Source organism: Erythranthe guttata, chromosome 12 (genome assembly GCF_056151865.1).
Source record: "Erythranthe guttata isolate IM_541 chromosome 12, IM_541, whole genome shotgun sequence".
In the NCBI taxonomy this organism is placed as follows: domain Eukaryota; kingdom Viridiplantae; phylum Streptophyta; class Magnoliopsida; order Lamiales; family Phrymaceae; genus Erythranthe; species Erythranthe guttata.
The window spans coordinates 16,887,435-16,945,568 of NC_142544.1; the positions used below are offsets into that span (position 1 = coordinate 16,887,435).

At 34.6% G+C, this 58,134-nt stretch overlaps 8 protein-coding genes, 1 long non-coding RNA gene and 1 pseudogene across 13 annotated transcripts; 7 read left to right on the forward strand and 3 right to left on the reverse strand.

Moving 5' to 3' along the window:
• Window positions 1-10,051: 10,051 nt before the first annotated feature.
• LOC105967543 (uncharacterized) lies at window positions 10,052-12,596 on the reverse strand (annotated as a pseudogene).
• Window positions 12,597-14,253: 1,657 nt separating this feature from the next.
• Window positions 14,254-16,415, forward strand: LOC148766628 (uncharacterized). Its single transcript, XR_016034858.1, has 6 exons — window positions 14,254-14,495; window positions 14,944-14,992; window positions 15,165-15,350; window positions 15,466-15,529; window positions 16,032-16,091; window positions 16,172-16,415. It is a non-coding gene; the product is annotated as an uncharacterized LOC148766628 (long non-coding RNA).
• Window positions 16,416-26,857: 10,442 nt separating this feature from the next.
• On the forward strand, window positions 26,858-34,010 carry APC2 (anaphase-promoting complex/cyclosome 2). Its single transcript, XM_012992249.2, has 16 exons — window positions 26,858-27,493; window positions 27,824-27,910; window positions 28,716-28,944; window positions 29,432-29,709; window positions 29,958-30,029; window positions 30,239-30,483; window positions 30,660-31,076; window positions 31,248-31,449; window positions 31,548-31,662; window positions 31,809-31,891; window positions 32,161-32,280; window positions 32,543-32,631; window positions 32,733-32,814; window positions 33,136-33,324; window positions 33,482-33,550; window positions 33,636-34,010. The coding sequence occupies exons 1-16, from the start codon at window positions 27,248-27,250 to the stop codon at window positions 33,756-33,758; spliced, it is 2,646 nt and encodes an 881-aa protein (XP_012847703.1). The 5' UTR covers window positions 26,858-27,247; the 3' UTR covers window positions 33,759-34,010.
• Window positions 34,011-34,825: 815 nt separating this feature from the next.
• SDG35 (SET domain protein 35) lies at window positions 34,826-36,660 on the forward strand. Its single transcript, XM_012992015.2, has one exon. The coding sequence runs from the start codon at window positions 34,909-34,911 to the stop codon at window positions 36,538-36,540; it is 1,632 nt and encodes a 543-aa protein (XP_012847469.1). The 5' UTR covers window positions 34,826-34,908; the 3' UTR covers window positions 36,541-36,660.
• Window positions 36,661-39,423: 2,763 nt separating this feature from the next.
• On the forward strand, window positions 39,424-40,821 carry LOC105967498 (NAC domain-containing protein 2). Its single transcript, XM_012992096.2, has 3 exons — window positions 39,424-39,776; window positions 39,871-40,151; window positions 40,244-40,821. Exons 1-3 carry the CDS (start codon window positions 39,614-39,616, stop codon window positions 40,718-40,720), a joined length of 921 nt encoding a protein of 306 aa, XP_012847550.1. The 5' UTR covers window positions 39,424-39,613; the 3' UTR covers window positions 40,721-40,821.
• A 1,609-nt stretch (window positions 40,822-42,430) lies between these two features.
• On the forward strand, window positions 42,431-46,265 carry CYP704B1 (cytochrome P450, family 704, subfamily B, polypeptide 1). Its single transcript, XM_012992155.2, has 6 exons — window positions 42,431-42,816; window positions 43,493-43,708; window positions 43,796-44,083; window positions 44,156-44,533; window positions 44,749-44,949; window positions 45,047-46,265. The coding sequence occupies exons 1-6, from the start codon at window positions 42,541-42,543 to the stop codon at window positions 45,224-45,226; spliced, it is 1,539 nt and encodes a 512-aa protein (XP_012847609.1). The 5' UTR covers window positions 42,431-42,540; the 3' UTR covers window positions 45,227-46,265.
• On the reverse strand, window positions 45,275-46,035 carry LOC105967421 (casparian strip membrane protein 1). The gene is made up of 3 exons (XM_012992014.2): window positions 45,824-46,035; window positions 45,610-45,736; window positions 45,275-45,535 (listed from the first exon to the last, which is right to left on the reverse strand). The coding sequence occupies exons 1-3, from the start codon at window positions 46,033-46,035 to the stop codon at window positions 45,317-45,319; spliced, it is 558 nt and encodes a 185-aa protein (XP_012847468.1). The 3' UTR covers window positions 45,275-45,316.
• A 432-nt stretch (window positions 46,266-46,697) lies between the features above and the next one.
• On the reverse strand, window positions 46,698-50,668 carry LOC105967554 (KH domain-containing protein At4g18375). Of its 3 annotated transcripts, none has more exons than XM_088827384.1 (7): window positions 50,495-50,668; window positions 49,484-50,063; window positions 48,140-48,538; window positions 47,783-48,037; window positions 47,441-47,692; window positions 47,263-47,324; window positions 46,698-47,029 (listed from the first exon to the last, which is right to left on the reverse strand). In XM_088827384.1, exons 2-7 carry the CDS (start codon window positions 50,036-50,038, stop codon window positions 47,017-47,019), a joined length of 1,536 nt encoding a protein of 511 aa, XP_088683510.1. In that variant the 5' UTR covers window positions 50,039-50,063; window positions 50,495-50,668; the 3' UTR covers window positions 46,698-47,016. The 3 variants fall into 3 exon arrangements, with proteins under 3 accessions (XP_088683510.1, XP_012847610.1, XP_088683511.1); XM_012992156.2 differs by having other exon boundaries at window positions 49,484-50,079; window positions 50,495-50,660; XM_088827385.1 differs by having other exon boundaries at window positions 49,484-50,079; window positions 50,466-50,604.
• A 167-nt stretch (window positions 50,669-50,835) lies between these two features.
• Window positions 50,836-53,248, forward strand: LOC105967552 (uncharacterized). Its single transcript, XM_012992154.2, has 6 exons — window positions 50,836-51,162; window positions 51,403-51,498; window positions 51,594-51,812; window positions 52,462-52,558; window positions 52,703-52,765; window positions 52,899-53,248. Exons 1-6 carry the CDS (start codon window positions 50,866-50,868, stop codon window positions 53,090-53,092), a joined length of 966 nt encoding a protein of 321 aa, XP_012847608.1. The 5' UTR covers window positions 50,836-50,865; the 3' UTR covers window positions 53,093-53,248.
• A 764-nt stretch (window positions 53,249-54,012) lies between these two features.
• LOC105967625 (RING/U-box superfamily protein) lies at window positions 54,013-57,511 on the forward strand. Of its 3 annotated transcripts, none has more exons than XM_012992233.2 (4): window positions 54,013-54,241; window positions 54,867-55,623; window positions 56,357-56,397; window positions 56,497-57,511. In XM_012992233.2, the coding sequence occupies exons 3-4, from the start codon at window positions 56,365-56,367 to the stop codon at window positions 57,292-57,294; spliced, it is 831 nt and encodes a 276-aa protein (XP_012847687.2). In that variant the 5' UTR covers window positions 54,013-54,241; window positions 54,867-55,623; window positions 56,357-56,364; the 3' UTR covers window positions 57,295-57,511. The 3 variants fall into 3 exon arrangements, with proteins under 3 accessions (XP_012847687.2, XP_088683514.1, XP_088683513.1); XM_088827388.1 differs by lacking the exon at window positions 54,013-54,241 and adding an exon at window positions 54,589-54,681; XM_088827387.1 differs by lacking the exon at window positions 54,013-54,241 and adding an exon at window positions 54,672-54,740.
• The last annotated feature ends 623 nt before the right edge of the window (window positions 57,512-58,134 follow it).

The following is a 58,134-nucleotide window of genomic DNA, read 5'->3' on the forward strand; positions in this document are numbered from 1 at the left end:
TGAGCAATTCTTGCATAGGGGGAAGATAAAATCCTAGGTCCGTTTTTATTGATATTTTCTCGTGTTTATTTGCTTTCATAATTAGTTTAATTATTTAGTTGATTAAATTTGACAACTTTGCGTAGGTTGGATAAAAATCATAATTGTTAGAATTTGGTACTTAGGATTAGATAATTTGAGTATTCCCTGTGGGATCGACATCCGACTCTCACGAGTCCACTTTTACTACTTGTTTGCGATACGTGCACTTGCGTGTTAGGTATTTAGCCCCAACAGTAATCATCAATGATTTTCTCATCCAAATATGTATTTCATTTATGCCACCACAATTGGCAAAAATTCTCAAATCATAGTAATGGATATTGGTGTTGAGGCGTCCCCCAACATCGTCTTTAAGACGAATCCTTTCATGAATGAGATAAGTAATAGGATGAGAGTATGATGCTACTAGCGCTAGTAGACTTTAGTTACACGATCTTCACCCACTTCTTGGGGTGTTAATCATTCGAACCAATATATATATATATATATATATATATATATATATATATATATATATATATATATATATATATATATATATATATATCTCCCTCTTATATGTATAAAGTATAATTGGTTAGTTGTGTACCATAATCATTTTTCACCCAATTAGGGATTCACGATGCAATCATAATGTGAAATTTGTCCTTCGAGGACATTCGTTTATAAGCCTTTCATGTCAAAATCTAATGTGCAATGTGTCCTTCTTGGACATTTCCTCTTGCACTCATTTGCAACATATGTAATAATTTCAAGTTGTCATTTTGTCGATAAATGCATTTAGCATTTTACACATTTAAATTGTTGCAAATGATTTCTTTTTTCTTTTGTGCTTAAATATTTCCATGCACAAATGCAGCTGAGACAAAGATCATTTCATATAATTCACGTCGTTATACAAGAACCGGCTTCTTATCTCCCCCTTAACGAGGGGAAAATTGTCTCATTAAAATGGCAAATGACAATGTATGCCATAGAAATATCTCCCATTAGGGGTGCAAAATATTGCATAGCATAAATTATAAATAAACCATGTGGTATAGATGTTAACTAGATGAGAGTAACTACGTTTGAGAATCTAACAGGTTTGGGTACACAAATGACCCAATTTCAAAATTTTGAAAATTCAGGGACCAAACTGTAAATTTTGAAAAGTTAGGGACCAAAATGTAAATTTTGAAAACTTCAGGGACAAGACTGCAATTTTAAAGAAATCGGTGAAAACTGAAAATGCTGAAATATATTCATAATTGCAGATGATGAGAGGAACGAGCTGCATATTCTAAAAAATATTTGGACTGAATCTAAAATTTTCAAATTCGGAGGACTAAAATGAAAATTTCGAAAATTTTGAAGGAGTAAACTTTAAATTTCGAAAAATCAGAATATGCAGAGAGTTTGGAATTTTAACAAGAAAATTAGATCCCCTTTTTTTCGTTTGGTTTGAAATTTCATCTCATCTCATCTAGACCAATTATAAAAATATCGTATACATACCTCCATAGATATGTATTTGGAATGAACTTTACAACTTTAATTGAATTGGTCAATATCGTGACTCCAAAATCAACGCAATTTCTTTTGCTCTTCTATTGGTGCTTGATAAAGCTTATCAACATGCTTTATCATAAAATGGATATGACCAATCATTTTTCATATTTCTCATATCTCTTCCACTTGTAATGATGAGATAAAATTTATAGTAAATAAGCTTTAGCACCATGATAGCTTTTCATGTCAACATATCTCTTTGAATTTTTTAATATTGTTGTTTTCACTTTCAAAGAATAACAACAATTGAACGAGTTTTGTATTAGCTCACAACTCGTATTATAGTACGATATGCTATTAAAAATCTTTATTTTGCTATTATGAGTGCAACTTGAGTTTTTATGTTGTCACTCCATGATCATAATATAGATCCATAAATCAAAGAATATTTTCTCTTACAATTCTCCATTATATGTATATTCAAGACACATATATCGAAATATTTTACTTGTCGTCATCAAAACAACAAAGTCAAGATTTAAAGAGAGCAAATTATAGAGAGGATCAAATATCTATCTCTCTTCTTTTTCATAAGTAACTGTAATGTTACTTTTACTTATGTGTTCAAGACACATACCCCAAATTAATTACTCGTTTCTTGAAAACTGAAACAATAATATTTTGCTCGGTGTCTTCTAGACACATTTTCATTATCAAAATATTTGGCTTGTGTCCTCAAGGCACATAACAATAACACAAATATTTTGTGATATGATGAGACATAAATGGATCTTTAACTTCAATGATCCAAAATTTATAGTTATGTTCATTCTTGAACTATGAAAGATAATTTTAAACTTAATGATATTTTTGATATCATTGTATCACAAATGAATACTCATTTTGAGTACATATAAACCATTCAAATCTCAAGGATTGAGTTTTATACCTTGAATTTATGTACTTAATTTGGGCGTCAAGCCTTTATAATTGGTACTTAATCATAAAATAATAGTACATTGAGTGGAAAATACTCATTAACTCAAATATTCAATGATGATTATCATCACTTAGACCTTGAGTCTAATGTATTCAATTGAGACTTATAGTCTTCAAATTTATTCTAGGCCTCAAGCCTTTATATTTAATATTCCTCCACATAAGCTTTCAAGCTTTCATATTTAAACTAAAGGCTTTAATTTGAGCCTAAAATTTATGAACTTCGAGTTCTTTTTTCGATTGATGGAGCTTTTCAAGTTGCATAAACTATAGAGGAAGTGGTTTTTTTTCTTCTTATTATACCACTCAAATCTTCGAGTAACTTGATTGCACGTGCTCGATTTGGGCTTCAAACCTCAATATATAATAAAAATCGTAATAGTACTTTGATCATGCAAGAATAGTACTATAAATGGGGAATACCCTCTAACTCAAATGTTCAAGAGTCTTATTATTTAGACTTAAAGTCTAATATACTCAATCGAGATTTTTAATCTCGTATGTAATCTAGGCTCTAGGCCTATAATCGTCCCTTTTTTTTTTTCGAACATCATGTTCATCTCAAAAATTTAAGGGACAGCTCTGGCAGGGCTGAGTATTTTAAGCATATCTCTCTTGATCGAGATCCGATTTCGATGATTCAAAATGTTCCGAATAGCCAACAGAAAATGCTACAAGTTTCGTATTTTGCATTTTCTGAAATTCGGACATTATCAGATCCAAAACCGACATTGAAGTATAAACTCGTGAATTGAACGAAAAATCACCTACAACAAAAGTAAGATGGTTAATATTTTATCAATTCAAAACAAGAATAAAATATTTAAAATCAACTCCCTTTCATCTTCTATGGCTAAGGAGTCATCTTCCTTGGATCATCTTTACTCGAAAATGGAAATAGAACAATCGTGCCGATAACTGTTGAGAAACTAATAATAAAGAAGAACAAAGCAAAGATGAATTAACATAGTAATATATATAGAGAGAAACAAGAATTCATAACACAGCCTACAAATTAGGATAGTCACATGTATGGGCAGTGAAGGCTGCTAGTACTGGTAGTGAAAGACCCAACGCTGCGTTATTAACTGCATATAATAATTGTTTTTAATAATGCAATCGTACATGTATAGATAAATATAGAAATAAATATTGCTACCGGTGCATATAACTGTTAAGAAAATAAACATTATTGTTTACCCAAAACTGCAGGTACCAATCATATCATCTAGCAATTGTGTGTTCTATGCTCTAATAAATTATTGCCTCACCGACCCTTTCTTATTATTATTATTATTATGATTGCAGACAGTAAGTAAGCAATTTCAGTTCACGGCATGAAAATAGCAATAGTACTTCTGTTAGCTGTGAATATTCTCACCAACATGTTTTTTTCTGCAATTCGAGTTTTTCTATCGAACTCGAATAGAAAAAACCGTATCAGATAATAATATTCATATGTAACAGACAACTCGATGCTCGACTTTAATGTAGTTTAAAATAAATTTATTCACAGTAAATGCCTACAGTGACTTGTATCTATTAAGTTTACAGGTGCTCAACGGCTCAACGTACTGCAGCTTCAATTAAAGACTTTACTTAACGGAGCATATATAGAGCGCACGTGGGCATAAATATTGTCATTAATTAACGTGATGAGCTTTATTATATTGTTCCCATATATAGATAGATATGAGATCGGATTTCGTATCTCCTAATTGTGGAGGATCGACTAGTACATACATGGCGTAATGGGGTTCCTAGTTACATAAACAAATTCCGACGAATTAATATATAACGAAATGCATGATGCTCTTACTCATGTAAAAGCTTAATTCTTAAGTATTTTTCTGTTTCCATGAATTGAAATCAATTTATCCTCTTTACATGCATATACATATATATTTTGAATTTTCTAAATCAAATTCATACTAAAGAAAATACTCTCCCAGAAGCCCCAATCCAAGTCATATATTGAATGAAGCCATAAATTATCATGAACTACTTTGCTCAATAAGAAATAAATATTTCTCCATTTGATTTATCTACAATTCGTTGTGAGTGCCTTAAAGCCCAATCTGAGAAGGTGGATTAGGGGTGGTAAACGGGACGAGCCGGCTCGAACTTGAGCTCGGGTTTTTCGATCTCGAGCCCAAATTTAGTTATTCGACAGCTCGCGAGCTGCTTTCTTCTTTATATATATATATATATATATATATATATATATATATATATATATATAATTCATAATAATATAAAATATTATAATAATAATATAAAAATAAAAATAAAAATATATCACTAGAGTTCATTATTTATTTTATATTTTTTTATATTTTCCTATAAATATTTTTTAATAAAACATTAAATGATTTTTAATAAAAAAATTAAATTAAAAAAAACAACTAAATGAGCCCGAACTCATCAAAATTGGCTCGAGCTCATCAATTTTTTTTTTTTTGGCTCGAGCTCGAGCTCGACTCATTCACACCCCTAAAGTGGATGTGACTACATTCGGTCTAATGTCAAAGATAAGGGCGCAAAACCTGCACCATGACATGGACTGGAAAAAGGCCCATTTTGGGGGTTAGAAAAAAACTTGCGCGTTACAACATTCGGACCAACCACGAGGATCGCATGGCTCTCTTCATTCAATTGACACAAACCGCAGGTTACAAAACAACTCGCCCTTAGTAGACAAACACGGTTCGCAGTGATCATATCACCCCCATGTGTGCGCCATATTGCCAATGTTGTCAGAACTGGACCGGACGTAATACCGAATAGACATTCGGGTCACGGTTGGACCGGTTCAACCGAGTTCGACCCAGGTTTTTTAATTATTTAATAATAAATTTAAGGTGATTATTTAATAAAAATACATTTATGAAAAATAATTTATCATTTGAAAAAAAATTGTTAGCACAATCAATCAAATAGATGAATTTAATTGGAAAACCAAAATTAATTGATATAATCTAGGGGCCCTTTCCTATAAGGGCGAATGGCAAAAAGGCCCATCACATGGGATTCAAATGTATTTTAGTCCACAAAAAAAACTGTCTCTCAATTAAACTCATCTCTATGTCTTTAGTCTAAAATACCCTCCATAATATAATTCTTATCAATTCCACCCATTATGCTCTAACTTCCTTAATATTACACATTGACCCCGGATTTAAACAAATATATCACATTAACCCCCAATTTTTTTTTTCAGAAAATAATTTTTCTTCTGAAATGTTTTTTTTTCCGGCCAGAGACCGGCGTTGAATTTTTTTATTTTTTTTTGAAAACTTTTTTTTCCGGCCGGTCAACGGCGTTGACTTTTTTTTTTTTTTGAATTTTTTTTTCTTAGAAAAAAAATATTTTAATTAATATTAATATATTGACTACTAAATTACTGTCTCAGACAGTAATATTATTGTTTGGGACAGTAATATTATGAATATTATTTTCCCGAACAGTAATATTATTAATATTATTGTCTAAGACAATTAAATTACTGTTGGAGACAGTAATTTAGCAGCCAAGGCAGTAATATTAATTAAAATAATTTTTTTAAGAAAAAAAAAAAAAAAAGTCAATTAACAGTTAAATTACTGTCTCCGATAGTTAAATAACTGCTGCAGACAGTAATTTAGCAACGAATACAGTAATATTAATTAAAAATATTTTTTGAAGAATAAAAAAAGTCAATTAATAGTTAAATAACTGCTGGAGACAGTAATTTAGCAACGAATACAGTAATATTAATTAAAATATTTTAAAAAAAAATCAATTAACAGTTAAATTACTGTCTCCGACAGTTAAATAACTACTGGAGACAGTAATTTAGTAGCAAAGACAATAATATTAATTAAAATATTTTTGAAGAAAAAAAAATAAAAAAAGATCAATTTACAGTTAAATTACTGTCTCCGACAGTTAAATAACTGCCGGAGACAGTAATTTAGCAGCCATGACAGTAATATTAATTAAAATATTTTTTTAAAGAAAAAACAAAATTATAAAAAAAAAAAAAGGAAAAAAAAAAGTCAACACCGGAGACCGCGCCGTTGACCGGCCGGAAAGAAAATTATGGGGGAAAAAAGTTTTTCAAAAAAAAAAAAAAAAATTCAAAGCCGGAGACCGGCGATCTCCGGTGGTGGCGCGTCAAAATTGAAAAGGGTTAAAATTGGTTAATTGATGAAATTGAGCTAAATTGGGGTGTAAATCATGAAATTGGAGTTGAAATGGGTTTCAATGAATTGGGGGTAATTTTGGTATATATAAAGGGATTTTCCTTATTTGCAAATAAGTTTGAATAGACTGGATTTATTTGAAAAACAAAAAACTTGGATGTCCCTCTTTTAATTAAGTGCCCTTGTCATGGGCCTATTTGCCATTTGCCCTTCCTATAATTCATTAACTCTTTCCACGTTTCGGGGGGAAAAATAGACGAAAAGTCAAAATATCAAACCCCACCCCAAGTCCAACCACTGTCCTAAGGGGTTAATAGACTGCGAATCACTCGGGCAAAGTTACTTATTATAATACTAATCCTAACTACAAATATATATAAATAATAATGTAAAGTGATTATAATAATTTGTATAACTAATTTTTAATAAATTATTAATTGTCGTGTTCACTATTATTAATATTAAAAATCTTCACTAATAACAAATGCATATATATTTAAATTTGAAAAATATAAATAATTACGATTTAATTTAAAAGAAAGATTGAATTTTGATTTTTTTTTTATTTTAAAATTTTGAAAAATTTCTCAATTATTATTTTCACTTATAAATATCCCTAATTCAATCTTCACAACTTTCATTTTATTGAGTTTATGTCTCAAGGTCTTAATCGTTTCATTTTTTTCTAAAATTATTTAGTGTTTAAATTTTTTATTTTTTATTTTTTGTAATTTTGAATTTAAAGTTAATATCAAGTTTTTTCAAGTTTTAATTTAAGTTTTTTTTTCTTTCTTGTAATTATTTGGAAAATCGATTTGGACCCGGACCCGACCCGAATCCGGCCCGGACCCGGATGAACCCGTGTGAACCCGCCCCGGACCCGACTCCCCAGTGGTCGATTTCTGGTCCCCTAAAAGTTGGACCCGGGCCCGACGGGTCCGATCCGAACCCGGACCCAACCCGCCACGTGGCCGTGTCTAACCACCTCCTCCGATAGCACAGCCACAAAGCCACATCCGACCGGCACTAAGATTCAGCCTTTTGACGATAATCTGAATTGGATATATCTCTTTGATATAGATCTGTGGTTCTCTTTAACCCGAGAAGGAGATAAATTCAAATTCTTCAAGTTCTACTCATAATTTCCTAACCTGTGTAAGTTCGTGTATAAGTTTCATTTATTAAAAAATATCTTTTCCTTTTGGGGTGATAAAATAGCATATTTTGCGAAAATCGGGGTTTCACCATTTTGCTTTTTCGGTCCAACCGGCCGATTTTCCCGGTTCTGGGCATCTGACCCCGGTTTTTCATTCCCCCGATTTTTAATGATGAATCGGACCGGATAACCGCCGGTTCCCGGTTGAGCCGGTTCGACCTGTCGGTCCGGTCCGGTCCGGTTCTAATAACATTGCATATTACAGTGTAAATTTATTTTGATATGCACAATAAATTCATGGGTAAATTACAGCCACCCCCTCTTGTTTGGATAATTACAACCACCCCCTCAACTCCTCAAATTTAGTGGAATCTTTGAGATTATATAGAATATTATCACTTTTGTACCCGTTTTATCTCATTCGAACTCTACATTTTGAAGCAAGATGATCATAATATGTGTTTTTTGGCTTGTATATATCAGATTGTGGTGCATCAGAAACTGTATTTTTACTCAAAACGCGTACAAACTAGAGCACATTGCATGAAAATCTAGATGATTATGTTGAATTTGACACCATAAGGGTGGAGGTGTAAGAAAAAAACATAGTTGAGGGGTAGATGTAATTATCCAAACAAGAGGAGTTTTTTTGTAAATTGATCATGCCTCGGGGGTATTTGTAATTTACCCATAAATCAATATGTTACAAAAATTAGCAAATGGGTCGAATATGAAAAGCAGCGGGGCGGATACCCTCGAAAATAGATAATACAAGAATCATTACCATTTAATATAGTACAAACCGGAACCATGTCTATCTATTTAAAAAGTTTAATTATTATAATTCGTAATCGTGTTAACATATGCAATTTGGGCCTAAATAAAATTTTAATCAATTTTGAGTTGTCCGGACTCGGATTTATTTTGTATTCGGGCTTTATGTTTTCACCCGGCCCAAGACCCGACTAGTGCGGGTAATGAACAGTGAACGAACCCCCCATTCTCGTCTCTCCGTGATACACTACTGTTTAAAGCTAACAAAAATGGCGGCAAGTTAACTATTAATCTAGTGCAGAATCTCTTTTTCACCTAATTAACTATTTAATTCCGCGTACCTAAGTTAGTTAGGGCTTTGATTCGTATTACAGACTGAAAACCTTCGTCGGGAAAATTCAACTGGAAAAATGGCGGATAGCTGGAATGTTTTTTGCGTAGCAGCAGAATCAGTAATCGTATCGCATTTGCGTAATCTCTGCGATCTCGGGCTGAAGTCGCTAATTCTGGAATGCTTTATTGTTAGCACCTGATTTCGTGTCGAATTTGCGTAATCTCTGAGTACAATTGAACATTTTATTCGAGATTCGCTGCTATACTTGCTTTTTCAACTTTCAAGTATTTGGACATAATGGTTTCCGGTGTCACATTCAGGGTTCACCGGAACAGAACAGGAACGGTACCCTCCTTTTCGAAATCTCTAACCAAACCGATTTTTGTACTATAATGCGCCGAAACACCGGGATAACGGCGGGATGGGCGAGACGGAACCATAGAACGGCCATATCGCGTATGGAACGGGTTGGAACGGCCGGAATTGAGAGAAAAATAATATCTGCTGGAGTGAGTTAAAAAAAAGGATAAAAGAAAAAAAGGACACGGGAGGGCTGGTGGTGGTCTGGAGTAAGTTTTTGAAGTTTTCAAAATTTGCAATATATCTAATCCTAATTCTTTTTTATTTCTCTTAAAGTAAAGAGATAATTTCATAAATTACAATTTCACCCTTATTTCTACTTCTCGAGGTTTAAGGAATTGTTCTAAAATTAAATTTGGAGTTTTAATAATAGTTTGTAATACAAAATATTGTCTCTATACAAACGTACCTCGGGATATCTCGCAAATTAAAATCAATAAGGACGACGCACCACTAGAAAATTGAGATTTTGCTACAGACATTCGAGACGGACAACTAATTTGTTGCTAAAAATGAATGTTTAGTGACAGAATTAGTGTTGGAAGACATAATTAATCAATACAACTGAACCTGATACGACATAACTAGTGTTACAATTTATTAAACAATCTAAGGCAAGGTACTTAACTCAATACGAACCTAATCAAACTTTGTTATAAGGAATAACGCCAGCATTATCCAATGTATGAAAATTGGAATGCACTTAATTTTATTGTCTAGAAAACCGGCCAATCCGCTGGCGAATTAACAATGTTTAGAATATTACTCCAACTGTAGTTACCCTTGTTATCTTCGAAGAAAAAATCATCGTTGGTCCCGGTGGCGGAAGCATTAATACTAGCTTGACGATCGGTGGCTAACAAGTTCGAAGAACTTGTTAAGTAATCATCAATATTATAATTAGTAGAGTAACTAATTATAGGATCTGTGATGATTGATGGATTCTCGATTAATATGCCATTTATCTTTTCATCTTGATAATTGCCAATCGCATAGTCGTTTCCACCGTTGTTCGGGAATGTGCTTTCGTGGGCCCTTAATCCTACGTTAGGCGTGGTAGTAGTCACAACCACGTTGTCGTCTTTTCTGGGATTTGTCCATACTTTTATCATGTCCAAACAAGGTGGCCATGCTGGTGGTGGTGGTGGAGGAGGAGCGGAGGCGGTGGTTTCGTTCGAGATGGTCATTAGCATGTTGTCTGAGGCGAAAAAATCGTTATTCGTTACGATGTCACCTCTTCCGGGACTTGTCCACGTCATCCCTTGCCATACTTTTAGTATGTCCAGACAAGGTGGTGGTGGTGGTGGTGGTGCGGCGGTGGTGGCGGTGGCGGATATGTCTGAGATAGCCAGCTTGGACTCGCTGACGATCCTGGCTTCGGCCTCGATCCGAGTGTTCTCCCATTGGGCCATGTGGCTAAGGTCCTTTGGCTGGCCAATTAGGACACAGTTGATGGGTTTATGAGTGGTTGGGTCAATCCCCATTTTAGCTAATCTCTTCTTTAAATTTGTGTTCCAATAATTCTTTATCTCGTTATCTGTCCTCTTCGGTAAGTGTTGCGCTATATATCCTTGACCATCTAATTTGTTACACAAAACAAAATGTAAAAATCCAATAATCATTTCATAGTTAAGATAACTATCCTTTCATTAGTAAATTGATAATATTAACCAACATAACTATCCTTTCAAGAGAAAAAAAAAAAAAAAAACAAAAAAAAAATACAATGGGAATATTTATTTGTACAGTGGCATTTAATACTTGACACATGAGAAATCACATTTATTTTGTTCGTGCTTGTACACAGTAGGAATACCAACGGCAAGCTCTCTGCTATGTTGTACATATAGACAATGGCGGACCCACGGGCGTTTCTTGTGGGCTGAAATATCGGAATAATTTAAGAGTTTTTGGGGGGAGAAATTATTGAGTAAATCGTCCGCCCGTGAAATTATGTCAAATTACATGTACGCCCCTTGTATTTTAAAATATTATAGAAACCTCCTTTAAAAATTCAATGTCGTTTAGCTAACTCATTGTCTAGTAGTTTTAATCTTTCTATAATATTTTCTAAAAGAAATAGTAATTTTGGAAGATAATTTTGCTCTTTCTTTCTTATGTAAATACTTAAAAATAATATATTTTAACACATTGCAGTCTAGCTAGCTACCTCCTTCACATTAACAGTTATATATGTACCTCGTCATTGCATCTTTCTTCTCTAAAAAACTTCAATCGTTAGTCAAAAATTTCAATAAATTATTGTTCAACCATGCACATCAAGTTGCGAACTCCTATCCCTCGTCGCATGCCACATATGGAAAACTATAAATGTAACTAAACTTAACTTAGAGGAAGGTATCTGTTTTTTTGTGTATATAAATGATAAATATCTACCCAGTGTAGCATAGTACAGACCATGTAGTTTGTTGAATTTTGGTTGAATATTTAATATAACTCACATCTCGTCAAGACTACTTTTCAAATTTATTATAATTATAGATTTATATCTAATCTGGGATGACGTATATATATATCGGGTGATTAGTTTTGGAAGGCATGCAAAGTTGTAATTAACGAAATGTTGGCACAAATTAAAAATAGACATGGACTAAATTACACACACACACACACATATATATTTATAATGTATATATTAAAAATATTCCAGTTAATTAAGCACATTTTCTTTAATTTATATATTATATTAAAAAAAAACATTTCAACGCTGACAAAGTTGCACGTGCGCGAACATATATACATGGATGTGTGTGTGATTATTTGCAGATTAACGATTAATAATCACCTGTTTCCAAGAAGGGCATGCAGCTGAATGATGGTTTGCTCTTCCTGAAAGCTGAACTTCCCCCTCTTAATATCAGGCCTCAAATAATTAATCCATCTTAATCTGCAGCTTTTCCCACATCTTTGAAGCCCTATACAAACATTTCGTTAGCCATGCATATTTACATATAAAATAGGTGCACTGTAAAAACTTCACTGTCGGACAATATAGCTTGCAAATAACACGATATATGTATTTGGGAAAAACAAACGTATGCATATTGTAGATACGTACGTACCGGCTTTGAGAGGGAGGTCTCTCCAGTTGCCATGGCCGTGTTGTTGCATATAAGTAAAGAGTTTATTATCTTCTTCAGGTGTCCATACCCCTTTCTTCATTCCCACCTTGTCACAACATGGGGACCTTCCCATATTCAGTACGTACTCTTATTATTTACCTGCAGCAAGTAATATGTAACCTATTAAGCTGCCAAATATATCTTTATATAGACTAACTATGTATCTATTAATGGTGTGTTGCTGTGTGTATTCATGGGAGGGTAAGTAAGCCTCCGGATTTTTACGAAAATTTAGAGCTGCCAAATATATTTTTATCTATTAGTACTTTTTTTTTTATTATAATATATAATATTTTAGAACATCAATTATCAAAAGATATTTATACAATTTTCTTATTAGTTTATTCAAGTTTCTTTTTATAAATATTTAATAAGTCTATTTGCTATAAAGATTATACGCCACGGGGAGGAAGTGAACCAGCAAATCGTCCTGTTAATTTTGAAATTTTTCCATATTTTTAGTTGTTTTATATTCATATATTTCGAAAATATATTTAAATGGAATGTTATTTATATTTTTTTAGTACATTCAATTTCGAACAACCTTGAATAAAAACAAATTGATTTTTTTTTTTTTAATAGGGGGTCTCGTTTTGAGTTGTTCTTTAAATCCCGCCTAGAGGCCCTGAATTCTCAAGAACGGGTCGGGTGTGTATAGAATGTCGTAGGTCTCATAAAACACACACACGCACATATATAAAACGAAGGGTGATGTTTTTTTTTCTTCCTCTGGTTATTAATTAATACAACCTGCAGCTGTTTTGTTTTTAACATGTGTAAAATGTTGAGTAAATAGTGAAAGCCAAGGGGACAAAATAAAGATGATTAGGTCTCAGAATTCAAATTCGGTTAGATGAGAAAATTAAGTAGCTAAGTGGGGTACGTATATGAGCTGCTGTGGATAGATACATGCTTCCTATTTTCTAGTATTTTGCATATTTAAAATAAATTTATTGTATTTTAGTAGAAAAGAAAATCAAATATCGAGTATTAAATTACCCAAAAAAAAATATAAAAGTAATTGTCACCAATTATATATATATGAAATAACTGTTTTAAAAGATTCAGTTGTGGAATCTGAATGCAACATGCAAAGATGTTTCAAAAATGAATAAACAAGAACTCAAGAAATGAAACAATTGATGAATTGATCTCCTCCACTCATAGCAAACCCTAACTGGTAACTAACTTCCAAACGATCTTTCTAGCGTGAAATATCCCGTGTTCTATCTCAAATGAGACGGCCTCCTCTAATTACCATTAGTTTCACTAGATTAGATTCGGCATTTACTTTATCTGTTCCTTTTTAACTGTCATTTTTTTATATTTGCATAAATATTAAGAATCTTAAAAAAAAATAAGTAAAATAACATTATCATTTAATGATGTTATAAGAGAAAATACACTTAATAAATTTGAATTAATAAGCTAGAGGGAGTATCTTAATATCACTACTAGAAAAATAGTCTTTTGTGACGCTCTAATAACGGCTTAATATGACGGTATTAGAAAGGCGTATCAATAGCTATACAATTATGACGCCTTAAACTAGATAAGCGGTACTTTGGTCCCGTGAATTTATTATTCCTTTTCTTTATTTATCAAAATTTATATTTTGTGACGCTTTCAACTAAAGGTGCCATAAAATAACGGCACTATAGCGACACTTATTGTAGGGCGTCATAACATGGTTATATTAATTATATAATTCTTTTTCAATTAAAAAAAACAGAAAAAAAAAGGAAAAACGTAGAATTAGCGCTCAGTGTTCACCAAAATAATTCAGATTCATTTTCACCGAACATTATATTCACCAAAAATTATCGTAACCCTTCAATTCCCTCAATTTTCTCCTAAACCCTTCTATCCCATTTCTCTCCTCTTCTGCCAATTTAGTTTTCTCATAACGCCGCTGCAAATGGATGCCCTATTCTCAATCTTTTGCACAATTGCGCTCTCTAATCCGACGAAGATGACACGTACGCGAGTTTTTACTTAGTAACCCCATCGAGGTACAACTAAATTGTTATTGTTATGATTTTGTTTTTTTGCTAGGGTTTTAATTTTGGCCCGGCGAAAGCTGAGATACCAGAGGTTGATTTCAATCTTTTGAGATGGAAGAAAAGAAAAGGAAAACCCTATTTTTCTATAATTGAAATTGAGTAGTGCTCATATGATTCGTGGGACTCAAAATTAGGTATTTATACATGTCTTTGGTGTTTACGAATTACAAAAATGATTTTAACTGTGATCTTATTTTTCTCATGATGCCCTAGTGTGGAATCTCTCAATTTGTGTAAGGTGCGATGTGTATGTGGCTTCAGCACTTTTTTATTTCTTCAAATAATTAACTTCTATATTTGATAGAATAAGAATATTTTGTCTTTTAATACTAGCTATAATTTGTAATATTGTGGAATAATCCATGCCCCTGCTGTTTGTTTGTTTCTTTGTTAATAGGGGGGCAGGACTGCGGCTAGAGCTGGCTAATGTTGTTAAGATTGATGAGGTAAAATTTGTTCATGTTGAAAATCTGAAGATATGATTTTGTGTTTGTGTATGTATGTGTTTGTATGCATGAACAATATTGGTTTCTTTTATAGGTTTTGGTATAAAATGAACTGATTTGGTGCAATGGTGGTTAAGAAAAATCGTGTATTAGTTTTATGTGCTTTATGCAGGTTATTTACAGTAAAGACACTGAGACGGTGATATTTTTGGTTTATAATAGTTGATTTTAAATAAAAAAAATTATGTGACCTGAGATTTGCTTGGGTCATTTAATTTGTGATGATATATATCTATTCAAGAAAGCAAACTTTGTTCAGCAAGAGAATGCGGAAATGTACCTTGATGTCTAATTGATGGTATGAATTGAAGTTCATCTTCTCATTTTATTATAATTGAAGTTCGATTATTAAAAGAGATCTATTTTTAATATGACTATTCATTTTTCCTTAATTTATTTGATTCTCCTAATAGGTAATCATAGAAGAAAGTTTTCGAGGTCAAGAGATTATGAATTTCATGATTGACAACTTTCGAGGTATGATGTAGACTTTATGTTTTATATAATCTACCATTTTTTGTTATATAATTTTGTAAGTTATCATTACAAGCTATATAAATGGGAAAACTAAACACATATGAAATTTGCAGGACCTTAATTGCTTTTAATTTTTATTCTTTTGACCTGAAGAAGATGAGTTAACCAATCTCTCTGTAAAGATTAGAGTTATCCATGAACTTATTCATTTGCTATCTACTGACCAGTTGAATATGTTCGATCTTTCTAATCAAATAAATGTATCCATCGTGCGTCTTGACCTAAAGGTTGGGTACCTGTTTATTGGATGTTACTCATATTAACCTTATAAAAATGAGATTTTATAAAAATATCTGAGAGGTCCTATTACACAACCTCTTCGGGTTTATTTTGTAAGTTATTTAATTTATGTGCTTTTAATCTAAAGTTTTAGTATGTTCTAGATTACAGATGTGAAATAGTGGTTACTTTATTCATTTATAATGTGATAATTATTTTGCAGTAATGGGAAGCGCAAAAGATAGTCGGTTATACGATTGAAGTTACTTGGCCGTATTACTTGGTATTGATCTCTTATTAAACGCTCCAACATTTTGATTTTTTATTTATTTGAATTCCACTGATATCTGATTATTTTAATAGGTTACTATGGATCCATAAACAATACCGAAGAAAATTTTGCAAGCAGTTTTATGGGCAAGTCCTACATTGGTATGCATATTTGAAGATTGTTTTCCAGTGTAGATTATCATGAATTAAATCTTAGAAGTTTCTTTTTACAAGAATTGAAAAAGTACAGGTGTGTTAGTTTTACATGAGAATATTAAGTGGAGATGTTTTATTCTCTAGATATTGGGATGCTTGTTAATATTTTTTTTTTGTAATTTTGAACGATTGAAATGAATGAATTCATTTTAAGAACAAGTTTTACTATGCAAGTGATGTGTAAATGGTTTATGATTGTTTATGTATGGATTATGTTGAATGATTGAAGTGTTACTGTACTAAGGCTTCTAACAAAACGAGAATAAAATCTTCTAACAATATTATGAGACGAATTAAGGCTTCACCACTACTCTTCTAATGGCACATAAATCATCGCAACAAATAGTTCTTAATGGCACATAAAACGTCGCAACAAATAGTTATTAAGACACGTGTTAAACTTCTAGAGACACTCGAAAGCGTCATTATATTCATATAATGTGACGCCTATCAGTGTCACAAAATAATTCATAATGTGACGCGCTTAGCATCGTAAAAGCTATGTATTTGGGACGTATAAGGCGTCATAATAGTGTAGCTTTGGAGACGACGATTAGCGTCACAAAAATCTATTATGACGGCCACCTATGTGACGCTTTTGTGTAGCGTCACAAAAGTCAAAGCGTCACAATATCTCGATGTAGTGACGCTTTAGGGCGTCATGAAAGCCGATCTTTCAGTAGTGTATAATACATAAATAATTGATTTAATTGTTATTTGTTACATAAATAAAAGTAAAAGAAAAAGCACGTAATTTTAAAAGAAGCAAAACCGAAAATCATCTTTGCTAACGATGAAAAATTCATATGGATTATGAGTAAAAAAAAAAAGAATAATCTGCTTAATTTTATTTTCTCAAAAGGATATCCCAATTTCGCTATCGGTATTTTTTTTCTTCTTTTAATTCTCGTACAATTTCTGCTGCTAGTGAGAAACTCAATTGAATTGCATTAAGTTGGCGATGAAATTGTGATGTAGACTTGGCAGTTATTGTTTCTTACTTGGATGTTTCCATTGCCAGAACATTAACAATGCTGTTCTTTTTTCACAGTAATTCAAAATTAAAAATATCTAGTAAACTTTTCTTATATATTAATTAATTATTAATATCTAACCTACCAAAAATTAAATGTGATTTAGTGGTGTTTGCAAAAGATTTTAAAAATCGTTTATGAGCTTCTTTTTTTTCATAATTTGTTTTTAGGTGTTTGCAAAATATACTTTTGATTTACTACCTGAAGACATTTAAGAAAAAAAAAATGAAGAAACTCAAAATGACAAAAATAAAAGGTTTAATTCATAAAAGTAAAAAAAAAAAATCTAAGCAATTTCCCACGTAAAATTGACTGAAAATGGTAAAATATATAGTGGAAAGTGGCTCAAATTACAAACCGGCCTTATATATATATGCTTTGAGTAGGGGTATTTTCGTCATATTTTGGAAAAAATGTAATGTGAGAAGAGTTTTTGTATTTATGTGTAGTAAAGGAGATATATGATATAAAACTCATAGTACAGGGGTGTTTGTTTTTGTATTAAACCCTTTTAAAAACATACAGCCTACAAATTAGGATATAGTCACATGTATGGGCAGTGAATTAAGGCTGCTAGTACTGGTAGTAAAAGACCCAACGCTGCGTTATTAACTGCATGCATTAATTGTTTTTAATAATGCAATCGTACATGTATAGATGAATATAGAAATAAATATTGCTACCGGTGCATATAACTCTTAAAAAAATAAACATTAATAGTGTTACCCAAAACTGCAGGTAACAATCATCATCTGGCAAATTGTGTGTTCTATATATGCTCCATATTATCGATCACCTCACCCTTTCTTCTTATTATTATTATTATTGCAGACACAGTAAGTAAGCAGTTTCGTTCGGTTCACAGCTGTGAATATTTTCACCAACATGTATTTTATGCAATTCGAGTTTTTCTATCGAACTCAACTAGAAAAAACCGTATCAGATAATAATATTCATATAACAGACAACTCGATTACTTTTAATTTGCCCTGGACCATATATCCTCGACGACTTTAATGTCGTTTCAAATAAATTTATTCGCAGTAAATGCCTTCAGTGACTTGTATCTATCTAGTTTCAAAGGCTTCACTTAACGGAGCATAGAGCGCACGTGGGCATCAATATTGTCATTAATTCACGTGACTTTTATTTTTTGTTCCTATATATAGATATGAGATCGGATTTCGTATCTCCTAATTGTAGAACCCTAGTACATGGCGTAATATATATAACCAAAATGCATGTAAAAGCTTAATTCTTAAGTATTTTTTTGTTTCCATGCATGAAATCAATTTCTCCTGATCTTTACATGCATATACATATTTTGAATTTTCTAAATCAAATTCATACTAAAGAAAATACACAGATACTTTCATCGAATACTCTCTCAAGCCCCAGCTCCAAGTCATATATATATTGAATGAAGCCATAAATTATCATGAACTACTTTGCTCAATAAGAAATAAATATTTCTCCATTTGATTTATCTACCATTCGTTGTGCTACGGGCTCAAGTGCCTTAAGTACAATTTGAGAAGGTGAATTACGTACGGGTGGTAAACGAGCCGAGCCGGCTCAAACTCAAGCTTCGGACGAGCTCGAGCTCGAGCCCAAATTTACTTATTCGACAACTTGCGAGTTGCTTTTTTTTTTAATTTATATATATATATATATATATATATATATATATATATATATATATATATATATATATATATATATTAACTAAATAGTAAATAGTCTATAATTATAAATATTTATAGTATTTAAATAGAAACAAATTTATATTACTTAGATAATTCATAATCATATAAAATATTATAATAATAATAATATTAAAATTAAAAAAAATATAACTAGAGTTCATTATTTATTTTATAATTTTATTTTATTTTCCTATAAATAATTTTTAATAAAAAATTAAATAATGATAAATAAATAAATAAACTAAATGAGCCCGAGCTCGAGCTCGAGCCAAAAAAAATTGACTCGATGAGCTCGAACTCGAGCTCGAGCTGGCCAAAGCAGCCGAAGTCGGCTCGTTCACACCCCTAAAATGGATGTGACTACATTCGATCCAATGTCCGAGATAAGGGTGCAAAACCTGCACCATGACATGGACTGGAAAAAGGCCCACTTTGGGAGTTACAAAACAACTTGCAAGTTACTACATTCGGACCAACCAGGAGGATCGCATGGCTCTCTTCATTCAATTGACACAAACCGCGGGTTACAAAACAACTCGCCCTTAGTAGACAAACACGGCTCGCAGTGATCATATTACCCCCACGTGTGCGACATAGTACCAATGTTTTCAGAACTGAACCGGATGTAAAACCGGATAGATATTTGGATCACGGTTGGACCGGTTCAACCGAGTTCAACGACCCGGATTTTTTGATTATTATAATTATATTTTAATTATTTAATAATAAATTTAAGGTGATTATTTAATAAAAATACATTTATGAAAAATAATTTATCATTTGAAAAAAGATTATATCAATTAATTTTGGTTTTCCAATTAATTTTGGTTTTCCAATTAATATAATCTAGGGGCCCTTTCCTATAATTCATTAACTCTCTCTACACTTGACGAAAGGGAGCAAATTTGAGCCGGTCTGCCTATTTAAAACATAAAAACGGATGCTAATCAGCATTTGACACGTGTACATGAATTGAAAGTGGGTGGGCCCTTGTAGTAATGGCCCTCGTAGTGGGTCTCTCAACAATTATTCGATTTGTTCGAACCTACACCCGGTGAAAAACACCGGGTAGGTCTTCTGCTGCCACGTGTCTCTTTTTTGTATTTTATAATAGATTCCCCGCTAGGGTTTACCTTTAGGGTTTTTAGAAAAATAAAAAAAAGAACACGTGGCAGCAGAAGACCCACCCGGTGTTTTTCACCGGGTGTAGGGTCGAAGGAACCACAATTATTCCATTTTTTTAATCTACATGGCTAGCTAATTTTGTTTGTATTGTCAATTGACATTTTCCCCTTTTTATTTGTATTTATCTATTTATTTATTTATTATTTATTTTGTATGGTAGATACATGTGTATGTATCATTAATTTGAAACAAAAAAAATAATAATAATTTTCAAATAAAAATAAATTTATATAGGAGCTTATAATAGGGCTCCTTCGACCCTAGATCCGGTGATAAACACCAGGTAGGTCTTCTGCTGCCACGTGTTCTTTTTATTAATTTTCTAATATCCCTTAAGATGAACTCAAGCAGGGAATATATTAGGGTTAAATACAATTTGTACCCCTTTACTATCACCACTGTCGCATTTACATCCATATACTATGAAATGCGACAAAACGCCCCCCTGCCGTCCATCTCTGTTACAAAAGTTGTCCCTTTCAAATGTTGACTGACTGTTGAAGTAGCCGTTGGAAAAATCCTGACCAAAACACCCCTCTAATTGTGTATAACAGGAATGCATCATTCTTCATTAATTTGTACTCAATTTCTTTATAATTTTCATTCTCAACCCTTTTTTTTTTACCCAAATTTTCTGAAAAGAATTTATATTCTAGAAATTTTTTTTAATTTTTTTTTTAATTCATAATTACTCGGTTTAAAAATTTCTTCCGGTATTTCAAATTCTCAAAATGCGTGTTTTAGGTCCTAACACTACATGTCATATTTTTCAGGAACCACTTGACGATGCAATCGAAGCGCCGCGGATCGAACATCTTGAAGTTATGCGATATCCAAGTTCTTTAACCATATATAGCAGCTCAAAATACGACATAAAATCGGGATCAATATTCGGCACGATTGAAACCATTCCCCCAACATAATCAACATAACTTTCAAATCTCCCTCCATGATTAATTCTAAAGGTAAAAAACGTATTTGACATTTTAACTTGCATAAAAACATGAAAATAGGTGAATTACAGTAGCTAAAATCCCCAAAATTCCCAAAATTTTGAAAACCCCTAAACACAAAAATCGCTAAATTCTACTGAGTATAGAAACCCTCTCTTCAAAGCCCTTTTCAAGTAGATTCCCAAAACTGAATTTCAAAAATTTCCAAAATCCCCAAAATTCTTCACCCGTAAACCCCAAAATCCGCAAATCCAAAAAAACATAACATTAAAAAAATAGAGCTTGTATTGTAAATACTAATCGAAAACCGTCAATTTTATATTGATAATTCTATGAAAGTAGGGTTGTTTACCCAAGCCTTGAAGATCTAAACACAAATTTTGCGTGGGATAAAACCCCCAAAAAATCCCTACCCTAAATTAAGCGAAAATTTCAGAGCTTACCTTTGTCTACACCAAGTTCTCTTCAAATTGCTTCAAAGACGTCTATGGTGTGTTGAATCGCAGGGGAGAAGATGAATGACAGGGAAGAGGCGAAAGTTTCTCCCTTCCGTTTTGCTGTACGTGTTGGATATTTTTTTTCCCAAATTACAATGTCTAAAAATGGCTACTTCTATCAAATAAAAGAAAGGGTAAAAATATAATTACACAGCAGACACTAACACCGTTAGATATGTGAGAGTAGACTGGTAAGGTGAGGAGGTGTTTTGTCGCATTTCATAGTACAGGGGGGTAAATGCGACAGTGGTGATAGTACAGGGGTGTAAACTGTATTTAACTCAATATATTATAACATACAAAAAATGACACGTGGCAGCAGAAAACCCACCCAATGTTTATCACCGAGTATAGGGTCGAATAAGCCCTTGTAATGGCATGGAAAACATAATACAAGAAAAAAAAATTATAGTAAAAAATAAAAAAAATTCCAATAAAATCATTTAACAATTTCAAATTAGAAAATAATTAAAAATAAAAAGCATTATCAAAATACTCACCAATATTTTTTTTGGACATAATTATTGCATGTGTATAAGTTTTATTGTAACTTTAATGTTGGGATAATTACAGTTTTGGTCCCAAGTTTGCACGTTTTTCACTTTTGATCCCCCATTTACCGCCATCAACAAAATACACACTAATTTTGTCACATTTTAACACATTTAGTCGCTTCGTCTGCTTGACCGTTAAGAAGTAACGGTCAACGGTTAAGAAGTAACGGTCAAAATATTCTAAAACCCCCTAAAAATTTATCCAAACATAATTTAACCCCAATTTCATTAATTAACCAATTTTAACCAATGACCCCGATTTTTCAAAATCGTGTAATCCGACGTTGAATTTCTTTTTTATAACTCGGTTGACTCTTTTTTCGATTGATCTTTTTTTGCCGTTGTTGACCGATGTTGAATGTCGGGTTAACAACGTTGACATTTTTTTTCTCTTGATTTTTATTTAAATTGTTGAGTAGTGGAAAAAATATAATTTTAAAAAAAAAATCAAAGATGATAATTGGCGAGAAAAATAATATCATAAAAGAAGTCAATATAAAAGAAAAAGGGAAAAAAAATCAACGCAACTCAATGACGGAAAAAAATTAAGGCAAAAAAAAGATAAAAATTAAAGGCCGGTGTTAGCCCCAAAAACAGTTGTACTAGAGTGGTTATCTCATTTCCAAATTACTCCGCACATGCCTCATTCATCTTATTCATATTTTTTTGGGAAGAAATTTGGGATGCACTTGTGGTTCCACGAAAAAAGAATGAGGGGAAGAAATTATGGATTTTAGAATTTTTTAAAAATGTATTTAGGCCCCACAATTTTAGATAAATTTTTTGTTAGAAGTTTGTAATTTTAATATTACGATACTAAATATTAATATAGTATTATTATTGTGTTACACAGTAATAATATTGTGTTGATCAGAAGAAAAAAAGTCACAGGAAAAAAGTAAAAAAAAAAATCAAGAAAAATAAAAAAGTCAACATTGTTAACCGAGAATACAATGTCGGTGAACGGCGTCAAAAACAGTATCAATAGAAAAAAGTCAATGCCGAAACAAAAAGTTAAAAAAAAAATCAACGGCGGTCAACGGTAATGGTGGTAAAAATCGGGCTCGCTTGTCAAAATTGATTAAATGATGAAATTAGGGTTAAATAAGGGTTGAATAATATTTTAGGGGTTTGTAGAATATTTTAAAAGAATGCAGGGGTCTGAATGCAATTTTCTCAATGAAAAATCCCAAATTCAGCCATAATTCTACAGTTGACCGTTACTTCTTAACGGTCAAATAGACAGAGGGACTAAATGTGCTAAAATGTGACAATATTAGTGTGTATTTTGTTGACAGCGGTAAATGAGGGACCAAAAGTAAAAAACATGCAAATTGGGGGACCAAAACTGTAATTATTCCCTTTAATGTTCTTATTTTCTTTATCTCGTTAGTTGTTTACCATAAATTCACAATTATCGTAATCTTAATTATTTGATTTAAATATTCCACGTGCCAAAATATGATTGGAGTCCGATAATTGCAAATAATCGGCCAATCCGACCAGAATTTTATCTCTAGACGAAAAGTCAATATCAATCATTAACTCTCTCTCCACAAAAATAGACGAAAAGTCAATATCAAACCAAACTAACAAAAAATGCCAAATTTGGGTTTGAACCCCGGACGGCTCGAGGGTTGGCAGAGTACAAACCACTAAGGCAAAGTTAGGGGTGAGCAAAAAAACCGAGAAACCGAAAAACCGAACCGAAAACCGAAAAAACCGAGCCGATTTAAAACCGCATATACGGTAAATTTTTTTTGAAAAACCGAAAACATCGGTTTGTGTATGGAGAATAAAAAAATTATCGAACCGATTTCCCGAACCGAACCGATTTATACAAAATGATGTTTTTTTATATATAGTATAGATACGTACCCTAGCGTGCCTCTATCTTTCAAGCGTCTCCATATGACATGTTTTTCTATTAATTAATTTTGGTTGTGACGTGTTTATTATTAGTTAATTTTCGGTTGTTATTTGTTAATTTTCTCAAATAAATATAATGAAAGTCCAAATATATCGGTTTTATGCCGAACCGATTCGAACAAATAGACGAAATCGAAACCGAAAATAAACCGAATTGATACCGAACCGTTAACCGAAAAACCGATTAATACCGAACCGAAAAAAACCGACATATTCGGTTTTAAAAATATGAAAAACCGATATTATCGGTACGTGTTTGGTTTATTGGAAAACCCGAGCCGTACCGACCCGTGCACACCCCTAGGCAAAGTTACTTATTACAATATTAATCCTAACTATCCAATATATATATAAATAACAATGCAAAATGATTATAATAATTTGTATAACTAATGTTTAATAAATTATTAATTGTCATATTCCTTATTATTAATATTAAAAATATCCACTAATAACAAATGCATATATATTTAATTTTAAAAGAGTATAAAAAATTATGATTTAATTTAAAAGAAAGATTGAATTTTGATTTTTTTTTTAATTTTGAAATTTTGATTTTCAGTTATTATTTTCACTTATAAATACCCATAATTCAATCTTCACAATTTTCATTTTATTTATTTTATGTCTCAAGGTCTTAATCGTTTCATTTTTTTCTAAAATTGTTTAGTGTTTAAATTCAAATTATTTTTCTTTTTTGTAATTTTGAATTTGAAGTTAATATCATTTTTTTTCAAGTTTCAATTTAAGTTTTTTTTTCTTTCTTGTAATTATTTGGGAAAAAAAATTTGGAAAACCGGTTTGGCCCCGGAGCCAGACCCACCTCCCCACAGATCATTTTCGGGTCCCCTAAAAGTCAGACCTGGATCCGGCGGGTCCGACCCAAACTCGACCCGCCTCGTGGCCGTGTCTAGCCACCACCTCCGATAGCACAACCACAAAGCCACATCCGACCGGCCCTAAGCTTCATCATTTTGACGACAATCTGAATTGGATATATCTCTTTGATATAGATATGAGGTTCTACTCTTTAACCCGATAGGGAGATAAATTCAAATTCTTCAAGTTCTACTCATAATTTCCTAACATGCGTAAGTTCATGTGTAACTTTCATTTATTAAAAAATCAGATCTTTTCCTTTTGGGGTGATAAAATAGCATATTTTGCGAAAACCGCGGTTTCACCAACCGGCCGATTTTTCCGGTTATGGGCATTTGACCTCGGTTTTTAATGATGAACCGAACCGGATAGACGCCAGTTCTCGGTTGAACCGGATCAACCGACCGGTCCGATTCTAATAACATTGCATATTACAGGTAAATTTATTTTGATGTGCACAATAAATCCATATGTTACAAAAATTAGCAAATGGGACGAATATGGATGGTAGACATGGCCACGGGCCGGTTCGGACCGGTTCCGGGCCGGTTCAAACCGGTTCATGGTTCACATTTTCCGGAATCGGAACCGGCCCGTAGTATGGGCGGTTCAGCGGGCCGGGTCGGCCCGCCGGTTCGGGCCGGTTCCGGGTCGGCCCGGAAATTTTGATTTTTTTTTTTTTTGAAATATTTTATGAATAAGTAAAATGAAATGCTATTTGCGGTCACAAAATTGCTATTCGCGGTTTATAACAAAACCCCCCACAACTTTTAAAAATATACAAAAACCCCCCAAAACTGCAAATAGCAAAAAAAAAAAAAAAAAAGAACAAATTCGACAATTCGAAATCGAGCTTGAAGAAGGGTTGGGCTTCGGTTTTTTGATGTAATTTCGACCCTTTTACGTGTAATATGCATTGGGTAGGTCGATTACGGAACCAATTTCATGTTAAAAAGCCCTACAAATCGATTTGTAGGGCTTTTTTTTTTGCAAAAAAATGTTCGAACGCCCAAGATGGGCGCCCAAAGCGTGTACCCGTTCCGGGCGTTCGTACACGCCTTGGGCGCCCATCTTGGGTGTTCGGACATTTAAAAAAAAAAAAAAAAAAATTTTGCACTGGACGCCCAACTCGGGCGCCCAAATGCAGCTTGCACGCCCAACTTGGGCGTGCACTGCATGAATGGGCGCCCAAGTTGGGCTTTTACGCGTTTTGGGGGGGGGGGGGGGGGGGGGGGGGGGGGGTTGGATTTGTTTGGGAAGTTTTGGGGTTTTAGTGTAATCAAGTGTTTTTTGGGGGGTTTTTGTTATAAACCGCGAATAGCAATTTTCAAACGGCAAAAAACAATTCCCATAAGTAAATTAAAAGAAGTACTTTTAAATAGAAAAAAGAAAAGGAAAAGGAAATAAATGAAAAGACTTGAACTTAATTTTAAATTCAAAATTTTAAAGATTGGGGGGAAAAGACTTGAACTTAATTTTAAAGATTGGAGTGTGAGGGTATTTATAGGAAAAATTGGTTGGGGGGGGGGGAATTCAAAAAAAAAAAAAATAACGGCCGGTTCAGGCCGGTTCACTAGCCGTTATTTGCTTTTTTTTTTGAATTTTTTTGATTTTTTTTTTAAATCCGGGTGAACCGCCGGGCCGAGTTTACCATTTCTCAGAACCGGGCCCGTCCCGGGTAGGACGGGCCGGTTCGGACCGTCAACGGGCCCAAAACCGGCCCGTGGCAGTGTCTATTGGATGGCAGAAGGACGGATACCCTCAAAAATAGATTATACAAGAATCATTAATATTTAATATAATTCAAACCGGAACCATGTCTACCCATTTAAAAAGTTTAATAATTATATTCGTGTTTTTTTTTTTTGAGTAAATATTATATTCGTGTTAAAACATGCAATTTGGGCCTAAATAAAATTTTAATCAATATTGAGTTTGTCAGGACTCGGATTTATTTTGCATTCGGGCTTTATGTTTTGACCCGGCCCAGGACCCGACTAGTGCGGGTAATGAACAGTGAGGGAACCCCATTCTCTTCTCTCCGTGATACACTACTGTTTGAAAACTCACAAAAATGGCGGCAAGTTAACTATTAATCTAGTGCAGAATCACACTACCCAGAACCTCTTTTTCACCTAATTAACTATTTAATTCCGCGTACCTAAGTTAGTTAGGGCTTTGATTCGTAATACAGACTGAAAACCTTCCTCGGGAAAATGGCGACTACGGAGGGTTCATTAACCTCGCCGATCTGCAATTTGGCGATTTTGGACTCGCTGAGTGCAAATTCAACTGGACAAATGGCGGACAGCTGGAACGCTTTCTGCGTAGCAACAGAATCAGTAATCGGAGGCGGTGGAGGTGATTTATTGTTAGCTCCTGATTTCGTGTCGCATTTGCGTAATCTATGCAATCTCGGGCTGAAATCGCTAATTGTGGAGCACTTCCTTTGCTCGTTGGAGGTACTGTTTCTACTTTCCTTTGCTCATTGAATTGTAAATTTTGAGTTTATCTCTTCAATCGCCCAATTTTTTTTAATTTTTTATTTTTTGGTGCAGTTTATGTTATATTTTGTTTTTATATTGTGAGATCTTTTATTTGTTTGCGCAGCATTGCGTCATGTGTTTATCTTAATTTTATTTTGTGAACTTCCGAGTGCAATTGAACTTTTATTCGAGATTTGTGGCTATCTATACTTGCTTTTTTTTAGGACTGATTGTTACAATATATTTGAATTAGGGTTACATTATCTTTCTATAGTCAGAAAATACTTGAATTATGTGTTGCTGCAGGAAATATTTGAGAAGCGCGGGGCATCCAGGTTTTGGAAGCATTTTGATGCCTACAGTAATTCTTCGGTTCTACATATGGAAGACCTGGTATGTATGTACACATGTGATGTATTAGGTTTTGCTTTTCTGCTTGCTAGATGCATATTAGATTATCCAATTAATCTAGAAGATTAAGACTATGTACAGTTGGTATTAGAACCTTGTCGGCGCTTGCCTGAAGTTGAGATGCTTTAAATTTTTTTCTAATCCTCAGTTTTTGAGTCGAGCATTTTTTACATGTTCCTTTATTATTTCTAACAAAAATTCATCGCATATTTCAGTTTGGTTTTTATTTGGGAATATGCCCAGTTAGCAGCGTGATGTTGATTGTAATTTATATGATATCGTTAAAGTCAAAGGCCAGTTTCTTTTTTAGCTGCTAGAATTGGTAAACGTATATCGACATAAAGACTTGTCAAACCGAAATATGGTATTGTTTTGATATGATGACTAATGGAAATTCCTCAGGTTATGATGCAACATGGGAAATTTGTTCAGAGGAATTTTGCTGATTGTTTCACTGTCATAAGAAGAATATCCCTTTAAGAAAATAGTTTCCCTTAAAATACTGAAAAATGCTTTTTGCGGAAGAAGATGCATTTTTGTGAAAATAGTAAATTGTTCTTGGATGTGTTTTGAGAGTTGTCCTCCATTTATTTCGTCAAGTTTGGCAAACTGATTTCGAGATGATTGAAAAATTGTTCTCCTGGTAAAGCCGTTAGTAATTGTAGCTTTTAAGATATTGCGGATATCAATAGACAAAAATATATTTTGCACTTGGTTTGAGGAAGGTTTAGATTCTGCCGATGGGTATGACTGCTTTATCAGTGCCTCCATGAAAATTTTGAAACAGGATGAACAAGATGGGATGCAAGATCTATTACATAAAGCATTGGAAGAGATATCATCTGAAAAACAATACCAGGAGAAGTGCCTGTTAAAGTTGGTCCAGGCTTTAGAGATGTGCAGACAAAGTAAGCCAAACGGACCAACATATTCAGATGAGCGAAACTATCTACTCTCAAAATATCAGCTAACAGTATCGTCAGTTCTCATGGTCAGTCTACCTCGACATTTTCCAGGTACTTTTTTCCTTACACATGTAACTTACGAGCTCGTAGTAATAGATATCAGGTGAGGTCCACTAAATACTATGATGTGTATGGCCAGCAAATTGTCGTGTGACTCATATTACTAGATCAATGCAACACAAGGGTTCCATTGCTTTCTTCAGGCAATTCTGGGATTTGAAAGTGGAGGGATTGATCATCGTAGTGTAAAACATCCTGTCCTTATGATAGATGAAATTATTGATTACTTCAGTGGAATTAATTTCATATGATGCGTAATAGACGGTATCATATCTGCAGAAATTTATGGATAATGTTATAATCAATCAGTTTCCACTTTCCAGGCATCCTTTTTGGTCTTGATACATTATTTGGTCATATTGGTTCCCATTGCCACTCTTTTCAATTGCACATTGCTTCATATTTCATGACATTCTTACAACTCTTAACATTTATTAACATCTTAACCATTGTTATTTCTGTTACATAAAATGCTTAGATATACTTCGCTGGTACTTTAGGAGACGACTGGAGGAGTTAAGTGCAATGATGGCTGTAGGCTGTGAGTATGATAACAAGCTACACATAGATGATGGAATGGACCTGGACTGCAAAACAGGGGAAATGGATGCTGATGAAATTCATCAAGATAGAACCATTTTAGGAAACAACAATTTAGTAAGGAACATTGGAGAGATCGTCCGTGATCTTAGGAATCTTGGATTTACCTCAATGGCTGAAGATGCCTATGCATCTGCCATATTTCTACTATTGAAGGTTGTATATGTTGAATACTGCTAATCAGCAATATCATCTTCCCTGTTCTAATAGTTTGAATCTTTTCAAAGAAGCGATATTAATTTCTTCTGATCTTGTCACATATGATGTACTTTTCTTACCAACATAGTATTTTAAACTTTTAAATGATAATACCATCGCAAATTTAAGCTACTAATTTCCTTTTTTTTTGTGCTTTTCTATATATGTAGTTATAATTTATTTTCTTAATTTTGTTGTCTTGACAGTCTAAAGTACATGAGCTGGCTGGTGATGAGTTCAGATTTTCAGTATTGGAGTCCATCAAAGGATGGATACAGGTAATTCATGTCGAATCCATATAGCTTCAGTTCTCATAGTCCCCTTAGAATCAAGGACCATAGTGACAATTCCTTTCATTTTTTTGTGCCATTAAATTTTCACTACAATCCTGTGAGTCCAAGTTTCTGCAATATGTTGTGAGGTGATAAAGGATATAATAATCACGGTCTGATCTATAGCGTCTAAAACAGGGAGTTCTATTTTGCAGGCTGTGCCACTTCAGTTCTTACATGCCCTTCTTGCTTACTTGGGTGATTCTAGAAGTCATGAAGGCCTTTCCTCTGGTCTGAAATCCCCATTGGCATCTCATCCGTCTTTTAAATACTACGGAACTGGAGTTCCTTCAGAGGGACTTGTTCGATGGCAGTTGCGCTTAGAGTATTTTGCTTATGAAACATTACAAGATTTAAGAATAGCCAAGCTTTTCGAAATTATTGTGGATTATCCGGACAGGTAAGTATGTCTCTTTAGCACATCAAGTCGGATTAATGAGATACTAAAAAAGCGTAATAGAAAATGGATTCAGCCTTTTAAATGGTTGTACCATAATTGTCCTGGATACTGTTTTTAGTTCTGTGGATTGTGTATGTGGGAAAGATAACTGTTTTATTGTCTCCTTAATATTTCAGTTCCCCTGCTATTGAAGACTTGAAACAATGTCTTGAATATACCGGGCAGCACTCAAAGCTTGTCGATTCTTTCATAGCTGCTTTAAAGTATCGCTTACTGACAGCTGGTGCCTCTACCAATGATATACTGCACCAATATGTTTCAACTATTAAAGCCCTTCGAACAATAGATCCAGCTGGCGTTTTCCTTGAAGCAGTTGGTGAACCAATCAGAGAATATTTGAGGGGAAGGAAGGACACCATTAAATCCATTGTAACTATGCTCACTGATGGTGCTGGTGGGAATCCTAGTGGACCTGGAAGTACCGGGGACAGTCTTCTTGAAGAATTAAATAGAGATGAAGAAAATCAAGAGAGTTCTAGCTATGACGACGATGTCAACACCGATGACAAGCAAGCATGGATTAATGCTCAAAGGTTGGTTACCGAAATTTAAAAAGAACATTTAGAAAGATCTATTTTGTATATAAACCTTTATAAAGATCAAATGAATACTTTATTAGGTCCGGGGATTAAAAATATATTATATGCACTGTTGCTTCCAAAATTTGAACTGTTGACGAACTATTATATATACGCCCTTTTTAGCTGGGAGCCTGATCCAGTGGAGGCGGATCCCTTAAAAGGCGGCAGGTATCGGAGGAAGGTTGACATTCTTGGTATGATAGTTGGCATAATTGGTTCAAAGGATCAGCTGGTGAATGAGTATCGTGTTATGCTGGCTGAAAAGCTTCTGAATAAATCTGACTATGACATTGACTCGGAGATACGCACTTTGGAACTTCTGAAGGTAGTTCATGACGATAGTTATTTTTCTGCAATTTGGCCTCTTTAAATCTACTGCCATGTTTACCTAATATACATGTATTCTTCTGGTGTTGTCTGCAGATACATTTTGGTGAGGGTAGCATGCAGAAGTGTGAAATAATGCTCAATGATCTAATTGATTCCAAAAGGACTAACACAAATGTTAAAGCAACCATCAAACAACAACCTCAGCCAGGTCTATTCGCGAGTATATATTTTTTATTTTCTGGATATGGGGTATCGTAAATTCTTCTACATGCAGATCATTTGCCAGATTAGTTTATGAATTAATGCTATATACTTACAACGTCTGGGTGATTGGTGTTTGCAAATAAAATGCAGCTTCTGACGTAGGAGAGCATGAGTTGTCTCTAGATAATCTTAATGCTACAATTATATCGTCAAATTTCTGGCCACCTATCCAGGTATGCATATCACGTAACCTTTTATTGCGTAACTTCATTGGCTCACAATTCCTGCAGCTTCTGTGAAGATAAAATGACATTAATTTCATAATTGGTGGTTTAAGTTATTTAGAAGGGTTTTCTTCCCCGATTTGAGTTTGAATGTCTATCTAATTTACTTTGGGGCAAAAAACAAGTCTTGGAATTTTAATATGTAGGCACGTATTCTGTTTGTTTGAAGTTCACTGGAGAATAACTTTTAACCGGGTGAATTATGTTTCTGATTTCAGGATGAGGCACTTAATATACCTGGACGGATGGAAAAGATTTTAAGTGACTATGCCAAAAGGTTTAATGAAATCAAGACACCGCGTAAGCTCCTCTGGAAGAAAAATCTTGGTACTGTAAAGGTTAGTTACGTCCAAACAAAATAGATGTAGCTTTGGCTCTGAAATAGAATAATGTAGGTGGACTTTCGAAGCCACTAGACCTTTTATATGTAGAACTTTGAAGTGCTTTTATCTCTAAAATCTATGTACCTAGAAACATTACGTACTATGTGTTGATATTATACTATCTATGTGGAATATTCATTGGCATCTTTCTCTCATCGTTCTGTTGTATTACCTTGTTCAAGCAACATTACGTACCATGTGTTGCCATTTTACGCAGTTGGAGCTGCAATTTGAAGACAGAGTGTTGCCGTTCACTGTAACACCCCTTCACGCCTCCATCATCAGTCAATTTGAGGATCAGACAAGGTAAACTCGGGACTGGTATTTATCAAATTTATTCTTCATCTTTGTTGTAGAGATGCAATTGCTACTCTATGATAATAAGTTTGATGCTTTTGTGCTTTCAGTTGGACATCCAAGAGTCTTGCTGCTGCTGTCGGCGTACCTGTGGAAATCTTGAATAGAAGAATATATTTCTGGATAAACAAGGTTGCCTATCTTACGAAAATCTCTTAGGTTGCATTTAGATCGGAGGATTTGAGGGGAGGATTTCAAACACATAATATGAAATCCACTGAGCTTCTTTGGATATTTGACTGTGAATTTCAAACTCCTCAACTCTCATTTTACGAGTCATGGTCAAATCCATATCATTTGGAGTCATTTGAAATCGTTTACCGAATCCAAATCTTTCGATCCAAATGCAGTCTCAGGCCTTTAAATTTTGATCCGTGTAACGCCTGATTTTAGTGTATTCGGTAATGTACTAGAGCATTTCGACCACCTAATTAATTCTTACTATTAATTTAGGGAATCCTAGCAGAATCAGTAGAGGAGTCCGGTGACAATAAGTTCAGTTTGGTGGAAGCCATGGTTGAGAACGGAAAGAATGGAGTTAACAGTGGCGGCTGTGACGAGCTTCTAGCGGGTGACGATGATGGAGAAAGATCAATAGCATCTGTTGAAGATCAACTGCTTAAAGAAATGACTGTCTACGAGGTATATATGGTTCTAAAATTATATCAAAATTCAGATATTACGATTTTCAGATTAATATTTTCCCATCTACCTTTTTTTTTTAATTAAAAAAATAAAATAAAGATAGGATAGACAATATTGCTGACCATATTTCTCTGTCGAAAAATCCTCTCTGCAGAAATTTATCACAGGGATGCTTACCAATTTTGGCAGCATGGCACTGGACCGGATTCACAATACTCTCAAGGTAATCCCGAGTTTGCGTAAATGCATAGGATTCTTACAAAGATATTACGGAGTATTTAATCGAACGGCAAAAATGTTTGTGACAGATGTTTTGCAGAGGAGATCCTGCTTATGACAAATCACTCCAACAGTTGCAGAGCTTTTTGGCTGGTCTAGTTGCAGAAGAGAAACTTGAACTTAAAGATGGAATGTATTTGTTAAAGAAGTAATAGCCCCACCATATATCTTTTTATTTATTGGAAATCGAAGAGAAGCGCAAGTTTATATGGTTGGCAACGAGGGCTCTAAGTTATCGAGACTCTTTAATATTCGATCCGGTGTAATTTTAATCTGAGTTTTTAAGTAAGCTTGTTGTATCAATGGTAAAACTATGCAAGTTATATGTTAATCGGATCTTCAAAAAAAATCAGCACTTGCCATTTCTGAAACCGTTAATATACTGTTAAAGTTGTGGGCCCAAATATGAATGTTGGGGTTGGGCCCGGAGATAATTCTGGACGGTCCAATTTCTGAAAATGCGTAGGCCAACTAAATTCCAGCCAATAGTCAACATTTTTTATCTCAACCGTCCATATTACTTCGTTTAATCATGGACGCCGACTCGCTCAGACTAAACTCTCCCCTCTCAACTCTACTCTTAGCTTTGAATGCGTATCTTCTCTCTCTCCTCCTTTCTCCCCCTCACCAGCTTGGCTTTCTTCGGCAACTATTTAAAGAGGGACACAAGTAACACTTATTTATACGCATCTCTAAGTTTTCTTCTTTCGATCTATTTCTTCTATGAGTGATTGACTCTATATGTGTCGGCAAGTCAACTCAGTGTGAGCATTGAGGTAAAACTAGGGTTTTAGGGGGCTTGGTGCTGATTTCCGATTGGAGTCGTCACCTTCTTGAATTTCTGGATTGAACACTTAATAAAAGAGTACAGAGCCGTTATGGAAACTATAACAGCTCCATGTATTGGAACTATATATGTTTGTGCATCTCTTTCTCTCTATTTTGAATGCCTCCGTGACATTATTAAGATTTAACAGTTAAAATAGTAAATCTAAAAACTGGTTGAACATTGCACACACAAAATATGAAAATAGTAAAATAGTGGTAAAAACTCAAAAGTTGAAAGTGAAAAAGTGAACCCCCAAATATTCGCCGTTGGAGGAAATACTAATAAATTAATAAACGTTACACCATGTGGTGGCCAGAATTTAAAAAAGGTTAGTTACTACATTGCAATTCGACCGTTACGTTTTCCTTCACATTTCAAATCTTTTTCACATCTCCTGATTATTATTAATTATCAACCAGTGAAAACAAAAAAAAAAGAAAAAAAAGAATTCATCATCGAGCAACAAAAACAATATGAGAGAAACAGAACCACAGCAAGATGAAGAAATGGAAAATCTGAGATCCAAAGCCACAGAACTTCTCCTAAGAGAAGAATACAAACCCTCAATCCAAGCCTACACCCAAATCATCTCCCTCTGCCAAACCCGCATCGCCGCCAAAAACCCAGATGGGCCCCACCTCAACAAGCTCCTCTGCCTCTCCTTCTCCAACCGGGCCGAAGCCCGGGCCCGCCTGTCGGACCACACCTTAGCACTGACAGACTGCGAGGAGGCCTTAAGAATCGACGATTCCCATTTCAAAACCCTCGTTTGCAAGGGTAAGATTCTGCTGAGTCTGAACAGGTACGGCGCCGCCCTGTGCTGCTTCAACGCCGCCAATCTCGGCCCGCAGGCGAGCGAGAATTCCGATCTGGTAAATGGGTTCTTGGAAAAATGCAAGAGGCTCGAGTTTCTATCGAGAACCGGCGCGTTTGATATTTCCGAGTGGGTGCTGAGTGGGTTTCGTGGGAAATCGCCCGAATTAGCAGAGTACATCGGCGCATTGGATATCAAGAAATCGGAAATCAGTGGTCGCGGCCTGTTTGCGACGAAGAATGTCGAAAGCGGGACTCTGCTTTTCGTCACTAAAGCCGTCGCAGTTGATCGGGCTATAATGCCGCAGGATTCCGGCGAGAACGCCCACTTGGTTATATGGAAGAACTTTGTCGATAAAGTGTCGGACGCCGCCGGGAAATGCAGCGGCCTCACCAATTTGATATGGAATCTATCTTCCGGTGAAGAAGACGAGGAGAACACGATGGAAGTTCCTAGAATCGGAATCTTTAGGCCCGAGGAATTCGATACCGATTCTTGTAAGAAGAAGAAGAAGGTACTAGATATGGGTAGATTGTTGAGTATCTTGGATGCGAATTCTTTTCTCGAGGATTCGATTTCGGCAAAAGTATTGGGTAAAAACGCGGATTACCAAGGTGTAGGGTTGTGGGTTCTGGCTTCATTGATCAACCATTCTTGCGAACCGAACGTGAGGCGGTTGCACGTGGGGGACCACGTGGTGGTCCACGCGTCTCGAGATTTGAGGGCGGGGGAGGAGTTGACTTTCGCGTATTTCGACGTGCTTTCGCCGTTGAGTAAAAGGAGGGAAATGGCGAGGAGTTGGGGGTTTGTTTGCGGGTGCAAGAGGTGCAAATTCGAAGAGAATTTGGGGTGTAAGCACGAGACGAGAGAGATGGAGATCTTGATGATGGGGGGGAAAGGCGGGGTCGATATGGGGGGAGTGGTGTATAGATTGGAGGAAGGGATGAGGAGGTGGGGGGTGAGGGGGAGGGGGAAGGGGTATTTGAGGGGGTCGTTTTGGGAGGCGTATTCGAAGGTTTTCGGTTCGGAGAAGGTGATGAGGAAGTGGTGGAGGAAGATTCCGGAAGGGGAGGCGGTGGTTGATAGCGTGGTGGACGCGGTGGGGAGCGATGAGAGGGTTGTGAAGGTTTATTTGGAGGGGTTGAAGAGAGGCGGCAGCGGTGGTGGCGGTGGCGGCGGCGGGATTAATGGGGTGGTGGAGATGGAGAAGGCAATGAAGTTGGCAAGAGGTGTTTATGGGAAGGTGATGAAGAAACATGCACTTAGGAGTTTCATTCACTTTGGTGAATAAGTTTTTGGAATAAAAATTGCTAAGTGTTTTTCTTTGTGTTTTTTTGTATTTTTGTTCAAGTCATCTTTGAGCACTCACTACTTAGATTATGTTTCTTATTTATTTTATTCTATTATATTTAAATAATTTTATTTATTTAATATCACTATTTGTATTGTTAAAAATGCATATCACAAAAGTTGTTGGGTAAAATAACAATCTGCGTAGAAACTTACTTATTTGTCGCAGAGTTTCTTCTCGGTAGTCTCCCGAGATACAACAATTGGTTCTTGAATAATTGCAACTAATATCTGACCTACGACGAATTTGAACAAGGAACGGAATTTGAACATATATTATGGAAGAAACTGACCAAATTCTCTCTTGTTTTATAGGCGTGATTAATCTTGGGCCAATTAATTTCAATTATTTAAATTGGGCTAACTTATTTATATATTTGAGTTGGGCCAAATCCTAAAAATAGCAAAGCCCAAAATCAGAAATAATAAGAAGTCAACTTGCAAACACAAGAGCTTAGTGCATGATTTGTATTTCGAGATATGTACAAGTAAAAATAAAGAAAAAAAATACAGGTTATTTTCATGAAGTGTGTCATCACGAAGTCCAACATAATAATCATCTATAGCTAATTACAGTAACTGACGTTGTTCAAAATTAATTATTTTTTTTATCTTATCTTAATAGTTAATACAGCTGATTAGCACTGAGTTATATTAATTATTGGGCCAAATAATTTATATATTAAATTAAATATATTTGGTAGACGTAATCACACTAGCTCCCAAAAAAAGTGGGACCCATTTTTGTCACGGATCATAACCGTTGCCCCTAACCTCATCTTACCGCTCACCTCACTCAAACCTTGTAATATATTATATTTTTATATTATGATCACTATTCAATTTATATTATTTATTTATACCATAATATTGTGTACATTAAAGCATTCTTGATTTAATTATTTGTCATCTATTAAACTATATATGTATTGCGGTGGAGTCACTATAGCGCCAAGGGGGTCATCACCCCCAACATTTCTCAAATTCCTATTATTTTATATATAAACATAAAATCGTGTACAATAGCATTACCAGTCTCCTGGAAACTTTATATATATTATATTATTTATAATTTCATTGTAACCTTACTTTTTATCTTAATTAATATTTGCTAGTTGAAAAGATGCATAGATATTACAAAGTCTTGGCTAATCCAATAACAAAATATCATGCATGAACAATTCTTCCACATAGTTCCAATAGAAAGGGGTCAATAAAGACAAACCCACTAACAACTACGCATGGAAAATAATTGTAATACATTATTAAAAAAGAAAAAAAAAAGGTAATTCGAATATTAAAAAAATAAAAAAATTGGCAAAGAAAAAAAAGAAAAGAAAAAAGAGCCAATAAATTGGCAAAGATTCACAAGGAATATTCTTGATTTATCTTCAACAGCACAATTCGACCACGCCACGTTCTGATAAGATGATACGATGATGCTAATCCTAAAGGATTAAGCTCCCAAAAATGCTGACATTAATTAATTAATTAATTATTAATTAACCATGATTAGTTTATTAAATTAATAATAAAAATATATCAAAACCAGCTGCTCTGTTCCAATAAGAACCCTAGGCCTGAACTTACTAGATAATAACCACAAGTTAATTAATTAAACCCACCTATAATTCTCATATTATTATTAATTTTAGGGTAAATTACACACACCCCCCTGAGGTAAGCTTAAATAAATGTAAGGTCCCTGTGGTATCGATAATTACACTCAGCCCCCTGACACGTAGTCAGAAACTCTAATGGGATAATGAATTGGATACGTTATTCCGATAGGGTTCTAACGGACTATTGGTTTCAGAAAGTGGTGGAGACAACAAAGAGCTATGGGTGATTTAAGAAATGTTCGGGAATGTTCGGGGAGCCATGTCACCCCATAGCTCTTTGTTGTCTTCACCACTTTCTGAAACCAATAGTCCGTTAGAACCCTATCGGAATAACGTATCCAATTCATTATCCCATTAGAGTTTCTGACTACGTTTCAGGGGGCTAAGTGTAATTATCGATACCACAGGGACCTTACAGTTATTTAAGCTTACCTCAGGGGGGTGTGTGTAATTTACCCTTAATTTTATTATAAATTTATAATATCACTTTCTCAAATGCTTATCCTTGTCTATCGCTTCTAGGAATTTAAGGACACGTGTCGATGCTTCAAGTGGGTTCTGATAACCTACTTTTGGAAGATGATTAGTCATAATTACTTTTTGATCTCTCTTTAATGTGAAATAATCTTTTCTCTGCAAGAACTTCCTCCACTAGGAAATTATTTATTTATCTCTAATTAAAAGAAAATAAAGATGACAATAATAGTTAATAGGGAGAGTGAAGCATTTTCGATTTTCGAAAAATATTTTTCAATCTGAATTACAAATTCTGACTCCCAAGTTTTTCGAAATTATTTGGATCGGAATTGGAATATATATGAGATTTTGATTTCCGATCTGATTAAAGTTCCGAAAATAATTTCAAAATTTCCGATATTTTTTTTTCGAATATTACAATGAAAATACCGATATTATTATGTATTTTATATTTAGTGCGAGCCAAAATTGGAAAATTCCGAATTCCACCAATTCCGATCCGCAATTTTTTTGTTTTGGAACAAATTTTTTCGTTCCAATTTCCCAATTCGAATCTTTGTGAAAACGAATTAGAACTAGTTTTTCACTTCTAAAAAAAATTAATTTTTTTTTCTGAAATGACTAATTACAATCTGATCCGTCCGATTTACACCCCCAATTTAATCTTATCCGGCAGGTATGGGTGGCAAGTTCATGTATTTGATCATCCATTACATACTAAAGGTGTGGAACCAATCAAAGTCAAAAAAACAACCCTAGAATATTAATCAATTAATTAACACACCATGATGATGTCATCCCATAAAACGACAAAAAATCCTCAATTATAAAAAGCCCAACCACCAACTAGCAAACATTTCAAACTCTCTCTTCTTTTCTCCATCATTAAATTAATTCACAAAATAAATAAATAAAATGGTATCAAGAAATAGTAATCTTCCACCTGGTTTTAGATTCCATCCTACAGATGAAGAACTAATAATGCACTACCTTCGAAACCAAGCTACGTCGAAACCCTGCCCCGTTTCGATTATACCCGAAGTCGACATCTACAAATTCGATCCGTGGGAGTTGCCCGGTAATTAGTATATATATGTTATATAAACTAATTAAATGTCACAAATGTTTAATATATTGACTTAAATTTGTTTGGTTGGTTTGATTGAGTTCAGAAAAGGCGGAATTCGGAGAAAACGAGTGGTACTTCTTTACGCCGCGAGATAGGAAGTACCCGAACGGGGTCCGCCCTAATAGGGCAGCCGTGTCGGGATATTGGAAAGCCACGGGCACGGATAAAGCGATATACAGTGGATCGAAATACGTCGGCGTGAAGAAAGCACTCGTTTTCTACAAGGGCAAACCACCGAAGGGAATCAAGACCGATTGGATCATGCATGAGTATCGATTGAGCGAATCGCGATCGCAAACCTACAAGCAAAATGGTTCCATGAGGGTATATATATAATATTATATATCATATGTTTTATATATTATGTATACTAAACCCTAATTAGTAGTCTCTAATTATTCTTTGTGTATATTCAGTTGGATGATTGGGTGCTGTGTAGAATATACAAGAAGAAGAATTTGGGGAGAATTAGTAATTATTGTGATGATGACCAACAAAGGGTTGTTGAAGAATCATCATTTGCTCATGAAATAAGTAACGGTGGTGAAATACCGCAAATGCCCTCCATGAAATTATTATTACCGAGAACGTGTTCGCTAACACTTCTACGGGATTTTGGCTACATGGGCTCGATCTCGCAACGACTACTGAACGAGACTTGTAATAGTTCGTACAATGTGCCCTTCAATTACATTCAAGAACCGGTCGGCAACAACAACAATAATGATAATAATCATAATAATAATAATGGGAATTTTTCGTGGGCGATCGACAAGAATATTCACGAGTTAGGACAACAAGTGCAGCAACCTTGTTATACTGATGATGGTGATATCAAGTTTCAAGTGAATCAGACAATCTTTCTGAATAATCCAATGTTTGAATTGCAGTAAATTTATATATGTTACAAGGCTTACCCAATCTAGGGGTATTATTGTAAATTATGCTGTCTTGTTTTGAAATGATTATATAACAATTAGTTAAAGCATATATACTCCATATGTGTATATATATATATATATATATATATATATATATATATATATATATATATATATATATATATATATATATATATGTATATATATATATATATTTTTTGCAATAGTGATTAATTAACTAGGGACAAATTGAAAATGAATATAATGAATATATATTCCTACCTTATCCAAATAAAAAACCAAAGACTGCTGAATTTAATTACAGATAAAGCCAAAAGAAGAAAAAGGAAAGGTTTGAATAAGTTAAAAACCAACTAACGTGCGCCGCCATTTGAAAGAAAAAGACAAAGTACTTTAGGATTTAGGAATCTTAAGTGTGTATAATTAAAGACTTTTGGTCAGAAAAATAATTGCACCACCTGGATTAGTTAGATTCGTCAAAAGGAGGGTGACGTGGATGCATCGTTTTCCATTGGCCAATAATGTAAGTACAAAAGTAAAATAATTTGCCCCATATATATATATATATATATATATATATATATATATATATATATATATATATATATAACCCAAATTATTAATTAAATAGTTGTTTTAATAAATGAATAAAGTGAATGATATTAATTAGGTGCATGCATGCAGTCATGTATTATATTACAGGATTACCACCAATATATCTGAATGATATTGACATTTCAAGCTTCCATTTTGGATAAGAACAAACTTATTTAGATTCACATAAGTTGATCAATATTCGTAATTGGAAAGAAAACTTTGGAGAACAAAGATTGATTTCTTTAATTAATCGGTCTTCAAAATAGAGGTGGTCAAATACCTTCACAGTTTTGGTGCAAGATTTAAAAAATTGAGTTCTAACTGTGAAGTGGTTCGAGACAGTCAAACTTTGGTGGTACAAATCAATAAAAAAATCGGGTTTTTTCCCCTTAAAAAAATAAATTGGGTTTTTAATTAAAAATAAGTTTATTCTTTGTTTTATTTATGTTTATTGTTATTTTTAAATGTTGTTATAATATAAAAATGATGGGATATAATCATATTTAAATATTTTTTTTAATATGTTTTAAGTACTTACAAATATGTAAAAATATATTATATTAAATTTCAAAAACTGATTTATATCCGATTATTGCTTATTAATCATCGTCGTGCAATTAATTGTGAGCCGGTGCCTAACCGTCTCGGACCCGATTCCCACTTTTTACAACCTTGCTTTTCTCTTTCAGAGTGTATAACTCTTGATCTCTATAATAATTAACATTATAGAGGTTATTTCTTACTTAAATATGCAATCTTTGAATGAGTGCCAAACATCAAAGATTTGAAGATTAAATTACCTAAAAACCCTTTCAGAGTATAAAAGTTTTCTACATCACTTCAATGAGTTCAATCTAATGGGTCTCATTAAGTTGAAGATCATAAATAAAAAAAAAATAAAGAATAAAAAAGTAATTTCCTTTAATGTAAACATCAACTTAAATTAGGTTGAAAGCAAAAAGAATATGAAGTTGACTTTCTCAACCAAAAATATAATGCATGCATGCCAAGATTGTTGACTAATTTCTTGATCAAGAACTTACCTCCCTCCTAACTTCATTACATTTACATATGTATATATATATCCCACTATTTTATATATTTGTATTGTATTTGCATTATCAAAATAAAATTAAAGAAAAAACAGAAAAAGAGAGAAATTAAAACTAAATAAGGTCATACTAGAATAATATATCATCTTCTGAAAAAAGAAAATGCAAACGATAGCAGTGTTTGTGTGCATGCTATTATCATGGATTTTGATACACAGAATGAATCAGAGGAGAGGGAAAGGGCCGAAAACGTGGCCGTTTTTGGGTGCAGCATTGGAGCAGCTGATAAACTACGATAGAATGCACGATTGGATCCTCAATTACTTGTCGCAGTCGAGAACCGTAGTCGTGCCGATGCCTTTCACGACTTATACTTACATCGCCGATCCTGCTGACGTGGAGCATGTCCTCAAAACCAACTTCTCTAATTATCCCAAGGTTATCAAATTTTATTCATTTTGATATATATCTATATATGCATCGTCCTTTTTTGCGTGCATTTTGATCTATCGATACTATACAGTGTTTTCATGTGTCGAGAGTTGACGGTTATTGGGATCGATCAGTCGAATGCGGGTTGTGAAAGTTTGACAAATCATTCAGGGGTGGAAATTGGACGGAAATTTCGAATTCTGCCAATGTTTGATTTGAAATTAATTTTCCGATTTTAGAACAATCTTTTTTCATTCTGAATCCGATATATTTTCGATTTTTAGGACGGAATTGGAATATATATTAGATTATGATTTGCAATCCGAATTAATTTTTGGATACATATTAATTCGAAAATTCCAATTATTTTCCGAAAATAAACCTTATAATATCAATAGTACTATGTATTTTGCATCATAGGTGATTAAAGAAATGGAATTTCTATATTCCGCCGACTCCGATCCAAAAATTTCCGATTTTGGAACATTATTTTTCATTCTAATTTATGATATTCCAGTTTCCGTTATTTTTAGGAACATCATTAGAACTAGTTTTCCACGTCCGAAAAAAAAAATATAAATCCGAATTTGTTGAATATTCCAATCTGATTCTTCCGATTTTCACCTCCAATTTTCAAGATCTCAATTTTTTGTTTATTTTTGGGATGTTTTATCGTATGAAGGGTGACGTGTATCATTCGTATATGGAAGTATTGCTCGGAGACGGCATATTTAACGTGGACGGTGAGCTATGGAGGAAGCAAAGAAAGACAGCTAGCTTCGAATTCGCTTCGAAAAATTTGAGGGATTTTAGTACTGTTGTTTTCAGAGAGTATAGCCTTAAACTCTCTTCAATTCTCTCTCAAGCCTCTCTCAATAATCACCAACTAGACATGCAGGTACATATTTTCTTTATTTAAATTATTTAATTCTTTTAATTAAATTATTTAATTAAATTGCAATTTAAATTTTTTTTTTGGTTGCAGGAACTTTTGATGAGGATGACTCTAGACTCAATATGTAAAGTGGGATTTGGTGTGGAGATAGGAACATTGGCTCCAAATTTACCGCACAACGAGTTCGCAAACGCGTTCGACACTGCAAACATGACCGTCACGCTTCGATTCATCGATCCCTTTTGGAAATTAAAAAAATTCTTCAATGTGGGGTCAGAAGCTGTTCTTGACCACAACATCAAAACAATCGACGACTTCACTTACTCCGTCATCAGAACAAGAAAATCCGAAATCCAAGAAGTCGACGCAGACGAAAAGGTGAACAATTTAGTACCATTCTCAAATTAATTTGATTTAATTTAACAAGATTATGTCATGTGATTAATACAGATGAAGCATGATATATTGTCGAGATTTATCGAGCTAAGCAAAGACCCCGAGAATAAAATGACCGATAAAAGTCTAAGAGACGTTGTTCTCAACTTTGTGATTGCCGGTCGAGACACAACTGCAACGACGCTTTCTTGGGCCATATATATGGTAATGACGCATGCTGACGTGGCGGATAAGCTCTACTCGGAGCTTCGAAAATTCGAAGAGGAACGCGAGAAGGAAGAGGGTTTTTCTTCGTCGAATAATGATCAAGAATCGTTCGACGAGAGAGTTAGCCGATTTGCAGGGCTTTTGAGCTACGATTCGTTAGGGAAATTGTACTACTTGCATGCTGTGATAACCGAAACCCTTCGATTATACCCTGCTGTACCTCAGGTTTGCTATTAAGCAATGTTAGTGGAAAACAAGGATAAATTACCAAAAAGCCCCTCACGTATTCGTAATTACTAAAAAACCCCTCTAATTAACGTTTTTTTTGGTAATTATGCGTTTTGCATGATGTGATAACCGAAAATCTACGATTTTTTTTTAATTCTCAACTAATTTTTAGTGCATAATAATGACAAGATGTATTCTAATAATATTTGTAGGATCCGAAAGGAATATTGGAGGACGATGTTTTACCAGACGGTACGAGAGTTAAGGCCGGTGGAATGGTGACATACGTACCGTATTCGATGGGAAGAATGAAGTACAATTGGGGCGAAGATGCCGCTTCGTTCAAACCCGAGCGATGGATCAAAGACGGAATATTCCAGAACGCGTCACCGTTTAAATTCACTGCTTTTCAGGTGCATCATTTAATTTTCGAATTAAGAAACCATGCATTTTAGATTTTGTTTGCATTAATTACGACAACATTATAAAAGTCGATGACGTGGCGTGCAGGCGGGGCCCCGGATATGCCTCGGGAAGGACTCTGCATATCTGCAGATGAAAATGGCGCTTGCGATCTTGTGTCGATTCTACGAATTCAATTTGGTGAAAGGGCACAAAGTGAAGTACAGAATGATGACTATTCTTTCCATGGAAAACGGGCTTAAACTTACCATCACGAAACGCACTTAATAAATTAAAATGCCGTACGCAAAGTTAAATGAAAATACATGCACACTATTTTATCGAAATATATATTATACTATTTTGTAATATCATCGATTAATGTTGCCTAGATAATATTAATCCCGACAAAGGGATCAATAAAATCAAGATAAAAACTGCGGCAAAAGAGCCGATTAAAGATCCCGTGATGCGAACGCAGAAAGTTTGGTACTGCTGACAAATAGCAGCCCAATTTGCCGAAGAGTTGCCCTTGTGTGCTATGTATACAATAGCTGCTGCAGCTGAAGCTCCTGCAGTTAGTACAGTTACCATTATCTGCACAAAATTAATATTAATTAGTCTTGGGATAAATGAATTTTAATTTTTTTTCGGATCAATTTATAAATTACCGTGTCCAAGAAAATCAGCAACGCCCGGCTCTTTGCTGACGTGGCCCTGATGATATGATAGATGGCCAACGGTAGAGAAATAATCGCAAGATAACCGCATGCTATTCCATTCGCAATCACAAAGAACCTTTCGTAAAAAGATATTAAAAAAAAAATTATTATTTTTTTTCTTTAATGCAATAAAATGATGGTATGTACGATTATTACAAAATACCGAAAGGTGGGAATATCGTCGTATTGAGCTTGGAATATGACGGATTGCGTCGAGAAAGGAAGTGTTTCGTCTGTCGTCCCCATTGCAACAGCACTTCCTAATGTACCGAATATTGCAAGAATTCTGAGAATGAGGTCTAATATCGAAATTCCTCTGCTAACACTTAATTCTTTGTATTCTTGAATTGGTGGCGGCGGCTCTTCTCGTTTCATTTTTTCGTTTTTCTTTTCTGTGCTTCAGATGTTTGTTTTCACTTTTACTCAGCTGTATGTATGTATGTATCTATATATTAGTAAGTAGAAAAATGAGGCAGCAGCTGCTGAATATTATTATTACTTGTGCAAAAATTAGCATACATAAGCAAGTTTGGAACTTTCTATGTAATAAAATCCAATCCACCAATTGGGGGAAGTAATTGTGGATGTTAGGTTTACAAGTTTTGTAATTATGTACTTTTGCTGCCATCATTGATGATTAAACTACCATATTTACAGGGTTTATAAATTAATTATATAATTAGTTTATGCACTAATTAATTACCCTAGCCAAAAATACACCAACTAAACGACATCAACAAGATCTCCATAAACTCTTACCTGCTCTGTTTCTACACCATATATAAGTTTATAACTCTTGAAGAAAATCATGGCTTTGTGTATATATTTTAAGCAAGCTTTTTTGAATGGACAGGGGGCAATTTCGGCGTGATTAATGACAATTTTGTCGTTTTTAGGTAGCTCGAAACCTGCTCTATTTGAAGTCGATTATAAATTAGTTCAAACGATGACTGTGTCTCGATCTTGTTTCTTCCATTCCAAATCATAAGATCACGAGAAATACAGTATGGCCTGAAGAATAAGCAATTTCGTAGATATGTAAACATGCCAGCCACGGGCAACGAGATTAAATAATTTATCTGCAGCAAAATCCTATACAGTACCAAGTTAAAAACAGAAAATAAAACCAACTTCTGATGTTATAAAACTTAACGAAAGCATAACATTCGAAAAATTATCCACGGTGCAATACGATATCCAGCCAACGAGTTTCATTAAAACACGACAATGAAGGAGGGCAAAACAGAGATTTACTTATCACGTCCCATTCCATTTGGTTCTCTTTTCTTCTAATCTAATTGCTCCATGCATCACCAAATGGGGTGAGAAAAAAAAAACGGTTCGCTTTAGTCATCATCAAGCACCAAAGCTGTTTTAGCATCAAAATGGAAAATAAAACATAATAATTAGTGAAATTAGAGAGTTCAATAACTGTAAAATTGGGATGCAATTGAAGCTACAAATCAAGAACCCCTCAAAGAAAGTACTGTAGAAGTAAAAAGCAGCAGCAAGTGATTGCAAGAAGTAAAAAAGTTGCTTTATACTTTAATGGTTGGATAAATAGAAATACTAAGTTACCGAAAAAGAGAGAGTAATTTCTACCTAGTACCAGAGTAACCAGGTGAATAAACAGCATATGTTCCGTAACCACTTCCACCAACAACCTGAAGCATTTAATGAGGAATAGCATAGTAAACAAATCATATATCAACCAAATATTTATCAACGCAACTTACCAAATAATTAATTCAGTATAATCAAATTAAAATTCAACGAGTACCTGTGAATCATCATAACTCCCATAACTATCAGTTGGAGGCGCAGTATTAGAAGTATAACCACCAGAGTAGGTGGAATATCTCGGGTTACGGGTTCTATTATCACGTTTTCCATATTTTTGCCCATCAAATCCCTCTGCTGTAGCTGGTGAAGGAAAAGCCAATGAATTTCCATCGCTCTCAAATACATTGCCCCTCAACCGCTGCATTACTTGTAATAACGCATTCTTAGCAGCATTAGGGTCTCCCATTACCTAGTCAATATTATATGAATGCCCTTGCTTGTCAGCACTTCAAATGAACCAATACAGAAAGAAAAAATAAATAAATCAACACTAGTTCACCTGGACCATCTCTTCATCTTCAGATGCAACTTTGGGAATATTCTCATCCGAGAAGATACGTATATTTGCCCTCGAAGTATTCCTCATCTCCTTAATGATTGCCCCACCTTTCCCAATGATACATCCAATTCTCGAGCTCGGTACAAGCATTCGAGTTGTGATCACAGTATCACCCGAATCCCTCTCCATTCTATCGCTGCACCGTGGTTGCAATCTCATCACCGCATCAATAGTACGAGAAGGAGCTTCAAACATCTTTTTTTTTTTTTAAAACCGGAAAACAATTTAGTACAAATTTGACCATTGTTACTATAAAAAAGCAGAATTACGCAGTGATATGATGCTCAAATTGCTCACCTCCTTGGAGGAAACGGATATAATACAGTCATCTCCATCAGCACCAGCACTATCAACTTTAACAAACGCACCCGATTCCTGTCTTATTTGTTTGATAACAGCCCCACCTTTGCCAATCACTGCTCCGATATTTTCGGTTCGACAAACTAACCGAACTGCAAACTCAACCGTAATAGAAGACCAGTCTCTGCTTTTGTGGCTCCCATATTGGCCCATTAATGAGGCCACACCCACGGGTGGGCCCCCACCACCTCCAGCGTGTGGATTACTAAATGCAATTCCGGATCGATAAATGCTCGGCGAACTCAATATTGACTGCTGTGACCGTGAGGGGTTTTCGTGGAGACGAAATGCCACCTGGTGAAGTGCTTCCTTCACTGTAGTAGCTTCCCCATTTATCTGAATATTATAAAATTAGTAAATAAGTGTTTTTTTAAGGTAAATGCACAGAGATTAAGAAACCTAATAAATAGCCTCATTTTTTTATGGAAAAGCTCCAAATTGCCCTTTACAAAAACTATTAAATGAGCTTTTAATATCTAAAACTCGCCAAGCTTATCTCCGTTAATAGGAGTCTTCCGCCAAAGCTTCAGTCAACCGGTGCATAACAAAACAAGATTTCAACCACTAAAAGTAACTAGCGGAATATAATTGGAATTTTTCCATTACAACTTTCGAAATGGAAATTTAAATTAACCACTGAAAACAAGACTAAGATTTTCAATTACTCACAAAAAGACAAGATTGAAAATCGAAGTCTCTTACAACTTTCTTGTTTGAATGTACTTCTTTGCAAAGGTTTGAGGTCTAAGTTCATTGGGTTGTCAACTTTTTGCTCACCACCATGAAATTTTCAATCTTCATGTTTTTTGTTCGTAGTACAAGGTGAACGCTATTTATTCTTTGGACTCTTGAACTTTTCATTAATCTCATTATTTTAACACTAAGTGCTCTTTCTTGAAGACAAATTAATTGTACAAATTAATGAGCTCAAAAAATCAAAGATAAATGGCAAAATTGGTAAAAGAAAATATTTATTCGCCTTGAAATTCTAAAGTGACTCTTACATGGGAAAAAATAATATTGCCAAAATGACACTTGTTTTTTTAAACGGATGGAATAATAGTTACCAAATAATCTAATTCAGACAATGACTATAATCGCCTCTCATAACACCAAACAAACCATTCCAAGATATCGGGACAGTTAGAAACCATATATACTGTGTCGAGTTAATGCAACTAATTACTAAATGAGTGTGATATATGTAATAATATCAGTGCATAAATTATAAATACACAATACATAGTAATAAAAAAACAGAATCTGAAATGCTTAAAGCACCTGGATAAGCTCATCGGAACTGAGAGCACAAGGCGGCAAATGCTCACTGCCCAATATTCTGATCTGAGCATGAGTATCACTACGTATATTCTGAATAATCTGCCCACCTTTACCAATAACACATCCAATCTGATCTGAAGGCACAAGCAACCGCACAGTGACTTGCAGAGGCTGTTCCTCAAACGAACCACCATTCACGCTCGATTCATCAGCCACCACTCTATCATGCACACTAAAGAGTGCATCCTGTGCAGGGGAGACAAATTCCTCTTCATAACTGTTGGTTTCCTCACTCCCACTGTAAATTGTGATGACACGTTCGTCACACCCTGGGATAGTTTCGCTAATCCTAATCCTTGCGTTAGTCTGGGCCCGCAGCTGCTTAGCAATATCGCCGCCGATACCGATAATGCTTCCGATTTTTCTCAAAGGGCACAAGTATCGGTAGATTGTGTGGTCCGGTCCGATTGAGTTTTGTTCCTTTTCGTCACCTGTGTTTCTTCTTTTCTCTCCTTCGTTTCCGGGATATTCCGATGGTTCGCTTCGCTGGCCCATTTTTGTTGGGGTTTTGTTGACCTAACTACAACAAATAAAATCTGTAGAAGCTTTATACAAGGTGATAAAAAATGCAGATTTTTTTTCTTTAAAAGATCTTTCTACTTCAACATGAATTGAACCACCACAAAAACATACACCATAGAATTTAAAAAAAATATCATCACCATCGTGTATAAAAGGAACCAATCCGCACAGGCAGGAGTGCACAAACTAAAAAAATATTTCCTATTAAAACTAAAAAAATCCTAATTCCGACACAAAATCATGAGAACGATTGAATAATTGGAAAAATCTAGCCGAAAAATTGAAATTTTATGCCAACATACGTCAGTTCCAAATTCAATATCCGAAGCAATGAAACGTAAATAAATCTAACAGATTGATATAAAAGATAACCATAAGGAATGCAAAAGTGAGAATTTACAGTCGAGATTTATCGATGAATGCTCTTACTTGGGGATTGAGAGAGAGAGAAAGGAGGAAGGATTCAGCGTTCAATTTTTTTCGGAAGCGCAAATGTTAAACTGTGTTCTACTGTGTGTGTGTGTGTTTGCTGTGCGCATAACCGCTTCTGAAAAATGTAAGGGCAGATTAGAAATATTCAAAAACATATCCAGTCAATAGGTTGGTTAATGTAATTTTTAGGGTAAACCAAAATATGAAGAAAAATTTAGGGCTGCCTGAAATTACCAAAATACCCAATTCTATATTATCTGATTGATTTTCATAATTATTATAAATTAAATAAAAATAATAAATAATAAATAAATTATTTAACAAAAAAAAAAAAAAAAAAAAAACAGAACAAACAGTAACCTTCAGGAATGTCACTTCGCTCACCCAATCTGTACTCATGGTTCTCCTCAAATCCAACCACCACAAAACCACCAATGCTTGCTGTAAGCGGCGGCGCAATCTCCTCCGTAGCTTGTAGTGCTGCCAGAAAATCAAATAAGAGCGTCCACGATTTGCCGGCGAACACCGCCGGCACCGGAATACGATGCTGCCCTTGTTGCTTTCCCAGAAGACATTGTCTCGGAGCAGTAATAGCAACGTGCTTATCGCCGCCGATTCTCCCTTCATCCGCCTCTGATGGAGATTCCACTTCTCAATCCCCTATTGTATGATTTCTGATCGGTTTGGCGATTTTTTTTAAATTAACCTATTTTCAGTTCAATCAATCTCGGGGTTAAATTTAGGCAGAATTAACCTAGTTTGGTGAACATAATTCGTGCAACAAGTCTACAATTGTAAATTAGGGTTCATCGTCTGTACTAATTTAATTATTCACTTCATTTTTTGGAATTCATTTTTTAGAAGAAAAAGTTAAATGATTGATGTTACTGTTGATTTCGATTCAGGCAATGTTGAATAGAATTCATCCTCCGAGGCCAGATTGGTATGAGGAGTTTTATGCGTCAGCTATGGACAAAACAATGAAACCTTACGAAGCAGAGGTGAGGTTGTTCATCTGCGTAAAATTCGCCTGTTAAATATTCTGAATACGTAAAAGCTGAAATTCATTTAAAAATTCGTGTTTATTCGTGGTAAGATTGCAGGTTACAAGTCGCTGCTTTTTGCTAATTTGATAGGAAAGGGCGACAAAATATTGGAAATTGGCATCGGGACAGGTCCTAATCTTAAATACTATGCGGATTATCCAGGTGTCGAAGTTTTTGGAGTTGATCCGAATAGGAAGATGGAGAAATACGCAGTGGCAGCAGCAGAGGCTGCAGGACTCCCACTGTCAAATTTCCGGTTTGAACAAGCAGTATGTATCTTATTCGATATGCCATAAATTCGTTATTACCCTCTTAATTTATGTTTTATATGTTGAAAATTGATGATGATATATGCAAAAATCCTGCCTGTAAGTCCTTTTTTCTTACTTTTATTTTACTAGTTCTATTTGTGACGTCTTTGTTGAGTACTCGGTGCTGTTTCAAGAATTACTAAATCTTGAAGCATTTTTTTCTTGCACGCTTCTTCTCAAACTTCCAGTTCAAAATAAAAATGGATTGTGCTTGCTGTGTACGTTTGGCACTAATTAAAAATGGATCGAGTTGCAATCGGGCAACAAACTCGTCCATTGTAGTGACGGAAATGACACACCATTCAAAAGTTATTGATCTATAGTATGGAACACGATTATTAAGAAAATCTTAGGGGTGCGTTTGGTGTGAAGGATTTAAAAATTATATCAGATGAGAAAGTTTTGAAATGACTATAAGTGGTTAGTTAGGATTTGAAATCCACCACAATTGCTCAAAAATTAACTTCAAATGAGAGGTATGGATTTGAAATTCATTGTCCAATGACTCAATCCAAACATGCTCAATTGATTTGTTATTGTGGACCTTCTCTCAATTCCTCCCATTTAAATGCAACCGTAAATGATATTTGTCTCGATTTTTGTGCAGGTTGCAGAGGCTTTGCCATTAAATGACGCTTCTGTTGATGTTGTTGTTGGAACACTCGTCCTATGTTCTGTAGAAGATGTCGATCAGGCATTGCAAGGTGAACGAATGCATGAACTATCAAAATTGGTTGAATGAGGCTAAACTGCTATTTTTTTTTCTTGTAGATAGAAAAAACTATATAAAAACAAGAAATCATCTACATGCAACTAAAGCTCGATTTGATACTGAATTTATCGTGCAGAAGTGAAAAGGGTGCTTAAGCCCGGGGGGTTATACATATTTGTGGAACATGTAGCAGCAAAAGGTAACGAATATCAATTAAGATCTAATAATCTTAAAAGTTTCACATTTTTAATCACCTATATGATATATCCAGTTTCTGAGTTAATAAATATATAACAAAATTTAAGGTTTGATTTCTCTTTTGTTATTTGCAGATGGAACAATTCTTAGAATCTTACAGGGGATTCTTGATCCATTACAGCAAACTTTAGCTGACAGGTGTCATCTGACCAGAAACACAGCAACTAATATTGCCGGAGCAGGTTTCGCAGGTGTTGATGTTAATCATGCTAATTTATCGACCGCCTCGCTCATAAATCCACACGTCTACGGTATAGCTTACAAATAGATTAAAAATGTATGATTAAATTGTATAGCATGGAATAAATCCATATTTTATAGAGATTCCTTAAAAAATGATGTAAAACAAATAGAATTTTTATTATCTGTCATGCCGACATTTTCACCTACTGATTAAATGATTGAAGATAAAGCAGCTAAGATTGTCGATCATATATATATATATATATATATATATATATATATATATATATATATATATATATATATATATATATATAATGAACATTAATAATACATTTTATCTTGGGGGAAATTATACATTTCCATTTATTTATTTTCATTTTTAGTCTAAATGATTGCTTGAAGACAATAATTTAAAAAAATTGATTGTTCACGTTAGTAGCATTTTATATTTTATAGTCCTATATGAAAAGAAACTCTGGTTACGGGTGAACTTGGAACGGAATTTTTAAATTCTGCTGATTTTGATCCAATAATTTTTTTTCTGGACCAATATTATTTGAATTCCGAAATTTGTATTTTAATTAGTTTTGGATTTAAATTGAATTATATATTTAAATAGTATTTCAATTTTTTGTTGCAATTTTAATTTCCGGAAAAAAAATTATATTTATAACATCAATATCTTTACGTGTTTTATTAAACATTGAATTTCCGAATTCCGCCTGTTCTTATAAGAAAATCTCCGATTTCCCCTTTTTTTTTCCTGAAGTTTTTTTAGGGATAGAATTGGAGGAGCCAAAAGAATAAGAATTTATACAAAGTAATTTTCTTTGTACAAAAAATAAATACTTTATCTAGTTTTATATTTAAATAATAAAGGATCAAATAAAAGAACAAAACACAAAAAGAAAGGAACAAAAAGGGAATCGGTGCCATTAATTATATATTTTGTTTTTTTATGTCAAAAATATTATGAAACTATTTTCCTCAGCCCCGTCGATTGTACTAAAAACCTATTTAAAAAAAAGAATTAAATAAATAAAGAAGAGCAGGTGGTTCAGGATGTAAATTAAGACTGTGGGGTGTAAAAACAAATAAATAACTAAATATTGGGGCAAGAGTGCAAAAAGACAAACTCGCGCTTCTCTCCGTCAAATTAGGGTTCTTATATTACCCCTCTGAAACGCAGACTTTTCTTCATTCACTCTCTTCAGCTCAGTCTCTCAACGTTGTAAGCTTTCTTTCTCTCTCTACCTTTATGTCTGTGTATGTATTTATCTATGTGTGTGCGTGTATGTATGTTTCCTCTTATACCTAATTGTCGAGTTTCGTTTCATTGAGCTGGGTGCATTTCTTTCTCTTACCCATTTCCTCTGCCAGTAATTTTTTGGGGGTGGTTGGTTGGTTGGGAGGGGAATATGTTTTCTTAGTTTTCTAAGAAAGTTCAGTGGGGGACTATGCTTCAATTATGACCTGCAATTATTGGAAATTATTAACTGCCTTCTATTTTAATTTCATGAAAGGCCATTATTGTTGTTGACTTTTATATAAAGATTGGATTTTTTTTTTCCTTCATCTGAATTAATTGCCTCGTATGATATGTAGCTCTCAAGTTGCTTTTATCTTTTCAGCGTTTTTTATAAATGAAATTATTATATGTTGTATTCTAAGGTAGAAATTGATGGTGTTTAGAACGGCGAAAAATGAGTTTTAAGATGATTTCTGCAGGGGTGAACTTAATCATATTCAATTAGAGAAATAATTGTTGTTCCATTTTGGCGAATTTTATCATTCATGTGTTCGTGTGCCGGTAATATTAGCAGTGTTTGAATTAATTTTGAATTTTTTCTTCTTAGGTCTCAGTTGTCCGGGTTTTTAGCATTTGAACAACTCTCAGTCTGGGAAGGATATCCGATCGTTGTGATGGTGATTGACGGCTATTGTTATTCTGGTGAAACAAGATGATGCTTCTGCTTTTTGCCGTATTTGTTGTTGCTTTAAAGCAGGAATAGTGCAGCTTTTCTCGAACCTTTTCTTCAGTTGTGGGGCCATACTGAAGATAGATTTTCAAGGCCCGTTTCCGATTGATCATACTTGGTGATAAAAATTTATTTGTTTTGAAAAGACCGACTTTCAGAAGCGATTGGATTAATATTTTCTTGTTCTTTTGAGTGGTTAAGTTTTGTGGTGCGATAAAGATTTGTGGTGTATTCTGAAAGATAGCTAAAACGGGGTCCCTTTGTTGTGTGGCTGCAAGGCCACATGGATCAAATGCCGCCAGCAGGGACTGGTCTGTGGGGCCGCACGAGCCGTACTGGAGAACCAACACGAGCTTTTCTCCTCCACCAGCAAGATGGGACTTTCAGCTCCAACCTGAAACAGTGTCGTTTGGTTCCCAAGATGGGATTCAATTGTACGGCTCTTCTGCATCGTCTAATAGTCGAGAAAGTAGAAGTTGGGTGAGAGGAAACAATCTTACTAATCATCAATTTCTGACATCTGATGGCATCGGTCCGTATTTAAGCAGCCCAGCTGATATATCTCCTGCCCAGCAGTGGACTCCCCCCGCTATACAAGAAATTAGCACCGATGATTATGGTACTTCAGGGAGAGGTATAAATAAAATTAATTATCCTTTTAATATCAATCTTTTGCCCTTTGTGGAGAAATTAACATCTTCAGATAAGTCTCTTATCTAATCTTCTCCCTGCATTTTGAGTTTGTGAACATGTGCTTGAATTCTGTAGAGAAGTATGATTTTGATTTGATACTTGTTTGTTCGGGGTGTGTGTTTGCAGTTCGTTCGTTCTTTACTGCTTCATATTTGTTTGTACTATACTTACCTCACTCTAGTTGTTTTAGATCAATTGTGATGTCATGTGTATCTTGTAACTTCATTATAACCTTATAAGTTCATCTCGACACCACCTGATTTAATCATCCCTCTTCATTCTCAAAAGAAATCATCAAATGTACCGCAAGTATTGGTTTCTATGCTACCATAGTACTTGGCTTGTGCATTAGACATTTTTTTTTCGGGATTTGGAAATCCACTAACCTGCTCCAATGCATAAATAAACTTTTGACTCCCACCTCGTCAAAATTGGTGAAAGGGCTTTCGGAAGGAAATTCTGTCCATCTTTCTCTTATTTATGTATGTTTATTTTGATCGTAATTTTATTCATACTGCTGTTTGTTATTTACCCTTTGAGTGGTGGTAAATAATATATCTATTCGAAGAGCTTGAGCGCTGAATGACACGTTCAATTGGATGGAAGGAGACCTTTTCCATTCAAATAGTATATCATCTCTCTTGGATTTACCTTCCTTTTCTTTTCCTCTCCAGATTTATTTATGAGGCCATTATCCTTTTCACCAGCAATGGAGGTATGTTTACGGTCTTTTATCTTCAGATTGTGAAAGTATTTCACTCTGCTCAACTGTGTGACTTCTTTATTATTATTTAAAAAAAAAAATCTTTAATAGGGAACATCGGCAGTTAGAGACAGTGGAGGCTCAACATCATCCCGTTCAGACAGCAGCTGCGATTACGAACCCACAACCAAATCACACTCCTCTCACCGCAACCGCCGCTGCTTCATGTCCAAAGCAATCCACCCTTTGTCATTCCCATCACAACCACCGCCAGAATATTCCACCGCCGCCACCCCACAAAGAGAAAACAGGCATCATCTGAGCAGCGCCAGCGGCGGCAGCACCGATCTCACCGAATTACCCGAGGAGACATTCGAACACGTGGATTGTTTCAGATGCGGCCTGTGCGAAAGGAATCTTTCTCAAAGGTCCCCTTGGAGCTCCCGTCGGATTGTGAAAACCGGCGACATGCCGGTCGCCGGAGTCCTCTCCTGCCGCCACGTGTTCCACGCGGAGTGCTTGGACCAAACTACCCCCAAGTCAAGAAAAAACGACCCTCAATGTCCCATCTGCGTTAAAATCGAAGAGGAGAATTCTTCTCCTCTGTTTTCCAAGATGAGGAGTAGTTTTCCTCGGCTTAAACCCTTTTCCGACGACGTGGCGCCACCATCGAAATCTTGGGGGTGCGTGCAGGCAGGCGACGTGGCGCCTGCTGCTAGGAACACACTGCTGTCACTTAACAGGAGCAGGTTCAGAAAGAGTCTTTCTTTGAAGGGTCAACGAGGCAGGGAATTTGCAGGGAAGTTTTGGAGAAGTGGGCCCTTTTCACCACAGCTGTGTGTAGGACCCACCGTTGAGCATAGCGGTGCTGGTTCTTCTCAAACGACAGGTGGGTCGGGTTTGAAGTGATGCGCACGAGTTTCTGTATAGGCGCTGCTTGGAGATTGTATTGTTATTGATTATGGTTGTAAACTTTGTTGTTTGTAGTGTATTTTGTGTTTGGGCATAATTTGTGAGGGAGGTATGTTGTTTTCGAGCATATGTACCTTTGTATCGAAAAATGCATTTAAACCGAAAAACGACGTCGAATCTTGCTTAATTGCTCTGCTTGCTATTTCTGATTAAAGTGGACTTGGATTGCATGCTATTTCATGTAGTTGAATTGCATGCCAGAGCGATAACTTATAAATTAGTTTCATTCAAAATTTATTAATTATGTAATTAAAATTCCTAACTTTTGGATTCAAATACAATCTTAACATTTCACTTTACAGCAATTGAATTCAAGTAAATCACTAATCTTCCAAAAAAATAAAGAAAAAAAAGAAATATATAAACGAATTCAAATCAGAAGAGAGATCAAATCTAAATATGGGCCAGCTTATTTCCATTGTTCATGAGGGCCCAACAATTACTACTTTTATTTAAAAAAGCCCATTACCCGTTTAGTACACTTGTTTCTTTTCATTGATATTCACATCTCCTTTTTCTTTTTCTTTTTTTCTTTTTTTCTTTTTTTTTTCTTTTTAATTTTGGATAAGGGATTCATTACTATACATCCTCATCCAAGTTTTAATTCCTATATATATATTTGTTCAAAAAATAGAAGGGGACCATCAAAATATTGCATAAAATTCAAGTGTTGGTGTTTTTATAGAGCGAGGACAATTGCACTCTTAATTGAGAAAAAAATGACAAAAATCGGATCTTTTCGGTGTGCCTAATTTTATTTTTTTCTTTAATGAAGTA

Bases quoted from the DNA above. Each gene is read 5' to 3' on its own strand.
- APC2 (XM_012992249.2), top strand. From the start codon at position 27,248: ATGGCGACTACGGAGGGTTCATTAACCTCGCCGATCTGCAATTTGGCG. The intron at 29,710-29,957 runs GTTGTATATGTT...TTGTCTTGACAG, and splicing joins CCATATTTCTACTATTGAAG to TCTAAAGTACATGAGCTGGC. The intron at 33,325-33,481 runs GTATATATGGTT...TCCTCTCTGCAG, and splicing joins AAGAAATGACTGTCTACGAG to AAATTTATCACAGGGATGCT.
- SDG35 (XM_012992015.2), top strand. From the start codon at position 34,909: ATGAGAGAAACAGAACCACAGCAAGATGAAGAAATGGAAAATCTGAGA.
- LOC105967498 (XM_012992096.2), top strand. From the start codon at position 39,614: ATGGTATCAAGAAATAGTAATCTTCCACCTGGTTTTAGATTCCATCCT. The intron at 39,777-39,870 runs GTAATTAGTATA...GATTGAGTTCAG, and splicing joins CGATCCGTGGGAGTTGCCCG to AAAAGGCGGAATTCGGAGAA. The intron at 40,152-40,243 runs GTATATATATAA...GTGTATATTCAG, and splicing joins AGCAAAATGGTTCCATGAGG to TTGGATGATTGGGTGCTGTG.
- CYP704B1 (XM_012992155.2), top strand. From the start codon at position 42,541: ATGCAAACGATAGCAGTGTTTGTGTGCATGCTATTATCATGGATTTTG. The intron at 43,709-43,795 runs GTACATATTTTC...TTTTGGTTGCAG, and splicing joins ATCACCAACTAGACATGCAG to GAACTTTTGATGAGGATGAC. The intron at 44,084-44,155 runs GTGAACAATTTA...TGATTAATACAG, and splicing joins AAGTCGACGCAGACGAAAAG to ATGAAGCATGATATATTGTC.
- LOC105967421 (XM_012992014.2), bottom strand. From the start codon at position 46,035: ATGAAACGAGAAGAGCCGCCGCCACCAATTCAAGAATACAAAGAATTA. The intron at 45,737-45,823 runs GTATTTTGTAAT...TTTTTACGAAAG, and splicing joins GACGATATTCCCACCTTTCG to GTTCTTTGTGATTGCGAATG. The intron at 45,536-45,609 runs GTAATTTATAAA...AATTTTGTGCAG, and splicing joins TGCTGATTTTCTTGGACACG to ATAATGGTAACTGTACTAAC.
- LOC105967554 (XM_088827384.1), bottom strand. From the start codon at position 50,038: ATGGGCCAGCGAAGCGAACCATCGGAATATCCCGGAAACGAAGGAGAG. The intron at 48,038-48,139 runs GTGAGCAATTTG...AAAAAAAAAAAG, and splicing joins TATCCGTTTCCTCCAAGGAG to ATGTTTGAAGCTCCTTCTCG. The intron at 47,325-47,440 runs GTACTCGTTGAA...TAAATGCTTCAG, and splicing joins GGAGTTATGATGATTCACAG to GTTGTTGGTGGAAGTGGTTA.
- LOC105967552 (XM_012992154.2), top strand. From the start codon at position 50,866: ATGTCACTTCGCTCACCCAATCTGTACTCATGGTTCTCCTCAAATCCA. The intron at 51,499-51,593 runs GTGAGGTTGTTC...ATTCGTGGTAAG, and splicing joins TGAAACCTTACGAAGCAGAG to ATTGCAGGTTACAAGTCGCT. The intron at 52,766-52,898 runs GTAACGAATATC...TGTTATTTGCAG, and splicing joins GGAACATGTAGCAGCAAAAG to ATGGAACAATTCTTAGAATC.
- LOC105967625 (XM_012992233.2), top strand. From the start codon at position 56,365: ATGAGGCCATTATCCTTTTCACCAGCAATGGAG. The intron at 56,398-56,496 runs GTATGTTTACGG...AATCTTTAATAG, and splicing joins CCTTTTCACCAGCAATGGAG to GGAACATCGGCAGTTAGAGA.